Source organism: Humulus lupulus, chromosome 4 (assembly GCF_963169125.1).
Source record: "Humulus lupulus chromosome 4, drHumLupu1.1, whole genome shotgun sequence".
NCBI lineage: Eukaryota > Viridiplantae > Streptophyta > Magnoliopsida > Rosales > Cannabaceae > Humulus > Humulus lupulus.
Window position 1 is genome coordinate 250,892,942 of NC_084796.1, and position 70,479 is coordinate 250,963,420.

Genomic DNA, 70,479 nt, shown 5'->3' on the forward strand with positions numbered 1-70,479 from the left:
ATTTTCAAAATAAAAATTTCAATAATTTTATTTTAAATAAAATAAAAATTTATTGATTATTTTCAAAGTAATTGTTTTATTTTATTTTCACCATTTATTGATTATTTTAAACTGTCAAAAAATAACTTTTTTTTTGGTGAATATAAAAAAAAATTACTTTTGTAATTTTATTTTTTATTATATTTATTTAATAATAGTTACCTTCTATTTCTTCTTCGTTGTCCCCAAAAAAAAAAAATGTCCGCAGAACCAATAAGCCAATGCTTCTTCTTCTTCTTCTTCCAGTAGTGAATTACACAGTGTTTGTTCCTCCAGAGTAGCCATATTCGGTTCCGTTCTCTCTCTCTCTCTCTCAGAGGTAACAAATTAACACAACCCTAATTGAGAATGATCTGCAATTTCACATTCTAATTGTAGTTCAATGCAATAATCTCCAATTTCAACAGCGAATTTGATTTGATTGTTTTGTTTGATTCTTTAGAAAGAAAAAACAAAAGAAGAAAAATGGGGACGGCGACGACCGGCTCGGGGACCGGCACAGGCACATTGGCCCCTGGTCTCTCCCGAAAGCTGAAGAAGGTCTTGGAATCGACCAGGACCGAATCGCCGGATCTGTTGGCCTCCCTCAACACCCTCTCCTCCTTCTACGCCGATAACACCCCTCACTCCCGCCGCAATCTCAGATCCACCATCGAGAAGCGCTCTCTCTCCATCAACCACGAGTTCCTCCAAGCCTCGGCCACTGCTCAGGAAGCCTTGGATCGCGTCGAGGTCGAGGTCGATGCACTCGCCGACTGCTGTGACAGAATTGCCAAGGCCCTCTCCACTTGCACCGCCTCCACTGGCGACATCATTTCCACCACCGAACGCCTCAAGCTGGAGCTGGATGTCAACACTCAGAGGCAGCACATCGTTTCCTGCTTCCTCCGTGATTACCAGCTCTCCAATGATGAGATCACTGCTCTCAGGGAGGACGATCTCAGCCCCGCTTTCTTCAAGGCTCTTGCTCATGTTCACGACATCCATGCCAATTGCAAACTACTCTTGCGGACGCATCATCAGGTGTTTGTGTTATTGCTTATTTCCTATTTGCTATTTGCTATGCAATCACATACTAATCAATCATTCTATTCCATTCCATTGTACAGCGTGCTGGTCTCGAACTTATGGATATGATGGCCGTCTACCAAGAAGGAGCTTACGAGCGTCTCTGCAGGTGAACCAATATTACTGTCAAACTAGTTTATACTAATGCACCTTTATCGAAATGATTCAATTCTATTTCAATTGTTTGACAATGTTGGAGTTTGAAAGATATATATGGCTCTTATTTTTTTTTATGTAGGTGGGTTCAGGCTGAATGTAGAAAATTGGGTGATGCTGATAATCCTGAGGTTAGTGAACTACTGAAAACAGCAGTTCGCTGCCTCAGGGAAAGGCCTGTTCTCTTCAAGTATTGTGCAGAGGAGGTGATGTTCTATCAACCATCAGATTAAGTGGATGAGCACCCACATTGGGTAAAATGTCACTAATGCTTGCTTTAGTATCATTTGACAGTATATTTGTTTCCTAATTTCCAGGTGGCCAATATGAGGCATAATGCATTGTTTAGAAGGTTCATCAGTGCTCTTACTCGTGGAGGACCTGGTGGTATGCCTCGTCCTATTGAAGTGCATGCTCATGATCCCCTGAGATATGTGGGGGACATGCTAGGATGGTTGCATCAGGTGGATATCAAAGCATTATTTCTTACTTACAGGCTTTTTGTGGTTATTCTGGGTTTGAGATTTTACTTTCCATATGCTTATTACTTGCTATTAACTCTGTACAGGCCTTAGCATCTGAACGGGAATTTGTTATCATGCTACTAGATCCTGATGCAGTGGTTGATAACAGACAAAATGAGGACCATTCTTCCAAGAGCTTGCACAGTGATTTTGCAAACATAGAATCTGACTTGACATTTGTTTTGGATAGAATTTTCGAAGGAGTTTGCCGGCCTTTTAAAGTCAGAGTTGAACAAGTTCTTCAGTCTCAACCTAGTCTTATAATATCGTATAAACTCAGTAATACCCTTGAGTTTTATAGCTACACTGTAAGTGGTATATACTCTGTTTTAGATGGGAAGTAAAGCTATTTGTAAACCTTTCCTAATACACTTCTTTTGGCAGATTTCAGATTTGCTTGGGAGAGAAACTGCTTTATCTGGTACACTTTGGACGCTTAAAGATGCAGCGCAGAAGACATTTTTTGATATTTTAAAAAGTCGAGGTGAAAAGCTTCTACGATATCCCCCCTTGGTGGCTGTTGATCTTTCTCCACCTCCAGCAGTAAGGGAGGGAGTCTCTATTCTGCTTGAAATAATTGATACTCACAACAGCATGATGGTTCCTGCTTCTGGAAATAAACTTGACTTTGATCCAGTGATATCTGCTTTACTCAACCCTATTATTCAGGTATGTGTGGGTCCTTTTCTGAAAATATTAAATTTTCCATAATCGAGAAATAGAAGAGATACAGGGGGATTTTTAATTAGTGATGACACCCAGTTGAGAACTTCTATTGAATATTGCACTTGTAATCTAGGGTAGATATCAAACCTTTTCTACCTCAGATTAAGAAAGAAGGCTAAGAGTAATGTTCGGAACACAAAATTTACATTTAACACTTTTATTTAGTGACGTGATGTGTTCTCTTACTGCTCGTGCTTTTCGAAAGTGGTATCACATCATATATGAGCATATCAGATCAAAAATACAGCACGCCTGTAATCTAGGGTAGATATCAAACCTTGTCTACATCACATTAAGAGTTGAGAGTAATGTTCGGAACACAAAATTTACATTTAACACTTTTATTTAGTGATGTGATGTGTAATCCAACTGGTCGTGTTTTTTAAAAGTGGGATCACATCATGTTAATGTATGAGCATAATAGATCATTGAGTGTAAGTTAATGTAAATTTTGTCTCTTTTAAATCTCTTAGATAAATTCTATTGCGGTCTGCTCTACAAATAGTAAGACTATTGTGGCAGCCTGCTAGATCTTCTTTTAACATGTTGTACTGGGCACTTTGGTTTAGTTTCTTTTTCCACAAAATCTGTTGCTGTGGACTTAACAGGGAATTGTATCTGTCGTAGTCATGTTTTAGCCTCCATCGTCAGATTGTTAAAATCATTAGTCCAATTATTGTAGATGTGTGAGCAAGCAGCAGAGGCACACAAGTCCAAGGGAGGCAGTCACTCATCACGGAGAAGTAGTAGAGTTAGCTCGGACTTGGGTCAAAACAGTAAGTCATCAGTTGATGCGCTATTGTCTAGCAGCATTTCTTCTTCATCCTCTCAGGTATTGTTGATTGAATTATGTCAAATTTGGTATTTTATTTTTGGTGCTTTGCTTTGACCTTGTGTAAGGCTTCTTGCTTTCTAATGTCTGATTTTTTGCATTTTGTACAGAATAGCGAGGCACCATCGAAGATATTCCTCATAAACTGCTTGTGTGCCATCCAGCAGCCACTGTTGGGGCATGAGGTTGCAGCCGAATATGTGAAGAAGCTCGGGGCGATGATAGAGAATCATGTTGGGATACTTGTGGGAAAAGAAGTTGATGGCATCTTAAGTAAATGCGGTTTGTTGCAGAAGATGAACCATTTTCGCAATTCTGTTGGGACCCCGCTAGTGGAGATAGAGGACACATCGCCGGCATCTCTCTCAGAATGTCTCAAGTCTTTCTTCGGTTTAGTTTTGGGAAGTGAGAGTTCACTGCCAGAGTTCGAGCAGATGCAGGTTCCCAAGTTACGTTCCGAGGCTTCAGTCCAGGTGGCTAGATCGCTAGCAGAAGCTTATGAGCTTATATACGACGCCATTATGGATCCCGAGAACAGGTACCCTGATCCCAAGTCGCTGGCGAGGCATCCTCCACACCAGATAAGGACCATTTTAGGGATATAAAACCATTGAAAAAAAATTCCCTCTCTCTGTATCTTGTTGGTTTTGTATTGTCAAAATCTGTGTATCCCTCCTGCGATTATATAAATGTGAGCTTTTTGGTATAGATTTGGGACTGATCATACATCTTTTTTTACTGGCTGATGGCTATGATTAAATAAAGTCAATCCTCGAACCTATTATGAATGAATGAATGAATGAATGTATTTTCTCTCCTAATATTGTTGTTTTGTTGAACAAGACAATTTCCCAAACAGTTTTAGTAGAAAAGAGCATAATCTTGTGCGAAAATAGTGCCACTTTCTTAAAATTTTATGATTTGCACCAACACCAACAATGTCTATAATGGATTCTAATTGTTTAGATTTAGAACAAAGGAGTAGTTTTGCTATTTCAGAAAGATATATACAAATTTTGGTTGATGGAAATTGTCTTAGCTTCTGGATGCATTTTTGTTTATGTTCATTTAATTTATTTATAGCTTGAACAAGAGAAAGTTTTGTAATTATATGAAATACAACTACACATTAATTATTATTTTTCTGAGTGTGAAAGAGAAAAAATGGAATTTGGAAAAGAATGAAAGTAGGAGTAGGGTTTAAGAGATATCATTGTAAAAGAGAGGAAAAAAACAAAAAACAAAAAATGGTTGGCATATACCTAAGCAACCCAAACTTAATGAAGCCCATAAAGAAAAGCCCAAACTTAACGAAGCCCAAAAAGAAAAGCCCAATCTGATAATAATAACAATTTTAGTTTAGTTATAGTTTTAGAAATGAAACTAAAAAGGTGTGAGGTGTGGGTGTTGGTGGGTGTTGGTGGTGGTGGTCATCGTCATCGTCATCGTCCAAAGCTTCCCGATCTGGCTCTGGTTGGTTTCAGGTAACAACCCTAATTTGATTGAACTCGAACACTGCTCTCCTAATCTGCAATTTCAATTACACACCTGTGTATCTTCATATCTCACATTCACATCGCATACCATTTCACTCTGATCCGCCGAATTGGAAATCGGAATGGGTTAACCGGAGGGAATAACTCAAACCTCAAAAATGGTTCTCAGTCGCATTGGGGATTTGATCTCCGCTGCCTCAGCTCGTTGGTCTTCCCACTCTTCTTCTTCGTCGTCGTCTTCCTCTTCCGAATTGTTGCCCACTCGAGATTCTGGATTGTTGCCTCCCCGAGACTATGATCTCGGCCTTGGCTTTCCTAACAAGAATAACTTGCGCCTCTCCTCCTCTCTTCAAGATCTCTCCACTTACCAAAAGCTAGGCCAGTTTCACAGCTCTCTATACACTTCTCAACCCAGTTTCTCCAAGGAGAAGCCTTCGCCTGCGCCACCCGGATCCCCCTACTCCGCTCGCAAGAAATTCTTTCGTACCCTCTTGCTCTTCCTTTGCCTCCTCCTCCTAGCTTTTCTTGTTTATCTATTAGCAGTTTTCATCTCTTCTTATTGGTCCCGAGGTGCATCCAAATTCTATGTTGTCCTCGATTGTGGTAGCACCGGCACTCGAGTTTATGTATATCAGGCTTCCCTTTACCACCATTCCCATCGTTCTCTCCCCATTGTCATCAAATCTTTGACCCCCGAAAGTCTCCATAGAAAGCCTTCCTCCCAAAGTGGTCGTGCTTATCATCGAATGGAGACCGAACCCGGATTTCACAAATTGGTTCACAATATTTCTGGTTTGAAGTCTGCTATTAAACCCCTTGTGCGTTGGGCCGCCAAGCAAATCCCACACCACGCACATGAGACTACCTCAGTGTTCCTTTATGCTACTGCCGGCGTTCGCAGGCTGCCGAGTGCAGACTCCAAGTGGCTTCTCGACAATGCCTGGTCCATTCTCAATTCTTCGCCTTTCCTATGTAGGCGAGAGTGGGTCAAAATCATCAGTGGCATGGAAGAAGCCTACTTTGGTTGGATAGCCCTTAACCATCTCAAAGGGATGCTTGGGGCTAAACCAAGAACGCCCACTTTTGGTGCTCTCGACTTGGGGGGTTCCTCATTGCAAGTTACGTTTGAGAGTGAATCTCACGATCAAAGTGAAAGTAATTTGAATCTTAGAATTGGGAATGCGAACCATCACCTCACTGCATACTCTCTTTCGGGCTATGGTTTGAATGATGCATTTGGTAAGTCTGTGGTTCATCTTTTTAAGAGGCTTCCAGAAAACATCAAAGCAGACTTATTGAGTGGGAAGGTACAAATCAAGCACCCCTGCTTGCAGACGGGCTACAAGGAGCAATACACCTGTTCTCAGTGTGCTTCTAAGTATCAACAAGGAAAGACTTTGAACGTGGGAGGAAAATTAGGAACTCGTGTGACTCTTATTGGTGCTCCTAATTGGGATGAATGCAGTGCACTTGCGAAACGTACTGTCAATTTGTCTGAATGGTCTAATGTGAGCTCAGGTATTAACTGTGATTTACAACCTTGTGCCCTTGGAGACGGTTTTCCTCGCCCTAATGGAAAGTTTTATGCATTGTCTGGCTTCTTTGTGGTTTATCGGTTTTTCAACCTAACTTCAGATGCAGCACTTGATAACGTATTGGAAAAGGGTAGGGGATTTTGTGAAAGGACATGGGAAGCTGCAAAGAATAGCGTTGCTCCGCAACCGTTTATTGAACAGTATTGCTTTAGGGCACCCTATATTGTATCACTGTTGAGAGAGGGCTTGCACATTGAAGATAGTAAAATCACCATTGGTTCTGGTGGCATTACATGGACTCTTGGAGTGGCTCTGTTGGAAGCCGGGAATGCATTTTCGACTAGAATGGGGATTCACAACTATGAATTACTTCAGATGGAGATAAATCCGTTTCTTCTTCTTATAGTTTTATTTATATCATTGTTTCTCCTTCTTTGCGCATTATCGTGTGCTGGCAATTGGAGGCCGAAATTTTTGCGAAGGCTTTATCTCCCACTTTTCAGACATAACAATGCATCATCTGTATCCGTTCTTGGCATGTCATCTCCATTTCGACTCCAACGATGGAGCCCAATGAGCTCTGGTAAGCAATCCTCAAGGTTTTTATTTTACACTTGTATCCATGTTTCAAGAATAATACTTTGATGTATATATGTCAGTATTGAAGATTTCCTTAGTATTTCTAGAAGAAATAGCTCCATTTGACATTCTTAGTCGATAATCAAGGGTTTAGGAGTTTTGATAGAGTGGTTCTGTGTTTGAGTGTCAAATTTGTTCTCTTTCTGTTTTTAGTTGGCCGTTTTAAGGTCAAGCAATCAACATGCTAGGACTTGTAAATGTGATCTAATAATGACCAGTAATCTTTAAAACAAATCTATGGAGATGGAATTTTGAAGATGTTTGTGCTGTATGCACTAAAGTAAGAATGTTACTGTCATTGAGGATAGAACAAATGAATTATATTGTATGTTTGACATACAATGAAAATAGATTCTTGTAGAACCTCAATAAACTGTGCTTAGGTTTAATTCTGTTGAATGTTCATGCTCCCCTGATGAACGCTCTCTTGGCGAGCTTTTTGCCCGTGTTGTTTATAGTATACTGCTGTTGTTCTCATGAACACATTAAAAACTCAAACTGATGACAGTCAATAATTGTTTCATTCAGGGGACGGAAGAGCAAAGATGCCTCTGAGTCCAACAATCGGTGGTAGTCAGCAGAGAGCGTTCGGTTTCGGAGCTGGAGTTGGCAACAATGGTGAGATCCAGCTAATGGAATCTTCTCTCTGCCCGTCCACCAGCAGCGTTGCGCATAGTTATTCCTCGACTAATCTGGGGCAAATGCAATTCGACAATGGTAGCATGGCTTCCTTCTGGTCTCCTCACAGAAGTCAGATGCGTTTACAGAGTAGGCGATCGCAGTCTCGAGAAGATCTTAGTTCTTCATTTGCTGAGGCACACATGGTGAAGGTTTAGTTATTGTCTGCAAGCAAATTGACAAACGAGAAATGAAAATTTTCATCCAAATTTAGGCACATTCTTTTTGTAACATATATGTAATACCCCAGTTCAGCTGATAAATAGTTTCATAAAGAGATTCATTACTTCTTCTTTGACATGATTCGACAACCTCCTTAGCTTTTTCGACCTGGTCTTTCTTGCAAACTAGCCGAGAATGTCATGTCGTTTTCTACTCGGAGTGTCGTACGCAAATTATGAGTACAACAGGTAAATAATATAACTATATATTTTTTTTTGGCACAAATTAGTATTTTTCTATTAGACTAATATTATCTTTTTTATTTAATTAAAGTAAAAACTATTGTTGGCTGTAATGTTGCCATTTACCCTTAAGAATAATTTTTAAACATAAATCTCATAGTATTATTTGTAATGCGTATAATTTGGCATAAAAGTGATGCAATATTGAAAACGGGTACAAAATTGACAACAAACACAATAATATAATAATGATAAATACAGTCAAGAAATAACTTAAGTATTAGTTTGAGAAAATGCTAAAATCAAAATATTATCAAATAAGACCAAAATATCCTCTAAAATTATGATTTATTATGTTTTAATTTAATATTAGATATTTTATGATATTAAAACTAAACAAAATAAAAATAAAGCTAATAATACATCTCCATAAAGTTTATGCTCTTCCTCCGCTTCACATATAAAGTTGAGAAAAATGTGATGTATTTCTTGTGCTTTTCCTTTTAAAATAGAATATCTAATGGGTTTGGGTACTTTAATAGCATATTTCATCTCTTGCTAAAGTACATTTCCTAATGGGTTATGTTCTTTTTAGGGTTTGAATGAGTTAATAACATTACAAAAAAAAAAAAAAAAGATTTTCTTTATCAGAAAAACTTGTCGCAAAAATGATTAGGTATTAGTGGCGCTACTGACACTAAAACTGGTCACCTTTGGTAGTTGTCATTGGCGTCAATTAGGATTGGCAACTTAACCCGTGAGTACCCACCAAAATAAAACATATGCAAAATGATTTTCAAAGCCAACGTGAAAAACTCGGATATATATTTAGGGGTGTTCATCAGTTCACATTTAATATTTTTAGGCTTATCTGATCCAATTCAATTATTAATTGAATGTAGTTTTTCACAATGGATCCAATCCAATTAACTTGACTCAACCAGTCCAATCAAATTATCTATTGGATTGGATTGGATCAGTTCTATCTATTGAATGCGTCCTCAGCTTACTTATTGGATCGGAATGGATCAATTGTTTTGGAACATTTATTCCAACTGAATTTTTATTAAAAAAAAGTAAAATTTTAAACCCAATTTATATATATCATTTATAAATACATTAATCACTCATCCAAATGATTCAAAATAATATAAATAGAGACATTAATTAGCTCAAATGATGCAAAACAATACAAATCCAACCAAAATATATTTTCAAATTATATATAAATGTAATTAGATTGTTTCAGTCAATTGTTTTGGACTTTTTAACATCCCATCCAACAACCGACCGCTCCAATTTGGATATGAAAAAATTGGATCCAATCTGATCCAATCATGGCAGTCAATTGTAATTAGATCGATTGGATTCTGCACATCCCTATATTTACAAATCTAAACATTAATACTCAAAACTCATAACAAAATAAAAAATAAAATAAACCCATAAACTTAGATCTAAAAGTTAGTCACCATTGTGCAAAGCAATTCGAGCTGCAACCACGAGATAGAGAGAGAATGAACCTCACAACCACTATATATCGTGTCGTTGCATTGTCAAGCAGCCACATAACTTGGCACCCACCCCATCGCACCATCGTGCCATTGTACCACCGTCGCTGTGGTTGATTCAGGTCAGGAAACGAGAAAGAGAGAGAGCAAATGTGAAATGAGAAAAAAAATAATAAAGAGAGATGGTAGCGTGGTGCGTGTGGTTGTGTATGAGTTAAGCAGAGAAAAATATAAGCCTAGGGTTTTCTTATTAATTATTTGGTCTCTTTGATTAATAATAACCTTACTTTGCTTTCAAGATTGGACATAAAAAATATTGTAATATAGGCATCAATTGCTTATTGATGTCTATAACAAAAACACAAAGGTTATAGGTATTAGTAAGCTACTAATAATGTTATTAGTCTTTGTCCATAAATAAAGTCGGTCAATGTGTTATTGGCCAACAATGATATGAATTGATAAAAATCATGAGGCTCCATCTAAAAATCAATTGATTATTAGCGAAATTACACATGTTCTTATTAATGGTTCAATATTCTTACACTTATTCCATGTGGGACATCATAATTTTTTTTAATAGTTTACTAATTGTAATATTATGTATGACTTTAGGATTTGGTGTGATATACAATGTTAAGAGAGCAAGGTCATCCTCAATAACAATTATGTGATCGAGCAACACTAACAATAGAATAAGACCAAAATTTTAAAATAGTAAATGCCAAAGTTTAAAAATAGCAAACTTTTCACATCTTCTCATCTTCTTTCTTCAGTATCATAAAGGTCTCGTTCCTTTTTTATTTTATTTTGTTTTATTTGATTAATTTTTATTTTTGAATTTTAATTCTATAAAATACAATAAAGTATAATTTCATGAGGTTTAGCCTTGTTATGAAAATATATAGTTTGACAAAAGGAAAAAGCACAAAAAGTTATTTGTAACCCTATAACAAGCCAAAATTTTATTTATATAAAAAGATCCAAACCAACTGAAATTTTAACATACCAAACAAAGTTGTATGAAGACACAAAATCTTAACTATATATAAATCAATTTATACAACATAAAACATAGGAATATATGAATACAGCAACATAAAACATAAAACATAGGAAGGTTAATCCATCAGTAATGTTTTATTCTCTATTATATATATATAAATATATATATAATAGAGAATAAATATATATATAATAGAGAATAAAACATTATTGATGGATTAACCTTCCAACCCCAAATGTTCCATCAAAAGTACTTTCATACATACCAATTGCGTACATTCTAACACTAGACACATTTTTGTGACAACTTTTTTCAACTGATTATATTTATTTAAAATAGTTCCCACCGATTAAGTGACTTGCCACATAACTGTGTATAATGTTTGAGTGTAATTTGTGTGTGCACGTATCATTACTCATATACTATATATTTCGATCCGAAATTTCCAACGTTTTCTTGTACTTTTAATGTCTTATAATTTTAGTAATTAATAAAAAAATTCAATGTCTTCTGACATAAGACATTTAAAATCCATCCTAATTTTTGTAACAAGTCATTGAATGTCAAAATTATTGTAGTGTGTGTGCTAGTCTCATGCTTACGTGAAGATGAGGGATTTTTGGATTGTGTTATATGTTATTGGTATTATTAATTTTTATATATATATATATATATATGTGTATATATATATATATATAATACGCGTGCTCCCTTAAAATATAAATCTGTACAAACTAGTTAGAAAGAAGTAATAATAGCATAATATGATTTTTCAAGTCCCACAATCATTTCTAATTATAAGATATATTCTCTTCTATATATTCCAATAATGTTCCACTTAATACAAACACTATATCAGAATCTACCAAAACGACTAGTCTATATATATATATATATATGTAATTACTAGCCGCTGCCAATTAATATATAATTGTTTCTATAGTACTTAGGTGTTGAATATCCTTATTATTTATTGATTGATTGATATTAATTGATGTATATATATAACGCACATAGTTGTATATATTTATATATATATATTTAGGGGAATTCTTCCATAGGATCTTCACTTTTAAGTCTTATTAATGATGCTTTTAGTGTTTCTTGACCTGTGAATAGTTTTCGGCTCGATATTTTTTATGACCGTGTATATTATAGCTATTTAAAACATCTTGCAAATTTTCAGAAAATTCCGAATAGTTAACAGTACCAAAAACTAAGTTCAAATATGTTGTTCTAAATAGCTATAATATACACGGTTATAAAAAAAATCGTACCGAAAGCTATTCAAAGGTCGAGAACACTAAGAGCCCTACCGGTAAGACTTAAAGTATTATCGTGTATATATATATATATATATATATGGAGAGAATCATGAGTTTGGTTTGGATGGAGTGAAAGAGTGAGAAATGGAATTGGGTGGGAATACAACTGTACAACTAACTAAATTAAAGGCTATGACTAAAAGAACCAAACTGTTCATAACAAAAAAGCACACGCGTGGTTATGCTGTCTTGCAAAATCTCTAGATATCTTCCATCTATATATATATATATATGCTATATATAGATATATATATATATATATGCTATCTATGTACAGTACATAGTAACTATATACAAAAAATAATGGAGTCTGATTAATTAATTAGTTAAAAACTAAAATATCCCATACTATAATTCAGCAGCCAAAAATCTTTTACTTATATGGATCAGAATCCATCCACCATGAGTTTGTTTCCTGATGATGATGATGATGATGAAGTGTATATATATATATATATATATGTATAGGAGGATGAATTGTGGAAGATTTCTTTTCGTGAAATTATATGTAATTGTGATAATGGTATATATATATATATATGAGATGAGATGAGAATGAAAGTGTGAAATTAAGAAACATGAGAATCAGATAAATCACTTTTAGCAGATCTCTTCCATTAGTAATTCTTTTTCACTCTGTCTGTCGTCTTCAGGTGATCATTGCCCAACTATTCCTTTCCTTTCCTTTCCATTATTATTCCCTTCAATTCTTTTCCCCAATTCCTATACATATATATAAATATAATTCCACTACATAACTAGAAGCTTAATTATATACTTATTATATATTTAACATGACATGAATCATTGCCCACTTTTGACTTATTAACTACCCTTCCATTCCATAATAATATTCCACCTGCCCCCAAATATATATATAAAGATATAAAGACAGTTAGACGGAGGTTATTTCGCATCTTAAGATGTTCAACATCACACGAGGTGATATTTTATGATTGGTTAGCAATATCTTATAATACTTATTAAATTTAAATAAGTAAGACTCGAGATTAAATTGTACCAATAACAGTGTGCCACCTCATTATCATGTTGGACACAAATAGTACTCATTGGAAATTCTCATATATATATATATAGGACAATTTTTTTTATAGGTGCTTCACTTTAAGCCTTATCAGTAGGGCTTTCAGTGTTTCTCGACCCATGAATAGTTTTCGGCACGATTTTTTTTATGACCGTTTATATTGTAACTATTTAGAGCATCCTGCAAATTTTCAGAAAATTCCGAATAATTTATAGTACCAAAACTAGGTTCAAACATGTTGATTTCCACGTGCATAAAAAAAATTAATCACGCGTGCAACAACATGTTTGAACCAAGTTTTCGGTACCGTTAACTATTCGGAATTTTTTGAAAATCGCGCTGATGTTCTAAATAGCTACAATATACACGGTCATAAAAAAACATTCACGCCGAAAATTGTTCAAAGATCGAGAACACTGAGAGCCCTACCGATAGGGCTTAAAATGAAGCCCCTGTAAAAAATATCTCATATATATATCATTATTATTAATCCAATTATAACTTGGCTACTAACAAAGCAATATACTATATATATATATATAGTACTATGGATTGGGAATAGGAGGAACACTGATTTTGATAAAGTTCTATGATAATGAACTAATGGAAGTAGTACTTTGTTATTATAAGATATATATAATCATTATTCATTCACAAAATTATTCAGAGTCACATTAATTATTGGCAAAGAGACCAGAAAGTGATCGATGCACCTTAATTATTAATGAGTAATCTTAACTCTAATGATGTTTCTTTCCATATGGTCTCTCTTAATTAATTAACATTCTTATATTATTTTTCCTTCTCTTTTTTGCTAATTCTTTTTTATTATTATTTTAAAGTTAATATATATAATTAAAAATAGCTTAACTAATTAAGCATGCAACTGGGACTAGTTAATAAGCAAGAATAATTACCATTGCAGGTTGTTGTTGTGATATAATTTTTTACGAAGAGCAAAAACAGAAATAACCGTTGGGTTTCCAATGTGATTTGACTATTAGCTTTAAAAAACTCTTTTGGGATAAGCTAATTTTAGTGGCTTCTAAAAAAAGAGCTTCTAGAGAAATTAAAATCTAAGGGTATGATTGGTAGATTATCCAAATCTAATTTTATCATTTTAAAAATTTGAGACCTACAAGAATAAATAATTGGTAGGATGTTTTTTAAAATAAAATTTAAATCAGAATTTTAATTTTGTATTATAAAATCAAAAATAAAAAAATCACCTTTTCTTTGATATATATATATATATAAACATGATATGATAGCATAATTAAAGTAAGTTGCGTGTTTGGTTTGGGAATTATAATAGGAACTGCGGGCGTTAGAGGAGCAGCTGGAATTATAATTCCGTCAAAATATGAAAGTGGTCTTCCACTACCACCATTTTATATATATATCATCACTATATATATATATACATGCACATGTGTTGTGTGTAGAAACTAGTGATCATGACAAGTAACAGTCGATCCATATATATATATCGAGTCGCTCATTCAGTTGTATATATATATATATATATATAAATATATACCATGGGCAATGGCCATCATCAACATCATCGAGACAATCAAAACATTTACTGACCAATCACCTCTTTTTACTTAAAAGCACGCGTGGAGGGAGCAGTTGCGTATATAACATATAGTATCACATGATATACATATATATATATATGATGTGATATGTTATATAACTAAATTCTGTTCATTCAATCAATTCCATATATTCATCCAGTTAAATCTTATTTATGTGTAAGTGTAATATAAAATTCAATTCAACTTCTAGGTTTGAACTAGGGCCGGGTAGAAATTTTTACAACTCGTCTAATCTGAATAATCTGCCAAAATCAACTCGAAAAAATTATCAGAAAATATAATTTGAATAAACCGACAAAAATTTAAACCGCTCAATTGTTACATTGGGCGGATTGAAAGTCATTATCAACCCGCCCAACATAACCCGACCAGCCCAATTAAGAGTTTACTATTTTTTAATACATTTAAATATATTAACTACATAATTAAATTTATATATTTTTTTAATTGTATTTGGACTTTGGTTTGAAATTGGACTTTAGACTATATTAATTTTCCTTTTCATTTTAAGGATATATGTTAGTTACTTTGTTAAATATTTTTAATGTTGATGTAATTATTAATATATTGTTTAATATATTTCCAATTAATCCAAATAAATATATAAATTAATTAAGTTTTGTTTTATTTTTTTTACTATAAATTCAAAATATTGTTTTGAGCCTAAAAAGATAAATTTCACACTATTAGTACTAGTATTTGAAGGAAAAAAATACAAAAATGTAATCTTAAAAAAAAATCCTTCTTACTTCGGTTTGGGCGGGTTGACCCGACCAACCCACCCAAATTATTGGACGGGTTAAAATATTTTTTTCTTATTTGGGCAAGTTACGGGTTCACTTTTCCTAACCCGATTATGACATTGGACGGGTAAAAATGTCCTCTAACCCGACCAACTCGCCCAATGATCAGCCCTAGTTTGAACCTTCCATCCAAATTATATATCTATATATATATAGAAATTATAGAGATTTCTCTTTAAGTCCTATTGATGGGGTTCTCAGTATTCTTAACCTTACAATATATATGGTCATAAAAAAAAAACTACGCCGAAAACTGTTCACGGGTCGAGAAATACTAAGAACCCTACCAGTAAGACAACCCTACCAGTAGTTGTCTAAAATTTTCGACCGGCTGTTTGAATTCTTCGATCACTTGTCTAAAGTTTCAATTTACTGTCTCTTTTATGATAAATTATTTTGTAAATAATTATTAAAACTAAGCTAAAATGCAAAATAATTTTGAAAAAGAAGTCATTTTGCCAATAGACTCATATATAATTGATCCAAATTCAAGATGACATTATTAATTAACGAATGCCACCTTTACCAAGAACACAAATCACAAACACATTAATTAAAACGAAATTGTGAAAATAATAATAAAAAAACAATTACAAAGAAATTAAACAAAAAATTTATGAGGTTCAACTCATAGACAATAGCTTCCTCGATGAACACTCGATCTTCTTGAAATGTTCTTGGTTTTACTATTACATTATTAATATTTAACTAATATTACCCTAATTAATAAGCTTTTGTTTGGCTTCATTCCTAATTATTGTTTTTTTTTTTTGTATAATATATAATTCGTACAAATATGTCATCGAAAATAATGAAATAATAGAATAGAATAGAATAAAATAGAATATACCTACTCATAAACGGACCTACATTATGCCTAGGTTGGGTGCCAACCTTGATTTTTTATTTTAAAAAAAAATATTAATATATTTTTTGTAATTTAGCCCTTTTTAGATATATTTTGACATTTATATTCTTTAAATTTTTATAATTTATTCTTTTATATATATATATTGACATTTATAGCTTTTTAAATTTTGCAATAATTTAATTTTTTTATATGTATATTTATATTAGATACAAGTAACTTGCAATAAACGTTTGTTTAGTTTTATTTATAGAATTTATTAATTATTTTTAATAAATTTGTATCATTGTTATATAAATTTTGAATAAATAAACAATATTATATATAAATGAATGACATAAACATATTAAAAAGAAAATTTAAATCAAAACATTGTTATGATTTTCAAAAAATATATGTATATAAAATGATAATATTTTTAAACACAAATGATAATTTTTTTAATAAAAATTAAGATTATGTATTATTATTATTATAATGATATTTTATAATATTTAAATTTATATTAATATAAGTATTAAATATTTAATTTTGTATTATATATTATTATAATATTTGAATTCCTATTAATATCATTATTAAATGTCTAGTTTTGTATTATATATTATATTATAATAATAATGTTTTATAAAATTTGAATTTGAATTTATATTAATATAATTATTATATTTGTAGTCTTACATTAAATATTTTTATAATTTGAATTTGAATTTGAATTTAAATTTATATTAATATAATTTATATTCCACTAAAGTTAACAAAACAAATCGTTAAAACTAAGAATTTCTTTTATTTACACACTTTTATTTATAGAAGAGATATTTATATCCCTCTTAATTTTTTTTTATAAAAATTATCACTCCGAGTGAACATAATTTCTGGGTTCGCCACTTTGGCTCTCATGTACGTAGTGTAGTGCATGCACAGTATACCATGGATCACACGTATGAACACCATCAATAAATTAAATTAATTATTTAAATAACAAAACAAATATAACGACAATTACTTAACTTTCTTTGATTATTACTATACTAATGTGTTAATTAAGATAATCTTATCTCATCAACTAGGATGATGCATGTCCTAATTATTAGAAAACAAATAACGACAATTACTTAATAAGATATATAATTAGCTCATCAACTAGGCTGATGTCCTTACCTATATATATATATAAATTAATTAGATTTTACTGTATAATGATCGATGAGTAATTAATTAGGTCATGTGTGCCCAAGTATATATATATATATTATAAAAAGAGATCATGAGATAAAATTGAGTAATGAGAAGGAAATCCATTAATTCAAGTAGACATTAAACTATACTAATTAACACATATGAACCTCAAATAATAATCAAGGAAAAAGTACAGTAGATAAGATTACCTTAGCTAACTAGAAAGATTATTAATTAAAAAAAAATAAAGTAATAATAATTAGTTAATACATATATAAATTATGTAATTAAATATTGGGATCGTAGGTAGAGTAGGGTACCTCTAGACTAGGCTGGTCAGGGTGGATAGGTGTCCACCAAGTGCCACAATCATTTGAGATTTGAGATTTGAGATTCGATGAGCTGTTCAATGTTGATCAAAGCCTATATTTATATATATATGTATATGCATACCTATGATATAAACATATATATATATATATACATGTGATTCATATGAATTTAAATGTGTCGGTATGGTATAATCATAGATGGGATCGACATATGGTGATCATATATACTATAAAAGCTCTAGCTATAGCTAGGTCGTCACTTCTCATTTATATATTTATCTTACAATAATTAACTATACATACACTAAAATATTACTAATAATGTAATAATATTTTTTAAAAAGGTTTATTAATATTTAGATTTTATATTTTATCTTATTATTTATTTGGACCTTGTATTTTAATAAATTATTTTTTGAATTCTGTATTTTGTAAAATAGTTCAAATAGATCCCTAGACTTAATTTTGATGAAAAAAAATTGAATACAACAACACAGTTCTTAGGCAGAATGATTGTATTTTTGTTCTGAGTTGTTAGTTTGATGAATTATTTGTGATTTTAGTTAAAAAAACTTTGATCAAAATTAGGATTATGGGTCTATTTGAACTATTTAAAAAAATATAAGGTCCAAAAAATAATTTGTTAAAATACAGAATTCAAATAAATAATAAGACAAAACACAGAGTCTAGAAAACACAAATGTTTTTTAAAATATAGAGTCTCCCCTCCTGTATAAATTTAATTAGATAAATTTAGTAGATTTATCATTACTATTATGTATTTCATATGTGACCATCTTAATCATCATCTTCTTGGTAATTGGATTATGTATAATTTGATTATATAAATCTTCTGTCCCAACAAGGAAGTAGGAGAGCGTGACACGTGTCAAATTCCTAACTGAGTGTTAAACTGAGTAAACGACAACTACTACTACTGCTACTTTCATATCGCACTCAGATTCATTAATTATGAAATCTCAACTGGAATAATATGTAGCACCCATTTTTTGAGTGTGTTAATTATTATATGCAGTTTTATTCTTTTGTCATTAGCCGATGATTATCTTTAGATTTGTTTATGAATTAATATAATATTTCACTCTAATTAAACAAAAATATCTTCTACTCTTACGCAAGCCACTACTATGCATTCCCACTTTTCTTCACTATTTTTTTTTCTTCTTGATCCTTACGTGTACCAAGAGACATTGTAGTGTGCTTTAATTTCTTCTCTTTCAAAAATACAAACTTTTTTTATGAACAAATATATATATACAATATATACCCAAATACTTTAATAATATATATATACTATTTGAGAATTCAAAGTACGAAGATATAGTTATAAATTTGCTCCAAAGTCCACACATATATACTATATATTGAAAGGGGGATTCTGCGCTAGGGGTTCTGGTTTTTTGTGTGTTTCTGATCCGTGAATAATTTTGTAGTTATTTAAAATATTTTGTAAATTTTCATAAAATTTCGAATAATTTACTAGTGTTTTCCGAATAATGAGTCTATTTTTTTTTCTTCTTGATCCTTACGTGTACCAAGAGACATTGTAGTGTGCTTTAATTTCTTCTCTTTCAAAAATACAAACTTTTTTTATGAACAAATATATATATATATATATATACAATATATACCCAAATACTTTAATAATATATATATGCTATTTGAGAATACAAAGTAGGAAGATATAGTTATAAATTTGCTCCAAAGTCCACACATATATACTATATATTTAAAGGGGGATTCTGCTCTAGGGTTTCAAAAAGATCACCGTCGGTGGAGCTCTTTGTAGTTTCTGATCCATTAATAGTTTTGTAGTTATTTAAACTGTAAATTTTCAGAAAATTTCAAATAATTTACCAGTGTTTTCCGAATAATGAGTCTATTTTTTTTTTCTTCTTGATCCTTACGTGTACCAAGAGACATTGTAGTGTGTTTTAATTTCTTCTCTTTCAAAAATACGAACTTTTTTTATGAAGAAATATATATATATCTCTATATATAATAAGCGTGTAGATAATGAAAATTCTTGGTTTTAACGGTTTTTATTTTTTAAAGATTAATTTTAACGGAATATTCTTATATTTAACAAAATATTCTTATATTTAACGATAGTTTGTAAATACTTAAAATTAAATAAAATAAATAAATAACTAACAAAATTAAAGTAAGATATTTTTGAGATATTTTATAATGATAAATATTTAAAAATAATAAATAATTAAACGAATTAAAATATGATATTTCTGAGATATTTTATAATGATAATTATTTAAAAATAATAAAATCACATGTTTTATAATTTCAATAAAATTTAATTAAACTTAAATTCACTTATTATAATAATATTATATTAAACATATAATATAATCTATTGTGAATTAGCAATAAATTGTTTTTTTTTTAAAACTAGCAAGAAATTTAAATTTAAAATTTACGTATAATATTTAATAATCATATTAAATATGTAATATATAATCTATTGTTGTCACTTCCATATACTTAAACAAGAACTAGAACAAACATAAACTTAAACAAAAATAAATAAATTATTTAATTAAAATAACATATTTATTTCAAATTTATATGACATTAATATAAATTTAATAAAAATAATTAATAAATTTTATAAATAAAACCAAACAAACGTGCATTGCACGTTGTTTGTATCTAGTATATACAATATATACACAAATACTTTAATAATATACTATATATTTATAATATACAATATATACTATTTGAGAATACAAAGTACGAAGATATATTTATAAATTTGCTCCAAAGTCCACACATATATACTATATATTTAAGGGGGATTCTGTCTGCTCTAGGACTTAAAAAAGATGACCATTGGTGGGGCTCTCTGTGTGTTCCTGATCCGTGAATAGTTTTGTAGTTATTTAGAGCATTCTGTAAATTTTTCGAAAATTTTGAATAATTTACTATTGTTTTTAACGCGTTTAAAAAAAATTAGTCACACATATAACAACTTATTTTGAACCTATTCTCTAAAAAAAAAAAAAAATCGGACTGAAAACTGTTCATGGACTAGAAATATAAAAGAACCCGATCAATTGGGCTTCTTACAGCAAAATCCCCCTGTATATACAAATATATTAGTGTTGTGAGGTAATTAAAGAATATGTACCAAAGAACCCATTGACTATGCTAGCGTAGTTATAGTTATAGTTATAGTTATAGTTATATATTTATTTATTTAGATTAGATATCTGTGTGCGTGTTAGGGCATTTAAGGATATATATGGCGCCGTCCAAATGCACAAGAATATACTTGAATTAAATACATCAGATTTAGTAATAGTTTTACCCTATAAAGCAATCTAAAACAAGATAGCCACTACTAGTACGTCTCTTTAATCATTTTACTAATGAGTCAATTAATATAAATTTCTAAACATATATATAGTAAAGAAATAAAAAGATTCGTTGGACTCTAAATGAAGAGAGAATCCAATATACATATATATAAATAATAAAAAGAAGGGTAGTTAAAGTAATCACTACTTTCTATAATAATAAGATTAATATTAATTAATAATTAGGATATATATAGAAGTATATATATATATATGAATGAATTAATATATGTGAGACAAGTTGGGATGAAAAAAAGAGAAGATGAGATGAGTAGTGCAGGATAGCATAATGCGCACTTGGAGTGTTGTAGCTAATAATATATATATGTATATATATATATATATAGTGAGAGTCCTCTAATAATAAAGTAGTAGTGTGTGTATATGTGTGTGACCATAAATAAAAATGCACCAATTCCACTACTACTACTAGTAGTAATAGTACTACTACTACTACTGGGGCGGACCCATACCCCCTTATCTCAATCTCACTCGGTGCCTATGCTAATGCTAATATATAAATATATATATATATATCTTGGAACAAAAACATATTTATTATTTTTATGGGGCACCTAATAATAATTTGGAATCCTATTTCAATATTTATTAGTAGAGAAATTCTAAGGAAAATACTGGTGTCCAACACCACAAGTTGATATACTGTTATTGGTGCAATTCAATATCGGGTCTTATACATTTGAATTTAATAAGTATTATGAGGTATCGTTAACCAACCATAGAGTGTCACCTCATTTGTTGTTGAGCATCTTAATGTATCAAATATATATAATAAAAAGAAGGGTAGTGGAACAAAATAATATTTATTATTTTTATGCACATAATAATAATTTGGAATCCTATCTCAATATTTATTAGTAGAGAAATGCTAAGGGGAAACATTAGTGCCCAACACCACAATGATGTGACATATTATTATTGGTGTAATCTAATACTGGGTCCCACACATTTGAATTTAATAAGTATTATGAGATATCGTTAATCAACTATAAAGTATACGACCTCATGAGTTGTTAGACATCTTAAGATATATGCTAAATATCAACGCTAAATTTCAACGCTCTTATTATTATGGGTTATTCTCCCTATCCTTTAATCATTCCTTAAGATCTTCATCATCTTCATCATCAAATTCCTAGCTTATTCGATCATAATAATCCCCCTATACCTCTCTACCTAGCTAGCTATACATATAGATATATATCCTTAATTAATTTTATTTAATTACAACAATATTAATATTAATTCACACACACATATATATATATATATATACAGAGAATCATGTGGATATAAAGGGGAAAAACTTGGCTTGGCATCTTACTTTGCTCATCCTCCATCTCCTTACATAGTCCTAACCTTTATGATGAATATTATTAGTGATGATATATATCGCATGGCAATGATAATATACGATTGTCATATCGAATTTCGGCGATACGAATGTTGAAAACTACAGTCATATTAGATCATTTTTTTTAAAAAAAAAGTTTTAAAAAATTTTATTTATTTCCAAAGCGAATAATAATATGAGAATAATCATTTTGTATTAATACTAGGAAAGGCACCCCCCCTCTATTACTTTCACCTTTTTTTTTTCTTCTTTGATTTAATTAAAATTCTTTAGACAACTCATAAATTCACCTTAGCATTCTAGGGAATACCAGCCCAACTTTATTATTTTCTTTGCCCTTTTACTTTGTGTGATCATATGGCAAGTTATTCTCTTTATATAAATTTATATATATATATACATATTTATATATATATATGGGTTTATGCTTTTTTTAGATTCTATATTTTGCCTCATTATTTGTTTGGACCTTGTATTTTCTAAAATAGTTCAAATAGATCTCTAAACCCAATTTTGATCAAAGTTTTTTTTTTTAACTAAAATCACAAATAATTCATCAAACTAACAACTCAAAACAAAAATACAGTCATTTTGCTTAATAACTGTATTATTATATTTAATTTTTTGTTCATCAAAATCAAGTTTAGGGGTCTATTTAAATTATTTTACAAAACACAGAGTCTAAACAAGTAATGAGACAAAACACAAGGTCTAAAAATATATAAACTCTTTATATATATAATAGAAAAGAAAGGAAAAAAAAAAAAAACCTTTAAAGTGATATATTCTACCAACAATATATAGTGCATGGATATCTAGATCTTCCCTTCTATCTCTCTCCGTATATTATAATCACACAACTAGACTATAAATTATCAAATTAATTTACTATGTGTGTAGTATAATTAGTCATAATAAGCATTAATTATGGATTAATGGGCAAGGAATATTGTTAATTAAAAATATATATACTACAAAGTGGGTTTTGTTTCAAAGGGATGAATCGATCGATTTGAAACATTTTGGTGAATTTGTATGTACACGTGCAAAAGAAGCTGATCAATATATTTTATAGAAGAATATACTTTTTCAAATAATTAATATATATATATTGTCTTCTCAATAAAAATATTAACTTCACGATATGATGAATTTCAATATATATATATATATATATACACTATGAGCTTATAATATCAAGACACGCACATATATGTATATACATATATATATATATGTGTGTGTCACTGTCCTAGAAAACACTGAAAAAAAAAGTTAGTGAAAGTAACCAAATATATCTGTCTTTTTTTCAATTTTTTATTTATTTTTTACTTTCTTTCAATGATTAACCAGAGAATGATTATTTTCTACCTATATAGCCTTAGTAATTATATACGGGCCATTAATAATCACTAACAATAATTATTAGTATAATGGAATTATTAGTTTAGTATATTTATTGATATTATTTATATGGTGGGAAACACCCTAATTTTCCACTAGATATCACAATATTCAAATTATAATATTTAAATTCATCATTTATATATAAGATGAAAATAATTCATTATTAGTTAAATATCCAATTATATATATAGTTCAATGACCTGGAAAATAATTATTAATAAATTGAGAAGTATTTGTGTATATATATATATATGTGTCGTACTAGATTGAGGCATAATGCACCAAAACTAAGAAAGTGAAGTGAAGTGAATGATAATGAGTCAATACATAAAGAAGAATAAAGGGAAAGTAAGAGTGGTGATAGATTAAAATATGAAAAAGAGTAGAGTTTAGAATAAAATTATTATAATAAATACATAATTAATGAATAATTAATTAAATTAATTAATTAAAGAGAAAGAGAGATAATGAAAAAGGAATGAGGGTGTTGTTATAACGTGGGGTCAGAGTCCCACCATAGTGGGCTGGGAATGGAAGTCTTCATCTACATTTACAATATCATTCATTTTCTTCTTCTTCTTCTTCTTCTTCTTCTTCTTGTGATTATTATTCTCTGCTATGCTATCCTATCCTATCCTATCCTATGCTATATATAACTCTATTCTCTCTGTCTCAAATTGGGATGGACGCCCAAGTGAAAATTAAACCATTCAATTCTTATTCTTCTTCACACTCACACATATAATAACTACTATACATACACATATATATATCACTATCTACTACTATATAATCATCTAATTACTAGCTTCTTTTCTTCTTCAAAAACCTCCCAACATGTCGGACTCTAATACCACCACCTCTGCTTCACCACAATCTCTTCTCCAACTCTCTTGCTTGTACCCAATTACTCTAAAGGTCTGTATATATATATATATATGTATATGCATGCATTGATCTTGTTTCTCTTGATTTATGTATTTATATGTGTATATATGGTTTTGTGCAGTTTGAGGAGGTTGTGTACAAAGTTAAGATAGAGAACACAGATGGTGGATCATGGTGCTTGGGTGGTAGTAATAATAATAATACTGACACTAACAAACACAGAGAGAAGACCATACTCAATGGGATTTCAGGTATGGTTTACCCAGGTGAGATACTTGCCCTGTTAGGCCCCTCCGGCAGCGGCAAAACCACCCTTCTCACCGCTCTCGGCGGCCGTCTCTCCGGCAAGACTCTGTCCGGGAAGATCAGTTACAACTCTCACCCTTTCTCCGGCTCCATTAAACGCCGAACCGGCTTTGTCGCCCAGGACGATGTGTTGTACCCTCATCTCACCGTGGCCGAGACTCTCCTCTTCACTGCCCTGCTCAGGCTTCCCCTCACCTTGTCCCGGGAAGACAAAGCCCAGCACGTGGACCGTGTGATTGCGGAGCTGGGTCTGGGTCGGTGCCGGAACAGCATGATCGGAGGCCCACTCTTCCGGGGGATATCGGGTGGCGAGAAGAAAAGGGTCAGCATAGGACAGGAAATGCTAATCAATCCAAGTCTGCTGCTTTTGGATGAGCCCACCTCGGGATTGGACTCCACCACGGCTCAATGGATTCTAACCACTCTGAAAAGGCTGGCTGGTGGGGGCCGGACTGTGGTCACCACCATTCACCAGCCCTCTAGCCGACTCTACCACATGTTTGACAAAGTGATTCTTTTATCTGAGGGCTCTCCCATCTACAACGGCCCTGCTTCTACTGCTCTCGACTATTTCTCTTCTATTGGTTTCTCCACTTCTATCACTGTCAACCCGGCTGACCTCTTGTTGGATCTAGCCAACGGTACTTAATGAAAAATCCAATATATATATATATATATATTAATAATAATAACTGATGATGAGATAGATAACCTCGTAGTCATTCATTGGCAATATTAAATAATAATTATATGTATTTGCAGGCATAGCCCCGGATTCAAAGCATGCAACAGAACATAGTGAGAACATGGAACAAGAGAAGAAGAGAGTAAAGGAAGCTCTGATTTCTGCTTATGACAAAAACATCTCAATCAGTTTGAAGGCCCAACTTATTTGTGGTTCGGATAACAATACTACTTACACAAAAGATAATGCTTCTGCAAGTGAGTGACAAATCTCTCTCTCTCTCTCTCTCTCTCTCTCTCTCGTAATGTATTAATTAGTACTATATATTTACTTATTATTAATTTCTCAGAGTACAAGAATAATAAGATGCCAGCGGACCAATGGTACACAAGCTGGTGGCACCAGTTCAAGGTGTTGCTTCAAAGAGGATTAAAAGAGAGAAGGCATGAGACCTTCAACAAGCTAAGGATTTTCCAAGTCATAAGCGTAGCGGTTCTTGGTGGACTCCTGTGGTGGCGCACCCCAACTTCTCACATCGAAGACAGAGTAAGATCACACAACATACACATATATGTATATATATATATATGTACATGTATTGATCTGATTTGATTTGATTGAATAATGCAGATTGCTCTGCTCTTCTTCTTCTCCGTCTTCTGGGGTTTCTACCCGCTGTACAATGCAGTCTTCACATTCCCTCAAGAAAGAACAATGCTGATAAAGGAACGGTCCTCAGGAATGTACCGGCTGTCGTCCTACTTCTTGGCCAAAACAGTGGGAGACCTGCCACTCGAGCTGGCCCTCCCAACTGCGTTCGTCTTCATAATCTACTGGATGGGAGGCCTCAAAGCAGACCCCTTCACCTTCATTCTCTCCTTGCTAGTCGTCCTCTACAACGTCCTGGTCTCCCAGAGCCTTGGCCTGGCCATCGGGGCCATTCTCATGGACATAAAGCAGGCCACCACCCTGGCCTCGGTCACCACACTCGTCTTCCTCATAGCTGGGGGGTACTACGTCCAGCAGATTCCGGCCTTCATAGTGTGGCTCAAGTACTTGAGCTACAGCTACTACTGCTACAAGCTTTTGCTGGGGGTTCAGTACAAGGAGGGGGAGGTGTACGAGTGTTCTAAGGGGGTGTGGTGTCCGGTGCAGGAGTTTCCGGCGATCAAATCGATGGGGCTGACCAATCTGTGGATGGATGTGTTGGTTCTGGCTCTGATGCTGGTGGGCTATCGGTTCCTTGCTTATCTGGCCCTACAACGAGTGCGGTTGAGGTAAGCCAGACCCAAAGCCAAACCTAAACCCAAAGCAAAGCACTATATATATAGTGATCGATGACTATAATTATTAATTAAGCTGCTGGTGCTGATGCTGGTGCTGCTGATGCTGATGCTGCTGATGCTGCTGGTGCTGGTGTCCATCCCCATTAATCGAGTTTTGTCAACAAATTATTAATAGTATGGCTCTAGCTAGCTATAAATAGTCAGTCATTCGAATCCATCAACAAATATTGAGGAATAATCTTATGATGATGATGATGATGATGTGATCATAATCTTATTAACGAATTAAAACAGAGTTAATTTTTAGGTGAGTTAAAACTTCGAGAGGTTTTTCTCTTCTCTTTTCTTTTCCTTTACTTTTTAAAGTTAATTTTAGAACAAATTGACTAATTAATAATTAATTACCATCTCTCTTTACATGGATATGTGACATTGATCAGACGTTGGATGTGTGTGTGTGTACAGTAGTACTTTTTTAGATTGTTAAAAAGATAAGTATATTGATCGATGGAGAGAAAGAGGTATCAGAATATGTTATGCGGTTAGCATGTGATGTTGATAAAGTTAATTCTATTGAGCTAAGAAAAACAAAACTAACATCAGATGAAGAAGATGAGAGAACCATATGCTCTCTTTTCTTTTCTTTTTTTTTTTCTTTTGAATAATAAGAATAATAATAATCCTTAAATGAGAAATGAGTAGGAATGTTTGTGGGACATTCCCAGCCACATAACATGATATCACATCTGTCCAATAACAGTATTAGTAGTACTATAATTAGGTACTGCAACTACTGAGACCCCCCAAATGCCTCAAAACAGAATAAATATACATATATATATATAAAAAAAAGAAAAATGTAAAGAGAGTGAGTGAGAGAGAGAGAGAGAGTGACACCACTTTGGTTGTTTTTCTTTCCTTTTCTAAAAGCAAAACAAACAAATCTCGATGATATTTGATATGATCACACAGCACCTGATGCGCACATTTTTCTTTCTTTATATACTCAAAACATTATTGATTAAAGATAGCAAGTAGTAGGAAAGGATTCATATATAGCTACATAAATAATATGATCAATAATATGTGTGTGTAAAAAAAAAAACACGTACGACAGTTCAAATCAAGAGAAAGTAATAAAAATAACTGATGAAAGGCAGAGTTGATATCGACTTATATATATATATATATATATATATGAAAGGGGTGATGTTGTGGATGTTTCACATGGAGTGATGATCATGGTGTTGTAGTAGTACGTAGTACGGTTGGACCCAGGCTTATCATATCATGTATATATATATATATCATATCATATCATATTATTCCACATTATTACCCTACTACTTCTATTCTACTTGAAATAATAATATGCCAAAGCTATGGGAGCTCCTTCGTTGAGAGTTGTCTTTTTTTGCACTTTATTTTGATTAATAAATTTCTTTTTATCTATGTGTTTTTCTTTTAGGAAGAAAAGGGGAGGTGAGGGGGCTACCCAGAGAGGGAAGCCTATAGAGGGGAGTGGGCTTCCCTCTCTGGGTATTCCCACGGGAGCTTCAATCAATCCCGACCTAAAATATTTACCAAGACCTTATTCGATGAATCGACCCCCATCTACTTTGAGGTGCAATACCTGAGCTCTAACTGAACAACTAGCGTTAAAGGGATCCTGAGTCCGAGGGCAAGATTACCCCCAAATTCAAACCCATGACCTCCAAAGCATCATGATGTTATATATAGTGTTTGTATTGAAAAAAAAGAAAGACAATTTTCAAACATAACAAAATAATAAAAATACAAAAAAATTATTTAGTTTAATAAAACTACATTACTACTTAAATAGATTTATTTCATTTATAACTTCAATAATATTGCATATACTTAAATTCTTTTGATCTTTCCCTCCAAATCTCATTACACCTTTTACTCTTTAGCCTCTATCTCTCTAGGCACAACTAATAAATATTTAGAGTGTTATTATTTGGTATCTTAAGGCACCCAATACCACACGAGGTAACATCTCATAATTAGTTAGCAATACCATATAATACTTATTAAATTCAAATATGTAAGACCCGATATTGAATTGCACCAATAGCGATACGCTACCTCCTTGTGGTGTTGGGCACCACTAATGCCCCTTAACAATTCTCAAATATTTATAGTGTTACAAAACATCTATTTTCACACAAATTAATTAATAGTTATCCAAACTTAAAAATCTCTATAGAAACCATATCAATAATCCAACAGGTTCACTATATATATATGATTTTTGTAGCCATAATTGTTCACTAATAAAAGTATATATCCATTTCCTTGTTAGAAAATATGGGCTAAATTGCATACAATTTTTTTTTTAAAATTTGAATATAAAGACAAATTTAATACTTGATGTACTAATTAATAATAATGGAAGATTATTTTAATTAGGTAAAGATGGCAAGCATGCTTGTGAATAAAGAAATATCAACATATATAGATATGTGTGATCTAGAGGAGTTGAGAAAGAGAAAGTACATACATAATAATAAAGATGTGCACTAACTAGAAGTCTTGAGAAGTTGTAAAACTTGTATATGTTTTAATACAGTGATTAGTCAATATCATCATCCAGCTAAATGGTACTACATTTATATGAACAGATGAAATTATATCTATTATGCATGTAATGTCACGTATGAATAGACTAATTTATAATAATAATAATATTATTATTAGTATAATTATTAAATTTCATATACATTAATTATTCAAAGAGATAAGATGTAGAAGACTACATTAATTCAGGACCCAATCTATTGCTGCCACATATCTATTTACTAGTGACTTAATTGATTGGTTCATAATTAACATCATATTTACTTTATTAAATACAAGTTACGAATAAAAATTAATTAGTGATTAGGAGAGTTAATTATGTTCTTATTAATTAATAATTTAATATTTTTATACTTATTTCATGTGCGACACCATACTCCAACAGACTGTATATATAATCTAGTTTCCAAACGATCAAATAACTATTATTATATCCAAATAATCTTTAAAGAGAAATTAGTGAAAATTGACTCTTTTTTAAATGATTTTGCACTATGTCTTACTTTTGATACTTTTATACAAAATGACATTTAAAATTTGATCAGTTGTCTAAATTTTTCGACCGGGTGTCTAAAATTTTCAACCAGCTTTTTGAATTTTTCGACCACCTGTTCAAATTTTCAACTAGCTGTCTAAATTATGAGAGGTTATTTTGCGAAGAATTATTAAACCTAGACTATAATACAAAATAATTTTAAAAAATAGGACATTTTGCCAAAGAATCTGTCTTCAAATGAACAAATATTAATAATGTTTATCTCAATTTTTAAATGATTTAAATCATATGAAACATTGTGAGTTTTAGCAATATACATACAATGTCTACCTAAAAATTGAACCATAGTTACAACTAACTACTCACTAAAGCATCTTTTCTAGATTGAATGTAATAGCAGTTAGGTAGAAGAAATGTCATTGTGACATTTACATTTTGTGTGGTAAGAAGGAATGAAATAGGTAAGGATGGGTTGACTATCAGGTTTGGAAAAGAAGGAGATGACTTAAAATAGGAAGGAAAGAGAATAATATTTTTTTAATATTATTATTTAAAATAAATAAAAATATTAAAAAATCTAGCCATTTTAATTATTTTTTTTAAAAAATCTCATTTTTTGTTATCAATTCATTCGTATATAAAGGGACTATTTGTAGTAGGCCCAAAAGATTGGCAATTAAAGTAGTTTATGATACACCAGATAGTAGAATAATAATCTCAATAGAATAATGCTGTGAATTAACACTAAGAAATGTACAATAGCATATAATTGAAAATAGAGAGACATGCATGCATATTAATTAAGATTAATTAATTGAATATGATTTTGTTGATCTCTACATCTCTATGCATGGTACGTTTATATATTGAATTGAGTCATTAATCATAGGGTTGTACAAAAAACTAAATAAGCCGCTCTAACCGACTGCCCGAACACCGAAAAAATCGAAATCAACGAAATCGAAAACTGTTGAAATCGCTTTAGCGAAAACTGGCATTAAGTCGGTCGATTTATAAGTTGATAGCAAACCGACCATACAAATTGAAACCGACCGAATATGTTTAGGTTCCAAATTTACGGATGTAACATTATAATCATGTGTCTAGGTTTTCAAATATTCAAGTTAACAAATTAAATGAATAATTTTCATATTAAAAAAAACTCAAAAATGGATTCCAATAATCTATATTTTTTTAAATTAAATTTCCTAAAAAAATTATTTAAAAAATAAATAAAAAAAAGCAACTTCGGTTTGGGCAGTTTTAATCAACCAAGCTGCGGTCTAAATCGGTCGGTTTTTTTGGTGTTGTAAGTAGGGCGGTCGGTTTTTGGATCACACCAATCCGTACCAAACTGAAATCTGGATTTTAAAATAGAAAAAAATGTCAAAACTGACTGAAGCTCAGCCCTAATTAATCATGTTCAATATGATTATATCATATAAGATAAATACTATTTTGGACCCTGTGTTTTGCAAAAGTTACCAATCGAACCTTATGTTTTGTTAAATGACAATTTAAATCATGTGTTGTGCAAAATGGAACAAAATAATACCATGTGTTCGATTTTGGTCAATTTTTTTAATATGACCAAAATACCCCTACTTATAAAAATTAATTAATTATAAAAACAAATAAAATAAATAAAAGGGTAAATATGTTTTATGTTTTCAAATATACAATTTTTAGATTCTCATATAAATGTATAAGTTAACAAATAAGATATAGTTTTTTACATGATTAAATTGAATTTAAAAAAAAAACTATATTAATTGTGGCTATTTGAAAGTTTACTTTTCCAAACTTACACATAAGGTAGCTCTATTTTTTTTATATATTTACTAATAAAATTATGTATTTTTAAATACTATTAAGAAAAATGGTACTTTACAAAAATATGGTAAAAAATAAGTTATTTTATATATTTATGGACATAAAACTATGGTAACTTTAGCAAAAAAAAAAAGTTTAAAATATCGGAATCCCACAAAATACCATAAATAAATACACACTTTCTCTCTCTTATTTTCCTCTCTCCCTCACGAATATTTCACTCACTCTCTTTATTTTCTCTCACAACACTGGCAGTCAACCATTTTCTCTCACAGCAATGAGAGCTCTCAACACCACCAACCAAAAACAAACGTCGTACCTCTAGTCACCGTCGACGCCATCTTCAGTTCATCTTCTTCGCGTTCGTCTTTTTCTACTTTTTAAGACTTAGCTGTAACGAGTTACCTTCACAATCAATTAAGTTTATTATTTTAATATGAGTTTTTTTTTTCTTCCAAATCTTATTAAGTAACTAGTTACAATTCAATTGATATTTTGATAATGGTACATTACTAAAAAATAAAAATAAAATTATAGTTGTAATCAGTTACCACCACACCACTTAAAAAATAAAATTAATTTTGATAGTGGTAACCAATTTACCACACATCACTAAAGAAAAATTGATAGTGGCATACTATTACTACCACATAAAAAAATTAAAATTGTTTTGATAGTATTAAACAGTCACTACGTAGAAAATGTTGAAGAAAATAAAAAATAGAAGAAAAAACAGGAATAAAAAGCATGGTGAAGAATGTCACAGCTTTTTTCAAAAAATAATATAAAAAAATTGTTTTATAAATATGAATGATAAAAAAAAAATTACAAATAGATTAATATTATAAAAATAAGCTCATAACATATTAAAACTATATACTAAAGCTGTATAAAAATAAAATATGAGAATAAACTCTCATAAAAATGTAAACAAAAAAAAAAAAAAACTGTCATTTAAAAAAAAAATCCATATTTGGTGTAATTTTCTCTTTGAAAAATAAATAGAAAGGTCTCTAGTGGGTCTAGAGCCATATGGGCGGGCTTTAATTTGGATAAGTTTAAGCCCAAATGTAATGGGCAAACCCGACCCGCGAGAAATGGGACAGAGAGAGGTGGCGGAAGGGGAGGGAGAGGGAGGGGAATGATAGGTTTTTGGCGTTTGGGATTGAGAGAGGGAACGTACGACAACGACGACGATGGCGGTGTTGGACGAGGAAGAAGAGAACTTGGCGCACTTCCTCGAATCGGAGGTGCTCTCAGAGGTTTCCGATCAGGTCTAAATATTTGTTTATGGTTTTTATTTTATATTTTTTATTGATGGATTTAGGAGTGACTGATTGGGATAGGGGTTGGGTTGGGGTTTGTTTGCAGGAAGATGAGCCCAGCCCCAAGAGAAGGCGTGAGGAATCTCCGCCTCGGCCTCCGCCTCCGCCTCAGCTTCGGGCTCGGGTTCGGGCTCGGCCTGAGCCTCGGATTGAATCTGGAATTCTGAGTAAAATCCCTCCAGAACTCTTCCCTCACATCCTCAAATTCCTCTCTTCTGAGGATCTTTTTGCCTGCGCACTTGTCTGTAGATTTCTTACTATTGCAGCTTCCGATGAATACCTATGGCGTCGCTTGTCAGTTTCTTCTCTTAAATTTTTGTATCGATTTGTCTCCATTTCATTACTCGTGTATTTGATTTCATTTCCTCTCTAGGTATGCATTGCGCTGGGGTCTTATGCCCCCTTCCAAGAAACTACGTGAGTGTCCTTGGAAAAAGCTTTATATTCAGGTACTTTGTTTGTAATCAGTACATGTCAATTCGATCATATTATTATTACTATCATTATTCACTATCACAACTGAGTAATTCCTGTGAATTAGAACAATCTCTTACTCTTATAATTTGGTTTGCCTCTACTGCTTAATGCTTATAACCAACAGTTTAATGGTGGTAGTAGAGTACACTTCTCTCCCCACGAAGATGAATCCCAAGTTCAAATACCAAGAATTTGTCTAATTTTTCTTTTCCTTTGCAGCGAGATGAAGAGGACATGACGGAGCTAGTTAGGAATTGCCCAGTTGAGTTTAAAGAGTATTACATCCAAATGCAAGCAGCCAAGAGAAGCCAAGCACCTCTGCTTTCACAGGTTGCTTCACTTGCCTTGTATTTTATTATTTATCAACTACCTGTCCACTGCCTAACCTTGTAGTGTATGAACACAAACCCTTTTCTATTTTATGCCTGTGTAGGTGATCGATGACCGCCTAATCCTTGACAAGACGGTAGCTGATCAAGTTTCTATATGGAAAAACAGTAAAGGTCTGACAGATGCGGTGACCACGGATCACGCTTGTTCTGGAGAAACTTGTTCTTTCCATCAAATTGGAGATGTCTTTCTTTGCGAGAAGACTGGACATATTCATGGTAGGAGGCATTATAAAATTGTGTACCTGTGTTTGTGTTATCTCTGGTGTTTTTCTACTGTCAATAATTGTACTGCATTTCCTTTTCCAGTATGTGATGATACGTGTAGAGAAGCTGTTATGGATCCCGCCAATGAGCTATGGGTTTGTACTATATCCGGGCACTGTTTTGATAGGTTACTGTCACCAGCTGAAATGGAACCAGATATTGTGAGTGATTCTTTCTCACTTACAAGTTTAAATTTGATACCACATTCATTATATTCTTCACAAGTTGTCCCCTTGAAAAGTTAGTAATAAGAATGTGATATCAAAAATTCGAAAATGGGCTGCTCTGTGCATTTGATTGATTAGTTTGTCATGTAATAGCTGCAAGGGTTGTTGCATTTGTTTTGGTTATCAATGGTTGCTTATGCCTGCTTGATCTCTCCTTGAAAAATCTGCAGGAACAGCAACAAGGTGGTGTCACTGATGAGGCAGAGCCTTTTATGGGATCTGGCCGATTTGGTAATAATATTTGGTTACTGGCTATCTCCTTGAATCCAACAAGTTACTGTGCCTTCTTTTATTATTGTTCACCTTATAAAGACTGCGTTTATGGATGTTGCAGCGCGAGCATACTCGCTTGGATATAACTGTGCTGATGAGAAGGAACTGGAAGCTGCACTGAGGTTTTGCTGAGTCGTTTTGAAGGAAAAAAAAAGTGATGTTATGGTATGTTGGATCGATGCAGATAAAGAAGCATTGCATTTTGGTCCATCTGGTGCGACATTGTATTTTAGTGAATGTATAAAGGTCTATTACTACTGCTGCTGATAGCCTTGATATGTATTTTGTAGCACTATATATTATTTATTTTTCTTGTTCAGCTCTTTTATTTATCCATATATATATAATATTATTATTAACGAAGGTTAGGAGAGTTTTCTTCTTTTCCCTTCTTCATCTTAAAAGTAATAACAAAACAATGAAGGGCGTCGTCAAGTTTGGAGGTCTAAGTAATAAAATACTTGAAAATTCTTTAGGTTGCCGAATAAAGAGGAGAATCACATGTTATAAAATGATAATTTATTAGCTTACGCATTTAAAAGTCATTACTACTTTTCCATATTCGGAAAATAGTCTCATATTTATGGCTATGGAGACGAACTACTAGAGGAAAAGAAATATTATGCATTAAAAACAAATGATATTATTGTGTATAATATATAATATAAGATAAGATAGAGAGAGGAGAGAAGCAGGTGTATTGGGAATGAAAAGAGAATAGGTGGTGCGTTGAGAGAACGCGTCCGATACGCGTTATGAGCAACGCGTCTAAGGAATATGAGGTTGGTCCCATCTCTTTTCTCTCTCTACCTGTACTTATCTATAATATAAATACTACTCTCTTTCCCCTGTTTAGATATTATCGGTTCGACTCTACAACTTTTTCCATATCCTGCCAATCCCGAATCCCTCGTCGTCCCAGGTAAAGCCTAACCCTTTTCTTTGTTTTAATTTTTCTATTGAATTTGCTTAGGATGATCTTTTGATTTTGTTTACACTACAACCTGCACGATCTGCTGTTTTTTTGGCTTTTCATATGTATATTTGAATTGAATCTGCTTATTTTACACGCACTCTTTAGTGATATTTTGTTGATCGAACAAGATCTACTTTCTTAGATCTTATTGTTTTTCGATTGGAAAAAGTAGAACTTTTGCCTAGTAAAAAAATTATCTCGAAACAAGTTTAGGAATTAGGGGTTCAGATTAGATTCTGTATTTTACTTTTTATGTCTTCTGAAATGCTAATGTATGAATATTGATCATTTGCATTTGCAGTTTTAGTTTAGTTTGTTAAGAGAAAGAAAAAAAAAAATGGGTGGTGGAAAAGATAAACACGATGAGCATGACAAAGGGCTCCTTGGGCAACTTGGACACATTGTGGGACAGCAAGTAGGTGGACACCATGGACAACATGGTGGACATGGATATCCCCAACAGTACCCTCCACCTCCTGGTGCATACCCTCCTCAGCACGGTTACCCTCCTCAGCAGGGCTACCCTCCTCAGGGCTACCCTCCGCAGGGTTACCCTCCCGCGGGCTACCCACCAGCCCCCGGTGGATACCCGTCCGCCGGGTATCCAGGCTCATCTGGTCATCATTCTGGAGGTTTGTCGCAACTCACACTTTGATGTGTATCATCGTTGTTGTTACTATACATTAGTCATTTTGTTCTAATTACATTTTGTGTTCAGGGCATAGCGGCGGCGGCATGGGGTCCATGTTGGCTGGGGGTGCGGCTGCAGCAGCCGCAGCTTATGGTGCTCACCACCTTACTCACGGCTCCCACGGTTCCCACGGCTCTCACTTTCCACAACCATATGGGGGCGCTCATATGATGCATGGTGGCAAGTTTAAGCAGCACGGACATGGTGGCAAGTTCAAGCACGGCAAGCATGGCAAATTTGGGAAGCATGGGAAGCACGGCAAGCACGGTGGCATGTTCGGCGGTGGAAAGTTCAAGAAATGGAAGTAATCCATTCTCCACCTAGGCCAGGGCTCGACCTGAATATATATATAGTGATATTTGATGGATTTAGTTTGCTGATTCTCAATTTGCCGAAATAATCTTAATACATACAATCACATTGGCAGTGTTTGATATGTATTTTGTCTTCTATCTGTTCTATTTGTTTCATCTTTGGTTGGTTGTTGACAGACAGTTTACATATTACACAACCATACTCTTTTACCTTCTACTTACTGACTTATTGTTAATTTTAGTATCGAAAGTTCTATATTTATTTATTTTTTTATTTACTTGGCTCCACTGGACTCCTGTTTTGTACAAATGAACTAAGTAAACAAGTTGAGGCCAATGTCACAACTTGAGGACCAATAATATGATATTGACATCCTATTTAAAAAAAGATGTGAACATTAGAAACAGACGATATATTATTTTAAAAGATTTAACTGATAAAATGGAAAGTGAGAAGAAGTTTTACTTTTCCATTTGATTGAATGATTTAGTTTTACATAACAAAATACATAGCTTGACAAAATGCACAAAAACATATTAACATTTCTAGTCGGCCAACAACTATTTCAACACTCTTCTATCTCTTTCCACTACACCTGTACTTATCTCTATCTATAAATACTACTCTCTCTCCATACCCTTTTTAGATATTATATGTTCGAACCTCTTCTACCACTTTCTCCATACCCTGCCAAACCCAATTCCCTCGTCGTCTCAGGTAAAGCCTAACCCTTTTCTTTGTTTTATTTAATTTTTTATTGAATGATCTTTTGATTTTGTTTACACCACAACCTCAACGATCTGCTGTCTTTGCCTTTTCATGTGTATATATATAAATTGATTTTGCTTATTTTACATGCACTCTGCTTCAATGATATTTTTTTGATCGAGCAAGATCTACTTTCTTAGATCTTTTCTTTTTTTCAATTTTGAAAAAGTAGAACTCCTGCCTAATAACAAAATTATCTCGAAACTAGCTTAGGAATCAGGGGTTCGGATTAGATTCTAATGCAATTGGATCAACTAATGTATGAGTATTGATAATGCAGTTTTAGTTTAGTTTGTTAAGAAAGAAGAAAAAAAAAATGGGTGGTGGAAAAGATAAACATGAGGAGCATGACAAAGGGCTACTTGGGACACTTGGACACATTGTGGGACAGCAAGTAGGAGGACACCATGGACAACATGGTGGATATCCCCAGCCCCAACAGTACCCTCCACCTCCTGGTGCATACCCTCCTCAGCAGGGTTACCCTCCTCAACAACAGGGTTACCCTCCTCAGCAGGGTTACCCTCCTCAACAGGGCTACCCTCCGGCGGGCTATCCATCCGCCGGGGGTGGATACCCGCCGGCTGGTTATCCAGGCTCATCTGATCATCATTCAGGAGGTTTGTTGCAACTCACACTTTGATGTGCATCATCATTATTTGTGGCCTGGCCCGCCTGACTATATATTAGTCATTTTGGTCTAATTACATTTTGTGTTCAGGGCATGGCGGTGGCATGGGATCCATGTTGGGTGGTGGGGGTGCGGCTGCAGCCGCTGCTTATGGTGCTCAGCATCTTAGTCACGGCACGCACGGCACGCACGGCTCTCAGTATCCACAACCATATGGGGGCGCGCATATGATGCATGGCGGCAAGTTTAAGCAGCATGGACATGGTGGCAAGTTCAAGCACGGCAAGCATGGCAAGCACGGTAAGCACGGCAAGCACGGCGGCATGTTCGGTGGTGGAAAGTATAAGTAGTAGTCCATTCTCTGCCTCGCGCCCGCCTATGCCAGGGCTCGGCCATATATATATATATATATATAGTGATATTTTGATGTTTTTAGTTTGGTGATTATGATTTCCCCAGAATAATCTGATACAGACATTCACATTGGCAGTGTTTGAATGTATTTTGTCTTTTGTCTGTTTTGTTTGTTTCATCTTTTATTTTCTAGTTACCGACTTGTTGTTAATTTTAGTATCTGAAGTTATGAAAACTTACACGTAATTTGTCCCAATGAACACTTTGTGAGTATTCCTGTTTTGTACAAATGAACTAAGTAAACGATTATGATGTGATCTGAACATTTGAAATAAGTGAAAAGTGAATATATATATTAAATCTTCTCTTTATTTTTTTTAATTATTAAATATATAATCAAACACATCCTCTTATCTAAATAAATTATATAATTAAAAAACCTTATAAATTATGTACGCCCTGGCTTTCCCACGGGCTGTTTAGCAGGACGATCCTCGGACTAAACATGATTTAGCCCGAGGCTCCCACAGGCCAGAGGCTTTATCTTCAGGACGGGCCCTTTCTAGCTCGAGGGGATGGAGTTTCCTGCTCCCTCTTGTTGTTCCAGGAGCTGGGAACAACATCCGGCGACCACTGACGGATCAGCTCGGGTTATGGATTGTTCCGGCAGCGAGCTTCTCAGGAAGCTCTGACCCTATGGGAAGTCAACACGCAAGATAAACGTGCATAATCCTGCCATCACGTGTCCGATATCCCCCTGACTTATCGGACACGCAGCAGGAACGTGCGTATTCAGACACCCACGGACGGGTTGGGCCGTGCGGCCCATTGTTTCCTTCCATACTGATTAGACCGCACTTGTGTGTCAGGTTTAGGAATTAATCATGAATATCACAGACTTGATATGACAAATGGAAAGGTCACGGGATGACCTCCCTACCAATTTCCAGGTGCCTTCTCCTATAAATATGGAGACCCTGGGAATTGATAAAGGTGGGAAAAAATAGTCTTGTAAGAACTATATATTTGGTAAACCAATTACCCAGAAAAGATCAATAATATTGACTAGTGGAGTAGAAGGATTTTAACCTTCGAACCACTTAAAAACGTGTTTAAGGTCACCTAGTTCTTTTCACAAAGATTTCATATCTGCGGCGGTTCTACTTTTAAGTACTAATCTCTTTCTCTTCTTCTCTTAATTACCTGTTGCCGAAGAACCGCGTCAACAGTTTGGTGCTTTCATTGAGAGCAAGTCCAATTAGTACTACCACAAACATACAACTATGGTGACCACTCGATCCAAACATGGCAACGAGACAGAACAGCATGATGGGCAGGAGGCCCGCCATGTTGCCCTCCCCGAGGAGCAAGTTCCTGAAGTCCAGCAAAGGCCAGGAAAGCAGCCGGCCGGCCAAGACGACACTGGTAGTTCGGCGCCCCGGCCGCCTAATCCGAATCCATGTTATTATACTGCGGTGGAGATGGAGAATGCTCAGCTGAGGAGCCAGCTAGCAGCAGCTGGTCAGCAAATCCAGGATATTCTAAGTCGACTACCCCCTCTCACAACCAACGGTAACGTTGGAGAGAGGCAAGGCGAGGCTCCTAAGTCTCGTCGGAGTAATCGATCCAGGCATAGCCGTTCGGGTAGACTCCCTGCAGCCAACTCCACCCCTTCATCACGCCATCAAGAGGCGAACTTCAGGGAAATGCCTCAGACCGAACCGCAGCAGTACAGCCGTTCGGTTAGGACATCAACCCCTAGCTCTCAGCCTTCCTCGAGGACGCCCAGAAGAGATAGGGGAAATTCCCAAAGGAGGGCCGAGGAGATCCGGAGACGTCAGCCCGTCCCCGAAGAACGTCCAGTTCCTCGTCCAGATCGCCCAGCGCGAAACCATCAAGCTGGCAGGGCCGAGAGGCCCCCACCAAATTTAGTCCGTCCAGACGGCACTAGGATCGCCTCTCCGGTCAGGCATCCTCCTTCTCCCATCAGATATCCGTCTCCTCAGACCGTCCGAGACATCCCGACCTACGGAAATAGTAGGGGAGACCCGCCATCGGCCGGGCCTTCCCGCCGCAGCAGGGCGCCGGGAGGAGGAGCAGGTCGGAGCCGCCAAAGACGCACATCGAGCCTGTCCAGCAGGAGTCACTGGACCGGTAGTGCACGGAGTGATCTTTCGGGAGGGGACCTGCGACAGCGACTAAGTTCAGCACAAAGTCACCATAATTCCCATGGAGGCGACCTTCGAGATCGCCTCAACTCTCACAGAGAGGGTCCAGTTAGGGATGGTAGCCAGGCCCGCTCAGTTGGGGTCCGATCCGAAGTACGTAATGGCGGGAATGCCCCAAATGACCTATCTCCAGATAGGAGGGGCAATAACCCGCCTAATATGTACAACGGGTCCGGAGCTGTTGAACAGCCCCGGAATAACCCAGGATCTCAGGACAAAACCCTAGAGCGCTTAACTCAAATGGAGGAGCTGATGAAGAAGCTCCTGTCGGAGAAAGAAAAAGACGAATATGATTCAGGGGATGAGATGGAGCTCTTCGCCCCCAACATAGCAGCAACGGCATACCCTTCTGGCTTTCGTATGCCTCACTTGTCAAAGTTCAACGGGGATGGAGACCCATCTGACCACTTAGGGATGTTCAACACCCTAATGATGGCTCATAACATCGGGCCAGAGCTTCGTTGCTTGATCTTTCCTTCCACCCTAACTGGACCTGCCAGGCAGTGGTTCAAACAAAGTAAAAGGCAGTCAATCAGCTCCTGGAAGACCTTTTCGGCTGACTTCAAGAGGGCATTCCGCGCCTCTCAGGTCGTCAGGGTCCAGGCCGACTCCCTAGCTAACGTGAGACAGCAACCTGGAGAAACGCTAAAAGCCTACTTGAGCAGATTTGCAAATGTCGCTGCTCGAGCCAGAGACGCCGACGACAGCTCCAAACTCATGGCTATGAGGACCGGGATCCTAGTAGGCGGAGATCTGTGGAAGGATATTCAAAGGAGGGGGGTCAGCTCAGTTAGTGAATTCCTTAACAGAGCCCAAGAATGGATAAACTTGGAGGAAGCTGAAGCTTCAGCCGCGGGGACCAGCCAGGCCCTCGAGAAGCCCGCTGGGGCGGGAACAGAGATCGTAGTAGCGACTCCCGACGTCACGCAGAGCAACCAGCCCGGTGGCGGCAAAAGAAAAGGAAATGGTGAAAACGTCCAGCACGGTCAAAAGAAGAATAAGTCCGTGGATAAATTCAAGCCCGTGTTCACAACGTATACCGAGCTCACCCAAACCAGAGAGAATATTTTCCTGGCCAACGCTACGCGAGTCCCCTGGAAAAGACCGGAGCCAATAAAGCACCCTAAGGGAAAGAGAGACGCTTCCAAATTCTGCCGTTTTCATAACGACGTCGGGCACAATACCGACGACTGCAGGCACCTCAAAGATGAAATCGAGACTCTCATCCGAGCAGGTCCGTTGGCGCAATACTCGCGGAACAAGGTCCCGACAGGTCGACCCGCTCCGGAGATCCCAGCCAGTCAACCTGGACCTCGAGTAGATCAGGACGTCCCTCCCCCCGTGGTCGAGGGAGAGATTTCCACCATCTCTGGAGGGCCACACATGGCTGGCACGAGCAGAGGCGCCCAGAAGAGGTACATAAATGAGTTGAAGGCCCACAATGGAGGGGAGTTCGTCCCGGAACAGCGTCAATCAAAACAACAAAGATTAGAGAAACAACCAGTCACTTTCACGGAGGAGGACGCGGGCCATGTCCAATTCCCTCATAACGATCCCTTGGTCGTAGCAGTCCAGCTCGCCAACCGGAGAGTAAGGAGGGTGTTAGTGGACAATGGGAGCTCGGTGAATCTCCTATTCCGTTCAACCTTAGAAAAAATGGGTCTGACCGTCTCCGAGCTAAAGGCAACCTCGATGATGCTATATGGTTTTTCAGGCGAAGGGTCAGCAGTGATAGGAACGATCGAGCTGGTGATCACCCTAGGCGACGAGTCCCGAACAGTGTCCAAACTGCTCGAATTCGTAGTCATTGACTGCTCCGCTGCCTACAATGCAATTTTGGGCCGACCAACGCTCGTTGCTTTCGAAGCTATCACATCCGTCCGGCACCTCGCCATGAAGTTCCCTACTTCGACAGGGGTCTGCACTATCAAGGGCGATCAGCTCGCTGCCAGGGAATGCTACAGCATTTCCATGAAGGGAAAATCTAAACCCGGGCAGGTGGCGATGGGCATTCAGGATGAAGAGGAATCGCAGGGACCCAAGGCGGCCCCTGAGATTGAAAAACCTCAGGTTTCCGAAGACGAAAAGCTCGCCTTAAGCGAGGACATTGACCCCCGAGTAGGCGAGGACAGGTCCAAGCTCCAAGCTATTGAAGATCTCGAGGAGGTAGGCATCGATGAACAAAATCCTTCACGGACGGTGAAGCTCGGAAAGAACCTCTGCGATAGAAGAAAGGCGGATCTGACTGCGTTTCTGAAAAAGAACCTAGACGTATTCGCATGGTCGCACGAGGACATGATAGGGATCAGTCCGAGCGTAATCATGCACAGGCTCCACCTAGACAAAAGCGTCCCTGCAAAGTCTCAAAAGCAGAGGCGTTTAGGGACAACCCGAGCCGAGGCCCTTGAAGAAGAAGTAGCCCGGCTCAAAAAATGTGGCTTTATCCGCGAAGCCAGATTTCCCATTTGGGTTGCCAATCCCGTGTTAGTTCCAAAGCCCAATGGCAAGTGGCGGACCTGTATCGATTTTTCCGACCTGAATAAAGCCTGCCCCAAGGATTGCTTTCCGTTGCCGAGGATCGATCAACTGGTGGATGCCACGGCGGGGCACGAGCTCATGTCCTTCATGGACGCGTACTCGGGCTACAATCAGATCGCGATGAATCCAGCAGACCAGGATCATACCAGCTTTATGACCCCGACTAATGTCTATTGTTATAAGGTCATGCTGTTCGGTCTTAAGAATGCCGGGGCAACCTACCAAAGGCTGGTAAATAGAATGTTCGCGGATCAGATCGGGAAAAACATGGAAGTGTACGTCGATGATATGCTTGTCAAGTCCAAGACTGCCACCAACCACGTCGCCGACCTGAAAGAATGTTTTAACATACTGCGAGAATATGGCATGAGGCTCAATCCTCAGAAATGTACTTTCGGTGTCGCATCGGGGAAGTTCTTGGGTTTCATAGTCAATACCCGAGGAATCAAGGCAAATCCCGACAAGATCAGGTCACTGCTCGAGCTTCCATCCCCCAGGTCGCGGAAAGATGTCCAAGGCCTCACAGGAAGGGTGGCAGCACTGAACCGGTTCATTTCCAAATCAACCGACAAGTGCTTGCCTTTCTACAACCTGCTCCGCGGAAACAAGAAGTTCGAATGGACAGTAGAATGCGAGGGCGCATTCCTCGACCTAAAAACGCACCTAGCTGAGCCACCTGTGCTATCAAAGCCCAGGGTAGGAGAACCTCTTTTCCTCTACATGGCCGTGACTGAGGACGCAGCTAGTGCCGTTCTGGTGCGAGAAGAGGACCAGGCTCAGAAACCGGTTTATTACATCAGCAAGAGACTCCTCGGAGCTGAGTCAAGGTACCCGTTGATGGAAAAGCTGGCGTTCTGCCTAATCACGGCCTCGCGAAAACTCAGGCCATACTTCCAGTCCCACTCTGTACACGTCATGACCGATCAGCCTCTAAGGCAGGTTTTGCAAAAGCCTGAAGCCTCGGGACGCTTGCTAAAGTGGGCGGTCGAACTCAGTCAGTTCGAGATTTTCTATACTCCCCGAACTACCATAAAAAGTCAAGCCTTGGCCGACTTCGTGGCAGAATGCGCGGGATTCCGTGAGATCCCATCGGAAGATTCACAGCAGCTCACCTCCTCAGGTTCATCGTGGAGGATCTTCGTTGATGGCTCATCTAATGAGAACGGCTCCGGGGCCGGAATCATTATGATATCCCCAGAAGGACATAGATTCCATTCGGCGCTGAGGTTCGGGTTCAAGGCGTCCAACAACGAGGCAGAGTACGAGGCCTTGTTAGCCGGACTTAGAATAGCTAGCGAGCTAAAGGCAAGCTCTGTCCAATGCTTCAGCGACTCCCAGCTCGTGGTGAATCAGGTCTTAGGCGAGTATCAGGCGCGGGGTCCCAAGATGGCCTCTTATTTGGCTAAGGTAAAATCTGAATTGTCTACGTTTGGGCAAGGGTCGATCAAGCAGATACCTCGGGAGCAGAACGCCAATGCAGATGCTCTCGCGCCACCTCGGGGGAGGCAGAAACCCTGGGGTTGGTGCCAATTGAGTTCTTGGACAAACCAAGCATAGACGGAGATCGAGTAGATATTGAGATGATTGACATCAGGCCGACCTGGATGACTCCCATTGTTGAGTACCTCGTCGAGGGCAAGTTACCCGAAGGGCGCAACGACGTACGGCGAGTCCTTTATCAAGCTCCGAGATATACGCTAGTCGAGGGGGTGTTGTACCGACGTGGGCATTCATTACCTCTCCTCCGGTGTGTTCTTCCAAGTGAAGCGAAGGCCATCCTGCAGGAAGTTCATGACGGATTCTGCGGAGATCACACTGGGGGGCAAAGCCTGGCCTTGAAGATCCTTCGGCAGGGTTTTTACTGGCCGACTCTGTCCAAAGACTCGATCTCATATGTAAAAAAGTGCGACAAATGTCAGCGGTTCGCCGCGGTTGCACGAGCACCCCCGACCGAGCTAAAAATGATATCGTCTCCCTGGCCCTTCGCCATTTGGGGCATAGATCTAATAGGCGCCCTGCCCACCGGAAAGGGCGGGGTCCGTTACGCCGTGGTAGCCATTGACTACTTCACAAAGTGGGCCGAAGCAGAGCCGTTGGCGACAATAACATCGAAAAAGGTGCTAGACTTCGTGGTTAAAAGCATCGTTTGTCGATTCGGCCTACCCAAAAAGATCGTTTCCGACAATGGCACTCAATTTGACAGCGACCTGTTCACCGAATTTTGCGAAAAGAACGGAATTGTGAAAAGTTTCTCATCCGTGGCCTATCCCCAGGCGAACGGCCAGGTCGAAGCTGTCAATAAAACTCTGAAGGCAAGCCTCAAGAAGAGGTTAGATGAGGCAAAGGGGATCTGGCCAGAACAGCTCCCCCAAGTTCTGTGGGCCTATAGGACCTCACATCGGACTCCCACGGGTCACACTCCTTTCTCCCTAACCTTTGGAAGTGAAGCGGTCCTCCCCGTGGAGGTGAAGGTCCTGTCGCACAGGGTCCGGTCCTACGAACAAGACAAGAACCACGAGCTCCTATGCCACTCCTTAGACTTGATGGATGAGAGGCGAGAGGATTCACAACTCCAGCTCGCCCATTATCAACAGAAAATCACTTGCTACTTCAACACTAAGGTCAAAAGACGTGCCTTTAGCGTCGGCGATTTGGTCTTGAGGAGAGTTTTCCTGGCCGGGAAAGATCCCAAAGATGGGGTTTTGGGACCAAGCTGGGAAGGACCATACCAGGTCATCGAAGTCATCAAAGAAGGGACGTATAAATTAGCTCGACTTGGTGGAGGGGCGGTCCCGCGGACTTGGAATGCAATCCACCTAAAGAAATATTATCAATAAACATTTGTAAGACCTAGAAGGTCACCCTCCATGTATAAATAAAAATCAAATGTTTCTCGTTATTTGCAAGGGTAATTTTAAAGTAACAACGAAAGGCCCTTTCCCAGTTACTTGGGGGGCATATGGTACCTGGATATATCCAGGTCTCCTTAATGACTTAGGTGTTAATTTTTATCTACGGATAAGAGTCATCACAAACCAAGTCCTATCCTGGTCTTAACCGGGTCATCAAACTTAGAAGTTAACAAAAATTTGTTGACCGTGGTTCTTCTTTAAAGAGCCCGAGATACGGATAAAAGTTAACGCGATCTAAGTTTTTTTTCGAAATAAGTTCCTGGTCTTAACCGGGTCATAAAACTTAGAAGTTAACAAAAATTTGTTGACCGTGGTTCTTCTTTAAAGAGCCCGGGATACGGATAAAAGTTAACGCGATCTAAGTTTTTTCGAAATAAGTTCCTGGTCTTAACCGGGTCATAAAACTTAGAAGTTAACAAAAATTTGTTGACCGTGGTTCTTCTTTAAAGAGCCCGGGATACGGATAAAAGTTAACGCGATCTAAGTTTTTTCGAAATAAGTTCCTGGTCTTAACCGGGTCATAAAACTTAGAAGTTAGCTAAAATTTGTTGACCGTGGTTCTTCTTTAAAGAGCCCGGGATACGGATAAAAGTTAACGCGATCTAAGTTTTTTCAAAATAAGTTCCTGGTCTTAACCAGGTCATAAAACTTAGAAGTTAGCTAAAATTTGTTGACCGTGGTTCTTCTTTAAAGAGCCCGGGATACGGATAAAAGTTAACGCGATCTAAGTTTTTTCAAAATAAGTTCCTGGTCTTAACCAGGTCGGAAAACTTAGAAGTTAGCTAAAATTTGTTGAACGCGGATCTTCTTTAGAGAGCCCGGGACACAAATAATGTTAACTTGAACTAAGTCATAAAAATAAAAAGATAAATTGTGACCAAATGCATACAAGTATATATATAAAACTGGCTGAGCAAGATGTCTCGAGGCGGAAACGCCCCACACAAAAAGAGAATTACAATAAAAAAAAAAATGCTCAAAGTGCGTAAACGAGGAGCATCCTAAGCCCCATCAGCTGGCCCTTTGGAGGTCGCGGTCTCGCCCTGTTCCGCCGCGGCAGAAGCCTCTCCAGTCTCCGAAGGAGGAGCCTCCTTATTCAGGCGGGCTTGAAGCCGCGGCAACAGGAATGCCCAGAGGTCCGGCGGCATGAAGGAGAAGTCCGCGTCCGGATTGTGGGACCAGCAGTGATAGAATAGGTCCTGTAAGGACTGCTCCGACACGACCCGCTCGTCTTTCAGGGCGGCCTGGGAGGTCTGGACTTCGGCCTTCGCCACCTCAAGGTCTGCCCGCGATGCGGCCAGGGAGTTTTTAAGCTCTAGGTTCTCGGAGCGAAGCTTCTCTAGCTCGGATGCGGCCAGGGAGCGTTTAAGCTCTTGGTTCTCCGAGCGGACCTTCTCTAGCTCGGCTTTGGAGGCCGCCAGGGCGTCTCTCGCCTCCTGAGACTCCTGGAGGGCAGTCTGGCGATCTGCTTCCAAACCCTCGAGCTGGGCCTTGGTCCTAACGATGCCTCTATAGGCGGCAGCCATGCCCTGCAAGAAAAGAATGATAAATTAGCAAACTGGAAGGAGAAAGGCGGCGTGTGAGTGTCAAAGCCTTAGAAGAAGGGGGCACTTTACCGTTAAAGTCATGTCCATAGCAGATTCTATAACTCGGACCGGGCTCGTTGTTTCGATGGCCCGGAGCTCCTTCTCCCTGATATTGTAATAATGGCTGACGGCGTAGCTGGCCGACTCGTACACCGTACCCCGGTATGCTTCGGGCATCTTCTCCAGAGCCCGGGGGTCGACCGGGATACGCACGTCCGGGGCTGCCGCGGCCAGATTCCCGACCTCTATTACCCCGTCCTGGGCGGCCAGTGGAGATCGTTGGGGTGGCGGATGCATGAGTCCTGTCCTGGCGACAGGGAGGTTCGCCCCCGCGACCTGGGATGGCGGGTCTCTCTCCTTCTCCGTAGCTGGGGATTTGGTGGAGACCCCGGTCGAGCTCTTGGACTCGCGAAGCCTCTTTAACCTCGGCCCCGTTGGGGGATTCCCACCGAACACAACGCCCCGCAGACTATTCCCGGGCTGAGACATCTCTTCTGCCAAAGAGCAAAAAACACGGTTATCAGCAATCATACAGAAATAAAGGCAATAAGAAAGCAAATACTAAGGGAGCCCTACCCCCTGAGCTGGAAGAGCCTAGGACGATTATCTCACGAACTGGCGAAGGTTCTAGGTCCGGTTCTGAATCGGGGCTGGACTCTTCTACGTACTGCCTAATCCCCGGAGCATAGACGCCCCTCTGGAGCGCAGGCCACGTGCGTAAATTGGTCCCGTACTCCTCAAAAATGGCCGACCTAAAGGCTAGGATATTATCTACTACTACGGTACCCTTGGGCCGACTCTCTTGGTTGTCCAGCACGAGCTGGTCAACGCAGTGGAGCAGAAGCGTGTCCAGGTTCGGATTCCTTGGGTGACGATGGACGAGCTGCCTAGGGTTGAACCTAACCCGCCGGGGGTCTGCAGTGGCCCTATCTACGTTCTTAAATAAGTAAGAGTTACCTTGACCGGAAGGACCCGCGGCTGCTCCGGATTGGGCCCTCTCCTCGCTCATCCCCTGGGCGACCTCCAAGCTCCTCTTCCTGTTCCTCACCAGAGGAACTTCCTCACCTTCTTCCTCGCCTTCGTCATCTGCGACCTCCTCCGCGACGATCGGCCTGTTGTCGCGGGCTGGGGGAGGACTCCGGGGCCTTTTCAAATTCAAAGTCTGATTTGGGAAAATCAGCTTGCAGAATACCATCGCCTCGTCCGTCACGAGCACGCGGTAGTCTTTCTCACTGGGGGGCAGGTTCGCCAGTGTATCGTATTGACCCCCGAGGGTCACGGACTTTTCGGTCCTCGAGTAGATGGCTGCAAGGTTGGTTGAAATCAGAATTGGAATAAGGGACGAGCTAAAATAAGATAACCGTTAAAAGGCGAGCTAAATGGAGGATCACTTACGAGGGCGGTTGAAATAATGATGATCGCAGTTTCGGAACCCAGTAGACATAAAAAACTGGTCTTTGAAGTCGTTTGGATGGCTCGGCAGCTCGATCACTGCTGCTGTGTTAGGGAAGCGGGTTAAGTAATAGAACCCGTCGCCTCGCCCCCGCTAGTCCGGGCTGGCTTTGAGGCAGAAGAAATATAGGATATCAGCAGGAGTGGGGACCTCCCACTCATGCTTTTGGAACAAATACCTCAGTCCCGCCAGCAGACGGTAGGAATTGGGGGGGAGCTGAAATGGGGCCAACCCCACATAGTTCAGAAAATCAGCAAAATACTGATCCAGGGGGAGGAAGGCCCCTGCCTTGAAGTGTTCCCCGCTCCAGGCCGCGAACGACTCGTCGAGCGGCGTGCAGCTCCTCTCCCCATCCGCAGCAGGTCGGGCGATCACGGAGGTCTTCCCCAGAGGAATGTTGTGGTTAAGGAAGATTTTGGTGATCTTTGCCTGGCTGGTTATCTTCGAGACGATTCTCTCCGCCTCGAAAAACGCGTCAGGAGCCACCTCGGCCTGCTTCTCCACCGCCGGCCCAAAGTGAGGAATTGGCGAGCTGGTCACCACCGCCTTTCCTTTATCCTTCTGGGAGGCCGAACTTCCCACATTCTTCTGTGGCAGATTTCTCTTTGGAGCCATCTGGTCGCCTATCGAACAAAAGTAAACACTTTAGAAAAGGCGACCCAAGCAGGAGAGTGAAGCAAGTATTAAGTACACGAGCTGGGGTAAGCCCAGCCCGTGGAGAGTGGTGCCACGCGTTCCAAGGAACACGCGCCTATGCCCTCAACAGATCCCAGATTACTCGGAATTCGTGTGTCAGATGGCTCAGAGTAAAAAAATTGCCTTGGGGGGAAAGTTTCAACAGGCAAGGCGTGGCAAAACCGCTTTTAAGGCGTATTCCCTAAGCTACCCAGTTTTTTGCACCCAAAGTTCCTAAGGATCCTACCCAGAAATTGTTCCTAAGAGAGAATCATGGAACCCATGTTCTAAGGCGATGTCCCATGGCAAGTGTGCCCTAATCTAAGAAGGGCCATCACCCTCCATATCCGCGCGACCCAGAAAACCTCTGCATGTGGCTACAGTAAAAAATTTTACCTAGGCTACAGTGGCATGCTTTCAAAAATAAACAGGGACAGAAGACTTACAGTATAGGGTTGGATGGTGAGCGAGGTTGCTGCACTGGTAGGAGCTTCGTTGGCACAGTAGTCTCCAAGGCCTTGAAGGAACTCGCACGCTTAAGCTTCGTGAACGGAGAAGATGAGAGCAATGGAAATGAGGGTTTTGTTCTTCGGAAGGTCAGAGAGAAAAGAAGGAAATTTGAGAGGTTCTGAATGGTAAGGTGGCCCGTGCGTGGGATGACCACCCCCTTTTTATACAAGGGAGGATCACGTGTAAAAGGCTCCTGGGAGACCCTCCACTCGAAATGTGAAACGACGGCTGGACAGTAGGCTAGGCCATTTAATGCGGTTCTCGTAGAGTGTACCGTCGCCACCCACGGCGTTCCACGTATCAGACGCATGCGAAAAGCATGGAATGCGAAGGGTTGTGGGAGAAGTCTAAAAGCTCCTACTGTGGTCTCTCATATCTGACGTCATGGACCACGAGCAGGAGCTTGGGGGGCAGATGTACGCCCTGGCTTTCCCACGGGCTGTTTAGCAGGACGATCCTCGGACTAAACATGATTTAGCCCGAGGCTCCCACAGGCCAGAGGCTTTATCTTCAGGACGGGCCCTTTCTAGCTCGAGGGGATGGAGTTTCCTGCTCCCTCTTGTTGTTCCAGGAGCTGGGAACAACATCCGGCGACCACTGACGGATCAGCTCGGGTTATGGATTGTTCCGGCAGCGAGCTTCTCAGGAAGCTCTGACCCTATGGGAAGTCAACACGCAAGATAAACGTGCATAATTCTGCCATCACGTGTCCGATATCCCCCTGACTTATCGGACACGCAGCAGGAACGTGCGTATTCAGACACCCACGGACGGGTTGGGCCGTGCGGCCCATTGTTTCCTTCCATACTGATTAGACCGCACTTGTGTGTCAGGTTTAGGAATTAATCATGAATATCACAGACTTGATATGACAAATGGAAAGGTCACGAGATGACCTCCCTACCAATTTCCAGGTGCCTTCTCCTATAAATATGGAGACCCTGGGAATTGATAAAGGTGGGAAAAAATAGTCTTGTAAGAACTATATATTTGGTAAACCAATTACCCAGAAAAGATCAATAATATTGACTAGTGGAGTAGAAGGATTTTAACCTTCGAACCACTTAAAAACGTGTTTAAGGTCACCTAGTTCTTTTCACAAAGATTTCATATCTGCGGCGGTTCTACTTTTAAGTACTAATCTCTTTCTCTTCTTCTCTTAATTACCTGTTGCCGAAGAACCGCGTCAACAAATTAAATCAAGCTTTAGAGGGTATAATTGATTTTAAAAATTCCAATAATATTCTGTTATTTCTAAATTAACCACAGTAACTTTTTTGTTTAAATTTTGTTGATAGGATATTTTATGTTTGTTTTTCTAAAATAAGAGGGACAAGATGAGTATTTTACCTAAGCTCTACTGAAGTATTCCAATCTTGTCTCCTAGTCATTATAAAAGATAAATTTTTCACATAATTTTTTGTTTTTTGCAGCAAAACATTATTATTATTTTAAATAGATATTAATTAAATTAGAAATTATGAAATTAAATATCTAAATATCTAAAGTAAGGGAGATTCATCTCATCTCATCTCTTGAGAACTTTCTTAAGATGATTTTACTCTCTTGAGTGATAAGGATTTGTTAGTCAGATATAAACTCCTCATATCCTATTATTATGATAAAATAAATTATGTGTAAATATGTTTTTTTCTGAAAAAAAAAATGGAGATTTCACTTAAAAGCATTAATCATATAAACCAATACAATTAACAGAGCAAAATGCACGTTGAAATCATTGAATAGCAACCTAATATCAGTGAGTATATCATCCCTAAAAAATAATAGTTTTTTTAACTTGTTCAAAAGAATATTTTGAAAAATAAAATAATAACAACTTCTATTTATAACAAAATATTTCAAATTATATTTTAAAATAAAAATAATGGGAGCACATTAATAGCATAGTATTGTGATAGATAATATTTTGAGATATTCTATGGTGGTGGCGTGGTGAGTGCGTGGGGGCGTGTGTGAAAAGAAAGAATAGTACTTGGGCTTGGGCTTGGGCTTGGGCTTGGGCTTGGGCCCGTATCAACGAGGCCCAAACATATATAAAAGTTCCACCTTGGGCCTTGTGCGGAGATCAGAAGAGAAGAGAGGGGAAACCCTAGACCAAAAAACAAAGGAAAAATAGCTTTTTGATTCTGCTTTCCTCTCTGTAATCCGGATACGATTCGTCTGCTTGCTAGCGCCACCGTCTCAGATCCGACGCTCTCTCTTTCCATTTAATTCAGGTGCAGTTTCTCAATCCAACTTCACCTTCATCGTCTTCGTCATCATCCTCATCAATTTTTTTTTTTTTTCGATGTGATTAGAGAGCCATGGCGGATCGGTTGACGCGTATTGCCATAGTAAGCTCGGACAGGTGCAAACCCAAAAAGTGTCGCCAGGAGTGCAAGAAAAGTTGCCCCGTCGTTAAGACTGGTAATTTAATAAGCATAACCAAAATTGTATCTTTGTTCATTGCTAATATGGCTCAAAATCAATAATCAATGATATGTGCAGGAAAATTGTGTATTGAGGTTACACCTGCATCCAAAATTGCTTTCATATCTGAGGAGCTTTGCATTGGTTGCGGTATCTGTGTTAAGGTGTGTGTGCTATTCTCTCTCTTATCCATTTTTTGCCATAAGACTTCAGTTCAGATGTAATAATATGCAATTTTTTCCAATTCAGAAATGCCCATTTGAAGCAATTCAGATTATTAACTTGCCCAAGGATTTGGATAAAGATACAACCCATCGTTATGGCCCCAATACATTTAAACTCCACAGGTTTCTTCTTCTTCTAGCAAAGTAACTGTTTTTACTCCTCTTATTTTCTGCGCTTTAAGATTGTATTAAATTACATTACAGGTTACCAGTTCCAAGGCCAGGCCAAGTTCTAGGCTTGGTTGGAACTAACGGCATTGGCAAGTCTACTGCACTTAAAGTTTTGGCTGGGAAACTGAAACCAAATTTGGGGCGTTTCACCGTAATATTCTATCTCACTATATGAGCTCTTATTTTGGCACATTCTTTTCTTCTTTCTAACTTTATGTATATTTTTCCCTTTTTTTCTTCAGAATCCTCCGGATTGGCAGGAAATCTTGACCTACTTTAGAGGTTCTGAGCTGCAAAATTACTTTACTCGTATACTGGAAGATAATTTGAAGGTACCTTGAATTTTACGTGTAGTTTATTAATGCTTGATTTCTCTTCTATAGGGTAGTTGAATAATCATCGTGATTTTCTTCTTTTCATAATTTGAAGGTGTCTTGTATGTGTATTTTAAGCTACCTTTAAATTCTTGGTTCTAAGAATATATTTCTGTACATGTTTACTTTCAACCTTTGTAGGCTATTATAAAGCCTCAGTATGTTGATCACATTCCCAAAGCTGTTCAAGGTAACGTAGGTCAAGTGCTTGATCAAAAAGATGAGAGAGACAGGAAGGCCGAACTCTGCAAAGATCTTGACCTTAACCAGGTTATAGACCGTAATGTTGGAGATCTATCTGGTGGAGAGCTTCAGAGATTTGCTATTGCTGTTGTTGCCATTCAAAGGGCCGAGATATATATGTTTGACGAACCTTCCAGTTATCTTGATGTGAAACAAAGACTCAAAGCAGCTCAAGTAATCCGATCCTTGCTCAGGCCCGACAGGTTTTATTTCTTTCTTTTTTCTTGCTGTAAAATATATCTCCAAGTATTTTTCATGTTTCTACATCAAGGGAATGCTTTGTCGTGAACTCTTTTTTTTTTTTTCCAGCTATGTAATTGTTGTTGAGCATGACCTGAGCGTCCTAGATTACTTGTCAGACTTTATATGCTGTCTTTACGGGAAACCTGGTGCATATGGAGTTGTTACTCTTCCATTCTCAGTCAGAGAAGGAATCAATATTTTCTTGGCTGGATTTGTGCCTACAGAAAATCTTCGGTTCCGAGATGAGTCTCTTACATTCAAGGTAGATTTATGAGTTCTGTCTTCAGTGAATGTGTACTCTTCTGAATTAACTTTAATTGAGAACTCACTTTATTTCCTTTTCAAGGTTGCTGAGACTCCACAGGAGAGTGCTGAGGAAATCGAAACATATGCACGATACAAATACCCAACTATGACTAAAACTCAGGGCAATTTCAGACTTCATGTAGTTGAGGGTGAATTTACTGATTCTCAGATTGTTGTGATGTTGGGTGAGAATGGTACAGGGAAGACAACATTTATTCGTATGCTGGTATTTTTCTTCTTGTTGCTTGTTTGTGTTCATTATAGACATTATCAGACTTTTGAGCTATATCAAACATTGTCTGTTTCGTTACTTAATTTTTAATACTGTTTCAATTTGCAGGCTGGTCTGTTGAAGCCTGATGTTATTGGGGGTACTGATGTGGAGATACCTGAGTTTAATGTTTCTTACAAGCCCCAGAAAATCAGTCCGAAGTTTCAGTCTACTGTCAGGCACCTGCTACACCAAAAAATACGTGATTCATACACTCATCCCCAATTTATGTCGGATGTGATGAAGCCTCTTCTTATAGAACAGTTGATGGATCAAGAAGTTGTAAATCTTTCTGGAGGAGAGCTACAGAGAGTTGCACTTTGTTTATGCCTTGGAAAGGTAATTGTTTAAATTGGAGTATATAACTCTGATGCTAGATGTATTGTGATTATTGCACCTTCTCTTTTATCTCACAAGTACAGTGAAGCAGCTTAGGGTCTGCAGCGTTAACCAAACCCTTCAATGATATGAACATTGTAGTTTGTAGTTAATCACGGTGAGGGTGGCCTGAGGAATGTAGTTGTGTACTGTTCGATAAAATAATGCCTTAGAATTTGCAGAGTTTGATTTTTATAAACTTAAAAAACTTTGGGAGCATGTTGTCCCATCTGGAATTATCTAAAAGTATACATTCAAAACCCTGTGAGAGTAGAAACTTAACTTCCAGATGTTAATATGCCTTTTTTATTTAGTAAACTTTTTCTTTTTCCTTTTGTAGTATAATAAGTTTATGTCTGTCTCCTTTGCCCATTAGCACACTAATGGGAAGACAGTCGTGAATTGTTTCCATATATTGTTCAAGGGTTTATAGTGCTTTTGACATTGTCTAATGGAAGATTTGCTTGGATTGATGCAGCCTGCTGACATTTATCTAATCGACGAACCTAGTGCTTATCTTGATTCTGAGCAGCGTATTGTTGCTTCAAAGGTCATAAAGAGGTTTATCCTCCATGCGAAGAAAACTGCTTTTGTGGTTGAGCATGATTTTATTATGGCAACTTATCTGGCAGATAGAGTTATTGTGTACGAGGGAAATCCATCAATTGACTGTACTGCTAATTCTCCCCAGTCATTGTTGACTGGGATGAATCTATTCTTATCTGTAAGATTTTCTATCCAACTTTATTTCTTTGATACCTCTCTGTTTTCTAAGGATTGAACTTTTGCTTAAGTTATGTTTGATTCGTGCAGCATCTGGATATCACATTTAGACGAGACCCAACTAATTTCCGCCCAAGAATCAACAAACTGGACTCGACTAAAGATAGAGAGCAGAAGCATGCCGGGTCCTACTATTACTTGGATGATTAAATTACTCTTGAACGGGTGTGTATAATTAATTCAGTTTTCGTTTTCTCTGAACATTTTAGTGCCATCTCCTTTTTGGTGACTTATTTTGGGGGGGAGTGGTTCTGCAGTTGCCTTGTTTATTCAACAGAGATGATATTTATGAGCTGATCACGTGGGATCTTATCCATCATGTTCCGACCAATACGTTCGACAATTGAGGAGAGACCCTGATGAAGTTGTTTGTGTTTTGCTCGAAATGAGCGTGTGGACGCCTCGCAATTTAGTTATAAGTTTCGGCTGCAAGTACTCTCTTGCTTGCTGTTCTCCAGTTTTGATATGACAATAGGCGAACGAATTGTTTTTAGCTTTGCCATTGAGCCTCGTCGAATAGAGGAACAACATGAACTTAGAGCTTCCATTTTCATTTTTCTGTAATTTTAGGGTTACTTATTACTCGTTAGTTATTTTGCAGATATTACTCTTGATTTTTATATAAATTATTGGTTAAACCCCTTGTGATGTCTGGAATGGTGTATGCTGTAGCCCACAAGAGAAGGCTAGATGTTGGTCTAAGAAATAAACAAATCAAAGATGTAATTCTTACCATAATGCATTTTTACATAACTGAATATAAACTTTAACAAATGCATCCTTGTATTGTTGGCACTCTTGGCAAAAGCTCTTAATGAAACCAAATCCAAGAAAGCTGTCAAATTTAAGAATTGTATATGCCCTTATATTCCTCTCATCTATTTTATTCAGGGTGACAAAAAAATATAGCATTACAAAAGAAATGAGTGGCCTCTTAAATAAATTAGTTTCTCAAATAAGGATGGGGTTTTCTCTTTTTACATATACAAAAAAACCCCTGGTTTGGAGAGCAAGTCTATAACTTATAACCAAAACCTTCTCCTGATATTCGTGTGCTATAAAAGGCTAAAAAACTCAAAACTAAAGATTGAGTCAGTCAGGTCAGGTAGGTGGATGATCATCCTCGGGTCTCTGGGGCGGAATTGGCTTCCAGCCAGGCTTTTCATCCCAATAAATGTCATAGTATATGTGACCTGGATCATGACCCGCCACACAACACCATATTCCAACATATCTCTTCACACGTCCTCTGAATTTCTCTTCCCTTGTCTGACCAAAATGTCAATTTAGTTAGAACACAAACATCAATACTAAGAAATAATAATGTTCACAATTTAAAAGCTTGCCTTGTCTGTAAAACCAAGGAAGGCATCTTGCATAGAAGAAAACTGAATAACTTTGACATCCTTGAATGATGATAATGCCGTCTTGAGCTGTATTTGTAACATATGGGAAGAAGAAGATGAACTTAATTCCAGTGTGCAAAAGACAGAGTGAGAACATGCAATGCAATGCAATGCAAGTTTACGTGTATTAAGAATCTAGTACCGTTTCTTCGTTGCTGCGCTTTGGGAGTCTGAGTACACCCGGTCGACTTGTGTGGTTTAAGGCACACCCTTGACTTCCTTCTTTGCAAAGTTGAACATCAAGCCATGAATCTTTAACCTAGAATGTATGTTCAAACTGGTCATTCTCTCTGTTGAAAGGAGAAGGAAAAACTGTACCAAAACTTGTAGGTATTCACAATGACAAACCTGTTTAGGCAGTAATGGATTGTCAAAGAAAGAATATTCTCTAATGCCTATCCCAGGACCGAATTCCTCGGGCATTTCTTTGAGCATGACATTTATCTGCAACAAATCTTCCTCAGCATCAGCAGAGATACTTAACTTTCGAAACTATACTGTCGCCGGTACGAAAATCCCAACCAAACAAATACAATTTTGTTTCTGAAGTTTGTCAAGCACAAGAAAGCTCAGGCAGAAAAAGTTTGAAGATGAAATTTTTCTTCCTTTTTGATAGAAATGGAAAACTTGTATGAGCTGGTCACAAGGCAAATACATGTTTACAACAGTACGGAGGATCTTTGGGAAAATACAAGCAAGCAAAGGCCAAGTTTACTATTAATTGAAATTTGACCAAAATCATACCTCAAACACATGGTCCAGAGGGCAAAGAAAAGGCTGTCTAGTCATAGAGCCCTCCAAAACTCCAGGGTGTGGAAACCAAAGCCTATCCAGCCTGCACCATAATGGAGGCATGACCTAAAAAATAAGGGAACAAAGATGAACAAATGAACATCATATATATATTCTCACATTGTTAAAATATATTAGCTAATAACACTGCAAATCTATGTAAGGCAAAACAACACAAATATGTAGTTTTTCATATATGTAGTTTCCAGTACATGTTCAAGGTAGTAAACCACACAAATACAATACAATCATAATACAGAATCATGGAGATCATATGTTACAGCTAAGCTACATATGGTGCATATAAACTAATCAATATTGTGCTTCACTTAGAGATAGATGGGAACAGAAGTTATTTGGAGATTGGCTTAAGCTGAAACACAAACTTGATGCAAGCAAGAATGAAATTAAGCTGGGTTACAGGCCAGAAACCTACACGGTGAATACGAACTAACCAATACTGTGCTTCTCAATAAAATAGATGAAACAACAAGCCTTTCAAAATTGGGATGAGCTAAGACAGAAACTAGATTCAAATGAGAATGAATTTGGACTGGAACATACAAGTCAAGTGTACTCACCAGTGTGCGATTCAAAAGAGACGCAATTGCGAGAGCTGTCCTTATTTGTTTCATCTGAATTGTTTTTCCATGTATATATTGAAAAATGTTATTCATGTACATTGAAAAATGTTATTCAATTATATAACAAATGGCAGAAGTTAGTGGAAGGAGGTTAGGACATGCATACTTGATAATTTATAAGAGAAAAGTGTGATTCAATAGTATGCTCCCCATCAAGCAATAAGCTTTTAGGAATAGATGGCTTAAATGACAAGAAACCTCCTGTATAGATCCAAAAGCAATTAATCAGCATAAGTATTGCAGAATACTCCAATGAATAATATTGCATGTTTATTTGTATCTTTGATTTCAAAACATAAATATCTAATCTTCTGTTATTTTAAGGGGAAATTCTCCTGATATGGTTAGTAGTATGGCTTGAGAAAATTGATTTTAGGTGCAAATTGAATAATAAATAATTATAACCGTTCAGTCTATAATGTAAAAATAAGTAATTCAGAGAATTTATTTGTTATTGTTTTGATGCTACATTTCATTATACATAGCAGATTTTGTTAGATGTTGTCAAAGCTCTAGAATTATGACAAATGAACACATTGACCATTTGAGACTCAAGCTTCTTAGACAAATCTACGTACGGAGGCTTAATTTCAACATTCCAAAAGCTTGCTGCAGGAAACATCTAAGACCCCCAACTAGTATATAGCTTATTATGTGACAATAAAATGGATTAGAACAACCGAATAAGCCCATTAGCCAAAAAAAAAACCTAAGAAATGATTTGCGCTGAGACTTGAAAAAACACCAACACAACTATACATCCTAACCTAGACAGAAGACATTCAATGCAACCCTTGCACAGTTCTACCTGGTGCGTCGAAATATTCTGGTGGATCATAGAAAACCATGGCTTCACGTAGTCTATGACGCTTTCCATCTGTGCCCGCATACTGAAATGTTGTGTGCACAGCATAGGGCTCCAATCTGAGTTGCTGATACATAGCCTGCCATTTAAGCATTGCAATTTAGGACCTAAGACAACCTTAAAATACAATTTATTATGCTATGGTAACTGGACCCAAGCAGGATCTTAAAGATTATATGGAACAGGTGCATTGGAAAGAAAAAAAAAATAGCAGACAGAACAATATTACACTGCTTAAACTGAGAGGGCATCCTACCTGGACAAAATATGTATGTCCACTACAGAATATGCTTGCTGGTAAAATTCCTAGCTTGAGTTCTCCATCATAAGCATACACAAGGCCACTTTCTTCATCAACTGATGGTCCTAACCGCTTGTGGACAAGCTCATTAAAACCATTCTGATCCCAAATCTTTTCATCGGTTAGAAGCATATCTTTCCATTCCTTTGCCAGTTTTTTCGAAGAATCTGTTGGCCGCCAGTGGAAAATTCCAATATTGTAGGCAGCCCCAACTGTTTATGGGATACATGGTATAGTTAGTACCAAATTTAAAAGGCCTTCAATATGATACGTTGAAAATTAAAATATCAATTGTTTTAGAAATGACAGGAACTTAAATATAGAACACACACACAAATTAAAAAGAGAAAAAGAGCCTTGTACTAGCCATATCATAAGTCTTTGTTGAAATGAAAGAGAAATTGCATGGGCGCCTCGAAAACATGCAACCTCATGATTTGTGGGCATAACTCTTGCACTTCAACACATTTAAAACACACAGAGGCAAAGGACTACCAACATACTCAAGAATTGAAGCCAAATGTACATGGACTGTTCTAGAATTGACTAAGCTAAATACATTTTACACAAATTCGACCTAGATTCAAGTTTGTAACAAGTACTTGTAGAAGTAAATAGCAACAATACTCACTTAAGAATTTGAAGCACATTCCATAACACAAAGAACCTGACTTTATCTATTTTGAATTTTTCTAGGCAAACTATCCTAGTGACGACAAAGTTGACATCTAGTGTAGGCTTACTACCTTTAGAATCAGAAGCCCCCCTATTAGTACTATTTTGCAACATGGTTTTCAGCATGCTAGCAATTGACAAAAAGAACACTAAATAGTATAGTTACTAGATGTGAAAATGGAAATGAAGAGTGAAAAGTTTTATCCTCTTTCATTTAATCTTTTGTTTTCAAGCTCTACCTTGTTGCCACCGGTCCAGACTGTCATCAACAACCGTCGGTGCAACTTGATCACTGGAAGTCAAGACATCTGCTTCGGGATACCGGGCAAGATAAGGAAGTGGATTCTGTTTGAGGAACACAGCAAAATTATAATCACAGAAGAATAAGCAAAAGCACTAGTACTTATCTAGTCATATGTCAAAGAAAGGAAATGGAAGAAAAGCTTACCTTTAACCAAACCATGTCTGTATCACACATCAGCAGCTCAAAACCATAAGGAAGGATGGAATCAATAAGAATAACTTTCTCTCGGCCCATTTTGTGAAATGTGGGTGAGCCCCATCCAACATCTATAGTGCTCATATGACTGCCCATATCAAACACAGGAACCCCTTTCCAATACAAAGCCTCTAACAATTTGGTGTCCATTGCACCTAAACCAGGAAATTCAACTTGGTTGGTAATGGTAGGTATCCACAAAAAGCCACATTGAGGAAAAAGCTTAAAGAAAGAGAGTGAGTGATTAGCCCAAAGGGAGCTTGACTCAGCTTAGCTTAGCTTACCCACAAGAAAGTTAGAAACTTGGAGATCTGACAAGTGCTTAGCCCAGGTGAGAATGAAATCCATGAAAGCATAGTTACCAAATGTGACTATAATGACATTATCTTGGACCCTTTGCCGAACAAGCTCCTTAGTGAGCCGAAAATGGTCCAAAGGGGGCATTTTTTCAGTGCGTGGACGTTCCCAAATAGGTTTTTGGCGCATGATTGGAGTGTCAGGGGGAGGCGTGGGCAGTGCATCGTGGTGTAACGGTGGTTGAGAGGAATTGGGGGCTTCATCTACAGCCATAGCCATAGGAGTGGCTATATATATATATATACACATCAAGAGAATGAATTGAATGATATGACATACAATTAGAAGAAATTGAAAGAAACCAAAAGAAAAAGAGAAAGAGTATGTGATAGAAAAAGGTACTTACTTGAAAGAGAAGAGAAAGAGTTAGAGAGAGAGCTAGCAGAGTAGACAGCGGAGAAGACGTAGAAAGAGGAGACGAGAACGCCTATGATGACAGTGGCGTAGATGGTGAGGAAGAGAGGCTTGGACTTGGCATCCTGTAGCCTGCTCCGCCAACCCAATTCCATTTCCATTGCCATTCTTTTGGTTGGGTTTGGTTTGATTTGGTGATTCAGTTTCTGGGTTCTCTTCTTAGCTTAGCTCCCTTGGTAATGGCTAGCTAGACAAAGAAAAGTCAACCTCCATTTTTTTCTCTCAATCAATTTTTTGCATCTGATCTAAGTCTCTAAAGTCTAAGCCTAAATCTAAATCTATAAAAATAAATATTATTTAAATCATTTGAATCTAATCTCTCGACTTAGAATCTCTTCTCATTCTCATCTCCTCTCCTCTCTAACTTGCAATTTCTGAGCAAAACCAAAGCCAAAGCCGATATTCTATACTACAGTATTTGATGATAGTTTAACATAACATAACTGTGTTGTGTTATGTGTTGTTGAGTCATTCATTGAATCAGTCAAACTAAACTGCAACACTTTCCCTTAGCTTAGCCCTCTCTCCTCAATTTTTTTATATTTCTTTCTTTTTATATATTTATCCCTATAATATAATTACATGATATCTTCTTTTTTTTTTTTAACAATAAAAGTTATTATTATTAATTATGTGCACTAAAATTATACAACAATGATACTATATTTTATAATAATGGGTCCCGCTTGAAATAAATAAGTAATGTTATATACATTAAAATTATGTACCAAAACATTATACCAACTGACATAGTAATTTTTTTTAACTAATTACATTCATTTCGGGACCTTTCTTTTAAAAAGTAGTAACACATCAGTTAGTGTAATATTTAGATGTATAATTTTGATACACATAATGAATTTGATTGATTAAATAAAACTGTTGTATAATATTTTGGCGTATAATTATAATATTTTCATTCAATTTTATTTTATTTAACTTCTACCATGCACTACGTGCCCACTCCTTATTCTTTAATTTTTTTTCTTTCTTTAAAATAATATTGCTATTGTTCAAAATCAATTGGGTTTGATTATATTTCAATTTCAACCAATAAATAAAATTATGGAATTACATATTTTGATGTATAAATTTATGTTAAAACATCAACAATATATTAAAGAATCATCATCAGCTGTGTGGATGGTGATATGAAAGATCAAACTTAGTACTCACTATCACCACAATATATTATTAAAACCAAGCTATATATTCTTAACTACAACAATCACCATCAAAAGTATTATGTAAACATATATATATATATATATATATAAATATATTAATGTTCAACTAATGTTAAGTTTTATTTATTAAACAAAAGTATAGCTTTCTTTCTATTGCAATTTTTGTATTCTCTATTTGTAAAAGTTTTCGATCATATAATATTATATTCTCAAGTTTCTTACCAAAAAGACAATCCCATTTTCATTTTGTTTGTATTCAAATTGAATAACTCCATCTTACAAAGGATCCAATTAAAAGGTTATTAAAAGAGACTACATTTTCATTTGGCTACTTTACAAAAATATGGGAAAAAGTAAGTTACTTTTTATATATATGCCACAAAATATAGTAATTCTACCCAAAAAAATGTTTAAAATATGAAAATCCCACAAAATACTATAAACAAAAATACATTCTCTATCTCTTAGTTTCCTCTTTCTATCAACTATTTTGTCTGACAACAATAGGAGCTCTCTTACACCGACAAAAAAAAATGAACATCGTATATCTAATAATCGTCAACACCATCTCTAGTTCGTCTTCTTCTACTTCGCGTTCTTCTTTGTGTTTTTTTTCTTTTTCTTCTCCTTGTTCGTATTCTTGGTTGTTTCAAATCTGAATGTAAACAAATAAAATAAAAGATGACATACAAAACTTAAGAAAAAAAATCATATTAAGTTTAAAGAAAATGTAATTTCCACTGTTCATTTTGATAGCCCACATTGAATTGAAGGGTCCAAGTTTTGATTCCTACTTACTTGGTACTTACTTTGTTTAAGGTATCCTATCCGATCGGGCTAGCCATAGGTGTTCATATATATGCTGAAAGGCCCAAGAACAATTCTCCCCAGCTTAGCCCAGCCCAGTCGTAACTTTAGCCCAAGAAGTTTCACTCAGCCGGGCCTCCTTCTCTTCTCTAGGCCCACGCCGTGATCACTCAGCCGGGTATCCTATCCGATCGGGCTAGCCTTAGGTGTTCATATATATGCTGAAAGGCCCAAGAACAATTCTCCACAGCTTAGCCCAGCCCAGTCTTAACTTTAGCCCAAGAAGTTTCACTCAGCCGGGCCTCCTTCTCTTCTCTTGGCCCACGCCGTGATCATTCCAACAGCTCGGCCCAGATCTGAGATCACTTCAGCCTCCTCAGTCCACTTCAATCTCTCTGAAGGCCCAATTCTTCTGAAATTTCTATGGAGAAAGTTACATAATATGTAATACGATTTTCTTTTGAATGAATTTATATTTGTACTAGTTTTTTTATAAGTAAATGTTTATGTTTATGTGTGCAGTGATATAAATATATGGTAGATATGAATAATGTTGATCCAAAAAGTTTTCACTGTTTTGAGCCCATTTTCACACCCAAACTTTATATAAAGAACAACTTAAAATATTTTTGGTTTGTAACAGCCAAGGCTACTGCCCCCGTTCCTTCCTCCCCTTCTTAAATTTTCACTTCCATTTTTTTTTATTATATAAGTTGTGTTCGGTAAAAAAATTTTGTTGTTTGATAATTAAATATAAAATGTATTTGGTAATTTTATTTTTATTTATTATTTTTTTTAATTTTAATTAAAATTTATTAAATTTTGAAAATACAATTTTTTCACTTTTAAATTTTTTTAGACAGTTTTCAAATTTTCATTTTTTTTTCTTATCTTATTCAAATCAACACATCATATTGTTAAACAAAAAATAAAAATAAAAGTTATCAAACGCGTTTATTCTTTTTTTGTTTTTAAAAACAAAAAACAAAAATAGTTACCAAATATATTTTTATTTTGTAAAAATAAAATAACATTTCCATTTTTATGTTTTAAAAATTCAAAAACAAAAATATTACCAAATGGGCCCTTTGTTTTTGAATTTTTTAAACACAAAAAATAGAAATATTATTTTTATTTTTGTTTCTTTATTTTTAAAAAATAAAAATATGTTTGGTAACTATTTTTGTTTTTAAAAACAAACAATTATAAATTTGTTTGATAACTTTTATTTTTATTTTTTTAATAATATAAAATGAGGTATTGATTTAAAGAAGAAAAAAAAAAGAAACAAAAAGTAAAAAACGGTTTAAAAAAATTTTGAAAGTAAAAAACTTTTATTTTAAAAATTTAATGAATTTTAATTAAAATTTTAAAAATAATGAATAAAAATAGAGTTGTCAAATAATGTTTATATTTAATTGTCTAATTTTTAATTAATTAAATAAATAAACTATTTTTTTAAGTGTTACCAACCAGATCATAGTTATTTTTTTTAAGAAAACCCTACAATTTAAGAAAATATTATTTTAACCTTCCCTAAATATAGGAAAAATAAATAAATAGCCCCCATTATAAATTATGGCTCCGTCCCTAGTAACAAACACTTTGGTTGAAACTCTGGAGAAATAATATCAAATTGCTCTCTCTAAGAAAATTCATAAATAATATTGGCTCGTAGATTATGTGAAATTTTAACTACTGTATCACGTAAAATTCATATGCTTGTGATCATCATCTGCATGCAGTTTTTATTGATAAGCCTAATACTCTTTACATTTTAAGTTAACAAAAAACCGGTCAAAAATGGTGTCCTCACAAAGATGACATCATAAAGTAAATAAATAAAATGACAAATTAATAAACCTAATACATTCTAGAATAAAAACACCTTATAAATCTGGTTGTAATTTCACGTAATGTATTTGTTGTTACAAGTGTTACATGCCATATTTGAACACTTTAAATTTTGTATATTTTTAAATGTTGTTTACATATGTTATCATAGTTTATTTTTTTTCTAAATATTGTCGTACTCCATTTTCTTATGACATAAATTTCACGTCATTGGGTAAACAAACTTAGTGGTTAGCCACAATCTATATCACATACATGCAAAACCCAGTAACGAAATATAAGCATAAGCCATCAAAGGCAACAATCCACAATAAGTAAGTGTACAATATTAGCGAATGACACATGACGGCCTAAAAAATCAACCACTTAAGCAACACAATAACACATGGCTTAAACATATTTTTATTATGAGTAATGATATGTGCACCCGAAATATGCACAAAAATATTATATATAGTAACGTGTCACTGCTTTTTAAAACAGTAGATCCCAATTTAATAAATGTGATTGGCTAAGATCATCTACAATAAGAGCAACATTAAAAATTGCTTAAGTTGTCCCATCATAATTATTTTAATAAACCTAACCAATCAAAAAAAATTTAAAAACAAATATGAAAGCAACGTTGCTACTGCTGGGCAACGTTGCTAATTTTCTTTTAAATCAAACTCCTCCACATCATCTACCTACCCCACCACTGACAAGCATTCTGGAGTTGCTCTAAGCTAAACTGTCACATCACTGTGTGTAATATTTGAGTGTATATTTTAGGTGCACGTAAATTAATCTTTTATTATTAGCTTTGATATTACTAGGGAGTACACAATTGAGAGTCACTATCATACTAGTGGCTATGACACCTACTATAGGCTACTCACTTAGTATATACTATATACTATGAGTAAAAGTTTGACATGAAGGTATATGATTGGAAAAATTATTACAAGGTTGAACTAAAGTAATTACAAAAACATGACTTTTCCCTCATAAGGTGGTTTGGTGCTAGATTTGATTGCCCCAATAGATGTGCCATGTGTGGACTATAGCTAGGGTAGTTAATTGAGGACTTAGACTTGTATTTATACTAGTATGGACTAGGGACTAGGGACTAGGGACTAGGGACCCTATATATCTTTCAAAATATCTCTAAAAAAAACTATATATTATTGTGTTACTCTGCCAAAATCTCTCCAATAATACTACTATAATGATATATTTTGAAGTAATCAATCGATCATATCCTAATTTGACATAGTATAAAATTGATTATAATTAATAGAGCCTCTGGGCAAAATTATTTATTTTTTAAAGTTATTTTATACTCTAACCTAGTTTTAATAATTTTTTGTAAAATGATCTCTCATAATTTAGACAGCTAGTCGAAAATTTAGACAGGTAGTCGAAAAATTTAAACAACCGGTCAAAAATTTTAGACAATTAATCAAAAAATTTAGACAACTAGTCGAATTTTAGACAGATGTTATTTTGTAAAAAATTATCAAAAATAAACCAGAGTGCAAAACTACTTAAAAAAAAAAAAAAATTATTTTCACCAAATTATCTAATTTTAATATCATTATTAAGATTATAGTCATAGCCATAACAGTGATGACATTAATTTGTACATGTTGTTGTACAGTAGTTATTGTTGACTTTGTTGTTTATTATAGCAGTGTAATATTAATAAGGCTATTTATTTATTTATTTACAAATAATAAGATGATGATGATCTAATCTATTTATATGGATTCAACTCATTAAGCAAGAATGTTGTGTTAAGTAATAATAATATTACTAATTAGTTTTTGTATTTGACTTTCGATCGAAGTTTCATCAACACGTGTACAACTGGCTTTATTTGTCTGTATTTATATAAAATAATAATATCCTTAGACCTAGAAGAGTACGTACGTATTTTTTTAAAAATAAAAAATAAATTATTATATTATTATGTTACCATATACCATTAATATACATATGGATCGATGCATATACTTCCTCGAATGTCAATGGAATTCCTCTTTTAAAAGAAATTAATTAATACTCCTTCTATTATATAAAATATAATCTTTAACAATTATGGTGATTGACACGTATGCATGCATGCATGCTTAAAATATATAAATATATATATTTAATTAAGTATTATATTAGAAGTGATAATTAATTAATGGTTATCATAATTAAGTGTTAAGCAAGCGAGGCTTAATGTACGTATTGCGTACGTGCATGTGTACTTGATCAATAAAATGAAAGCACGTGTACAAATATATATATATATACATATATTTACATATATACACATGATTTGATGCATGCACAATAATGGGTCCCCTCCTCTCCACGCCTAATTAATAATAATAATAAAAAGATAAAATTAGAATATTCAATTACAAGGTCAAAACATATTTATTAGTTGTTGGAGACAAATAGTCAAAAACCAGAGACCCTGAGATAGAGCCGAGACAATTTCTGAGTTTAAGCAGTTTTATCACGATCGATCATACTGTTTATTATACTTCAAAAATATATATATCTATATATGTAATTTTTCATAAAGTTGTTTCACTTTAAGCTCATCTTTAGTGTTTTCGATATTTGAACAGTTTTCGACGTATTTTTTTTTATGACTATATATATTGTAACTATTTAGAGTATCGATGCGATTTTTAGAAATTTTGAATAGTTTATAGTACCCCGAAAACTAGATTCAAACATGTTGCACGCGTGACTAATTTTTTTAAGCCCGTGAAGAGTAATATGTTTGAACATAATTTTCGGTACTATAAACTATTCGAAATTTTTTGAAAATTTGCAGTATGCTCTAAATAGCTGCAATATATACGATTATAAAAAAAATCGCGCTGAAAACTGTTCAAAGATTGAGAAACACTGAGAGCCCCACCGATAGGACTTAAAGTGAAGCATCTACGTAAGAATTATCTTATTTATAATATTATTAATTAAATGCAATATTTGATTTGTCATTTTGTGTTTTTCAAAAATAACAAAAAAATGATTTTTTTAATGATTATCATCAAATAATTATTCTCTCATCTGATCCAGCTAATTCAATCATGATTATATTAAACCTATTATAAAAGTCAAATACTATTTTTTTTTCGTTTATAATAATTTTATCATTTTTGTTTGGTTGCAATAAGTCTCTAGAGCTAGCTTGCTAGCTATTTTCTCATATTTAATTTAAGTTCGATACTAAAGGAGACATAATTTTTGCTAGATATTTTATTAATAATTAAATAGTGCTTCAATCCAATATTTTTTAAGGGTAATAGGTAGTTATTTGACCTAAAAAAAGATATATTAAATTGTAATTTTTTTTGTAAAAATAATAATAATATATATTTTTAGGGATGCATATTAGGGTTTTATCGTAATAATAATAATAATAATTAAGGAAATAGTGAAGAAGCAAGGCTTGGTGGTAGCATAGTTGATTATTATTATTATTATTATTAATTAGTGAAAATGGAAGAGAGAGAAAGTAGAGAGAGAGGCATGCAGTTTGGAAACAGCCACGCCTTATCTGTAAAGTAAGATTATATGTAGAAAGTGAAAGCGAGTGTTTTAATATATAATTAAATTAATTAATCAAATAAAAAAAATATATTATTATTATTAAGAGAAATCGGTAAAAGTTACATTTTTTTTTTTAGTAATTTTGTAATATAGTCTACTTTGATAATTTTTTGAAAAAACGTCTGTCTAAAATTCGACCAAGTTATTTAAATTTTTTGATCAGTTGTCTAAAATTTTCGACCAGGTGTTTGAATTTTTCAATCACCTATTTAAATTTTCAACTAATTATCTAAATTATGAGATATCATTTTATAAAAAATTAGTAAAATTATACTAAAGTACAAAATAATTTTAAAAAATAAGTTATTTTACCAAAGCATCGTCATTATTAATAATGACGATGAAAATGTTGTGGCATGAGACACCTAACCAAGCCAATGCTATATATATATATATATCTTTTTATTATATAAATTAATTATTTAATTAATTAGTATTTTTAGTTAATAGTTATGGCTTTGGGTGTTGGGACCATTAATTAATTATTTGAATTTTAATTTAAACATATATATATTTTTTTATATATATAAAGATCGTCATCACTATATATATATATATATATCTTTAATATAAGCTTTTAAATTTAAAGCCTTTCAACTTTAAAGTTAAAAAGGTAGCTTTGAACGAGTAAGTTAAGAGTTGGAAAGTGAGTGGAATATAAATAATATCTGATATTTTGAATGTAGTAATAAATTATTAAGATATTGATTTTATGCTATTCTCTCTTTTCTCCCATACCACTCTGTGGCAGTGTCACATTCAAGAATATATTTTACATATATATAAATATAAATATATTTGAATATGAATCAAAGTAGTCGACGTAATACTAATAATAATAATAATAAGTAGTAGTAGTAAAACCACATGCATATGAATATGATATGAATATGAATATGACTATGATTGACCCTATCATATCACGAAAAGGTTCAGAGACTTATCTGAATGGAAATTCAATTAATATTTTGGGATATGGGAGTGAGTGAGTGAGTGAGTGAACCTGGTTTTG

At 36.0% G+C, this 70,479-nt stretch overlaps 8 protein-coding genes across 10 annotated transcripts; 7 read left to right on the top strand and 1 right to left on the bottom strand.

Annotated features, from left to right (window-relative positions):
• The first annotated feature begins 223 nt into the window (after positions 1–223).
• On the top strand, positions 224–4,166 carry LOC133831767 (conserved oligomeric Golgi complex subunit 6). The gene is made up of 9 exons (XM_062262175.1): positions 224–358; positions 482–1,062; positions 1,149–1,216; positions 1,346–1,469; positions 1,581–1,727; positions 1,832–2,095; positions 2,172–2,456; positions 3,196–3,345; positions 3,456–4,166. Exons 2-9 carry the CDS (start codon positions 505–507, stop codon positions 3,948–3,950), a joined length of 2,091 nt encoding a protein of 696 aa, XP_062118159.1. The 5' UTR covers positions 224–358; positions 482–504; the 3' UTR covers positions 3,951–4,166.
• Positions 4,167–4,728: 562 nt separating this feature from the next.
• LOC133831766 (probable apyrase 7) lies at positions 4,729–7,991 on the top strand. Its single transcript, XM_062262174.1, has 2 exons — positions 4,729–6,959; positions 7,544–7,991. The coding sequence occupies exons 1-2, from the start codon at positions 5,000–5,002 to the stop codon at positions 7,849–7,851; spliced, it is 2,268 nt and encodes a 755-aa protein (XP_062118158.1). The 5' UTR covers positions 4,729–4,999; the 3' UTR covers positions 7,852–7,991.
• A 16,551-nt stretch (positions 7,992–24,542) lies between these two features.
• On the top strand, positions 24,543–27,469 carry LOC133831768 (ABC transporter G family member 14). Its single transcript, XM_062262176.1, has 5 exons — positions 24,543–24,871; positions 24,963–25,788; positions 25,910–26,089; positions 26,182–26,378; positions 26,463–27,469. The coding sequence occupies exons 1-5, from the start codon at positions 24,791–24,793 to the stop codon at positions 27,111–27,113; spliced, it is 1,935 nt and encodes a 644-aa protein (XP_062118160.1). The 5' UTR covers positions 24,543–24,790; the 3' UTR covers positions 27,114–27,469.
• A 5,708-nt stretch (positions 27,470–33,177) lies between these two features.
• Positions 33,178–35,325, top strand: LOC133831769 (F-box protein SKIP31). The gene is made up of 8 exons (XM_062262178.1): positions 33,178–33,322; positions 33,420–33,667; positions 33,747–33,822; positions 34,070–34,180; positions 34,284–34,458; positions 34,549–34,667; positions 34,904–34,964; positions 35,068–35,325. Exons 1-8 carry the CDS (start codon positions 33,245–33,247, stop codon positions 35,136–35,138), a joined length of 939 nt encoding a protein of 312 aa, XP_062118162.1. The 5' UTR covers positions 33,178–33,244; the 3' UTR covers positions 35,139–35,325.
• A 437-nt stretch (positions 35,326–35,762) lies between these two features.
• LOC133831770 (glycine-rich protein A3-like) lies at positions 35,763–37,204 on the top strand. Of its 2 annotated transcripts, XM_062262179.1 has the most exons (4): positions 35,763–35,788; positions 35,863–35,928; positions 36,284–36,614; positions 36,701–37,204. In XM_062262179.1, exons 3-4 carry the CDS (start codon positions 36,320–36,322, stop codon positions 36,979–36,981), a joined length of 576 nt encoding a protein of 191 aa, XP_062118163.1. In that variant the 5' UTR covers positions 35,763–35,788; positions 35,863–35,928; positions 36,284–36,319; the 3' UTR covers positions 36,982–37,204. The 2 variants fall into 2 exon arrangements, with proteins under 2 accessions (XP_062118163.1, XP_062118164.1); XM_062262180.1 differs by lacking the exon at positions 35,763–35,788 and having other exon boundaries at positions 35,845–35,928.
• Positions 37,205–37,325: 121 nt separating this feature from the next.
• Positions 37,326–38,997, top strand: LOC133831771 (glycine-rich protein A3-like). Its single transcript, XM_062262181.1, has 3 exons — positions 37,326–37,705; positions 38,037–38,376; positions 38,478–38,997. Exons 2-3 carry the CDS (start codon positions 38,073–38,075, stop codon positions 38,735–38,737), a joined length of 564 nt encoding a protein of 187 aa, XP_062118165.1. The 5' UTR covers positions 37,326–37,705; positions 38,037–38,072; the 3' UTR covers positions 38,738–38,997.
• Positions 38,998–52,688: 13,691 nt separating this feature from the next.
• On the top strand, positions 52,689–56,718 carry LOC133831773 (ABC transporter E family member 2). 2 transcript variants are annotated; one of them, XM_062262184.1, is made up of 13 exons: positions 52,689–52,880; positions 52,962–53,070; positions 53,152–53,237; positions 53,323–53,420; positions 53,502–53,619; positions 53,711–53,800; positions 53,984–54,288; positions 54,395–54,590; positions 54,675–54,860; positions 54,975–55,244; positions 55,762–56,007; positions 56,097–56,231; positions 56,324–56,718. In XM_062262184.1, exons 2-12 carry the CDS (start codon positions 52,968–52,970, stop codon positions 56,214–56,216), a joined length of 1,818 nt encoding a protein of 605 aa, XP_062118168.1. In that variant the 5' UTR covers positions 52,689–52,880; positions 52,962–52,967; the 3' UTR covers positions 56,217–56,231; positions 56,324–56,718. The 2 variants fall into 2 exon arrangements, with proteins under 2 accessions (XP_062118168.1, XP_062118167.1); XM_062262183.1 differs by having other exon boundaries at positions 56,097–56,718.
• Positions 56,719–56,909: 191 nt separating this feature from the next.
• Positions 56,910–62,459, bottom strand: LOC133831772 (arabinosyltransferase XEG113). Its single transcript, XM_062262182.1, has 13 exons — positions 61,952–62,459; positions 61,533–61,832; positions 61,198–61,403; positions 60,989–61,094; positions 60,030–60,286; positions 59,717–59,852; positions 59,015–59,109; positions 58,846–58,899; positions 58,217–58,330; positions 57,821–57,916; positions 57,615–57,731; positions 57,413–57,499; positions 56,910–57,335 (listed from the first exon to the last, which is right to left on the bottom strand). Exons 1-13 carry the CDS (start codon positions 62,124–62,126, stop codon positions 57,168–57,170), a joined length of 1,911 nt encoding a protein of 636 aa, XP_062118166.1. The 5' UTR covers positions 62,127–62,459; the 3' UTR covers positions 56,910–57,167.
• Between the last annotated feature and the right edge of the window lie 8,020 nt (positions 62,460–70,479).

Excerpts from the sequence above, each read along its gene's own strand:
- LOC133831767 (XM_062262175.1), top strand. The coding sequence starts at position 505 with ATGGGGACGGCGACGACCGGCTCGGGGACCGGCACAGGCACATTGGCC. Across the intron at positions 1,063-1,148 it reads TCTTGCGGACGCATCATCAG|CGTGCTGGTCTCGAACTTAT; the intron begins GTGTTTGTGTTA and ends TCCATTGTACAG. Across the intron at positions 2,096-2,171 it reads TTGAGTTTTATAGCTACACT|ATTTCAGATTTGCTTGGGAG; the intron begins GTAAGTGGTATA and ends TTCTTTTGGCAG.
- LOC133831766 (XM_062262174.1), top strand. The coding sequence starts at position 5,000 with ATGGTTCTCAGTCGCATTGGGGATTTGATCTCCGCTGCCTCAGCTCGT. Across the intron at positions 6,960-7,543 it reads ATGGAGCCCAATGAGCTCTG|GGGACGGAAGAGCAAAGATG; the intron begins GTAAGCAATCCT and ends TGTTTCATTCAG.
- LOC133831768 (XM_062262176.1), top strand. The coding sequence starts at position 24,791 with ATGTCGGACTCTAATACCACCACCTCTGCTTCACCACAATCTCTTCTC. Across the intron at positions 24,872-24,962 it reads TGTACCCAATTACTCTAAAG|TTTGAGGAGGTTGTGTACAA; the intron begins GTCTGTATATAT and ends GGTTTTGTGCAG. Across the intron at positions 26,379-26,462 it reads CTTCTCACATCGAAGACAGA|ATTGCTCTGCTCTTCTTCTT; the intron begins GTAAGATCACAC and ends TGAATAATGCAG.
- LOC133831769 (XM_062262178.1), top strand. The coding sequence starts at position 33,245 with ATGGCGGTGTTGGACGAGGAAGAAGAGAACTTGGCGCACTTCCTCGAA. Across the intron at positions 33,823-34,069 it reads GGAAAAAGCTTTATATTCAG|CGAGATGAAGAGGACATGAC; the intron begins GTACTTTGTTTG and ends TTTCCTTTGCAG. Across the intron at positions 34,668-34,903 it reads CTGAAATGGAACCAGATATT|GAACAGCAACAAGGTGGTGT; the intron begins GTGAGTGATTCT and ends AAAAATCTGCAG.
- LOC133831770 (XM_062262179.1), top strand. The coding sequence starts at position 36,320 with ATGGGTGGTGGAAAAGATAAACACGATGAGCATGACAAAGGGCTCCTT. Across the intron at positions 36,615-36,700 it reads ATCTGGTCATCATTCTGGAG|GGCATAGCGGCGGCGGCATG; the intron begins GTTTGTCGCAAC and ends TTTTGTGTTCAG.
- LOC133831771 (XM_062262181.1), top strand. The coding sequence starts at position 38,073 with ATGGGTGGTGGAAAAGATAAACATGAGGAGCATGACAAAGGGCTACTT. Across the intron at positions 38,377-38,477 it reads ATCTGATCATCATTCAGGAG|GGCATGGCGGTGGCATGGGA; the intron begins GTTTGTTGCAAC and ends TTTTGTGTTCAG.
- LOC133831773 (XM_062262183.1), top strand. The coding sequence starts at position 52,968 with ATGGCGGATCGGTTGACGCGTATTGCCATAGTAAGCTCGGACAGGTGC. Across the intron at positions 54,591-54,674 it reads ATGAGTCTCTTACATTCAAG|GTTGCTGAGACTCCACAGGA; the intron begins GTAGATTTATGA and ends TTCCTTTTCAAG. Across the intron at positions 55,245-55,761 it reads TTTGTTTATGCCTTGGAAAG|CCTGCTGACATTTATCTAAT; the intron begins GTAATTGTTTAA and ends GGATTGATGCAG.
- LOC133831772 (XM_062262182.1), bottom strand. The coding sequence starts at position 62,126 with ATGGCAATGGAAATGGAATTGGGTTGGCGGAGCAGGCTACAGGATGCC. Across the intron at positions 61,833-61,951 it reads CTCTTTCTCTTCTCTTTCAA|CCACTCCTATGGCTATGGCT; the intron begins GTAAGTACCTTT and ends ATATATATATAG. Across the intron at positions 59,853-60,029 it reads GACATACATATTTTGTCCAG|GCTATGTATCAGCAACTCAG; the intron begins GTAGGATGCCCT and ends CTTAAATGGCAG.